Raw genomic sequence first — 66,755 nt, forward strand, 5'->3', positions numbered from 1 at the left:
GGTATGAGGGAAATTTTGGGCTCGAACCCCGCTATAAGCCGGACTGTTAATGATTATTGTCTAGTCATGTTGCTTCTTAATACCATGGTTAGGAAAATTGACGTACCCGTAATAATGTATTTTTTTAAGAGTATTCAATTCCTACCATGAGATTACTTTAACTAATTTTTCAGGAGGGCGTAGGTTCAAACCCTACTAGGACCAGACTTTGTTCATTATTTTTCTTTTTTCGAGTAAGATAAACTGTTGTTTTTTTAAGACATATTATCATTGATCTGTCGTATAAAAGCGGAAATGTTTTATTTGATTAGCCATTTCTTAGTCATTTCTTGCTGTTTCAAATGAATTTGACCTGAAGGGTGAATGTTTGGACATCTTTGAAAAATACTTAATTACATTTGTAAAAGTTCTTGATTTTGCATTTATTTTTACAAAGTTTTGAATAAATGTATATAGGTAGGTTTTACTTCTGCCCTATGGTTCTTTATGAATGCATAGAACAAGGTCATAAATTTCAAAAGTTGGAGCTTAATTTCTTTCCGATTAAATCCTTTTACTCGAGGCTCCCCAGAAAAATTGTTATCGCCAATTTTATTTTGTGTTTTATAATTGTTACGCAATATTTTGAGGTTTCATTTAGAAAAATATTTGGTAAAATGAATTCTCTGTGATCGTTTTGCACAATGGCTATCACTTTGAAATTTGTCTCTGTTTCAGCTGGAGGAGAAAAGACATAACTTATACAAAATTAACAAATAAAAAACAAACAAACAAACAAACAAACAACAACGACACGGTAAAAGTCATTTAAAGATGAATCACAGTGCGAAATATGTTAACTTCAGAACTGTATCAAGTTGTTAAACATTACCAATACGGGTCCACTATCTTAATATAACCTGAAAAAAGTTGAAAACGTGTGTTTAAACAAAACTCGCTACATCTACACCCCATCCTTAAAGCAAATTGGTGACAAAGCGCTTTTTACATTATATCTTTCAGTATTCGTCAGAATGTTTAAAACGAATTTAGTATAAAAATAGCCTAAAAACAGGTATAATGTGGTCATTTGTTTCTTATCACGTTACTGAGGCAATCACGTAGCGATTACGTCCCTTAGTACCTATAGCAAATGATCTGAAAGAATAGTTTCTAAAAACTTAAGCCCTAAATATAAGACCTGACATAATTTAACTCATATCACTATAAGTTCATTTTAATTGATATTTCATATTTCTTATTTTCCACGTTATGTCAGGCCGTCGAATAATGCGCAGTATAATTCATATCGACGATTGTTTCTCGGAACCAGCGTTTGTTTACTTAGCTCCTTATAGACCGAGGTCATAATCTATAACTAAGCGGTCAACGTTGAGTTAGTTCCATTCATACGAACATTTCATTCATGGAGGCGAATTAATTTACCATCATTATGTAATATTTCTAATGTTATCTTTCAAGTATTTACCGTTAGAAAAATAAAACATTATTACAACATGTTTGCGCAAGTAGATCTATTGAAACAGGTAAGTTTAACAATCTTTATACAACTCTATGGCAAAACTGATTAACGTGGCGGACTATTTGAACTGCGCATGAAATTATATTTTGTGTTGTCAGTCTCAGCACCTGTTGAACTTTACAAAAACTCGATATATGGCGTCGTATCGCATTCTCGCGCTACTTATAGCATTGTCACGATGTCTTATCACAATGTCGCGATGTCGTATCGCATTCTCGCGCATCGTGTCCTGAATTTTAGCGACGTGCGACAATGCGATACGACACACGACATTCTCAAACGACATTGTTGCGATGTCGTGTCGCAATATCCTGTGTCGCCTATGCGCCAATAGCACGACGTGCGACATCGCGATACGACACACGACAATGCGATACGTACGATGCGCGACAATGCCATACGACAAACGACATTCTCATACGACATTGTCGCGATGTCGTGTCGCATTGTCGTGCGTCGACCGGTGTTCACTTGAATAAATACCGGAGTTCACTTAAATAAGTACCGGCTAATCTTGGTCGCATTTTTTCGAACAATTCATCAATTTCATTTTATTATTAAAAGCGTTTAAGTAAGGTATCAAACTGAAATTTCTTTTAATAAGTAGTATTGCCTAATCGAATATTAAAAACAAATTTCTAGGTTTTAAAGAAATTTATTTAAAATGTTACAAGAAAATGATACTGTCGTATTGACTTTAGCTGATGCATTATACAGCGCATTTTATCTGGAAAAGTTTTAGTAGAATAGAGTATCTATTTAGTCGACTCTGGAGGAGGCAGATGCAAACTTATTAACATAGTTATATTTGAAATTCTCTCTTGGTAAAAAGCTTCCTTCAACATTGATATTGAGTTAAAATGCACTTCAAGATTCGTACCTAACTAACAAAATGAAGGTAGAAATATTCCATGTGAGAAAACCATTCAACTGGCATGTGCAGGTGCTCTTGTTTGAAATAATGTCCTGACGGATTTTTTGGACTTTTTTCATATTTATAGCTTGAATGTCGCCATTTGACCTACAACTGTGTTGTCAAAAACAAAAATAAAAAATGCAATTAAATTCTATTGATTTTGTCATCAAATAACATGAATTAGAGTTATACTTCATTTGTAATGATTTTTCTCCAGTCTTTATTTTGATGTGAACTACACTGTACAAGCGAACCGATAAAAGCTTTTAGACTATATGTTTTAAATGTCTAATGTTGCATGTGATCTAACAGCCCTAAATTGAATACCGAACAACAAAGTGACCAAGCAATTCACGGGGGAGGAAGTGTCACACGAAGGATGGAGTTCTTCTGATAACCTGTCATGTTTTCTTCTGATAACTGTTACGGAGTTCCTGGAAAACGTTACGGAGTTCGTCTGATTTCTGAATGACGTGCCAAGGAATCGTAGAAAAAAATGGTAATTATTTATCTTCAAATAGAGAGAATGGGGTGTAAAACTAAAGTTTGATGATCAAGGTTGCCTGATGTCTTGTGTTATGCGTCAGAAAAAACTGTTTAGTCTAATAATCAGCCCCACTACTTTGAAAAGAAGACATTTTGAGTAAAATATCGAAATCATTTGCTCATTCATACATATTATTCTTCTTATTCACGTTCTTAATCCGCAGCACATGCAATAGAATAACTTTAGTGCAAAGTTGCAAACATATACCACTTTCTAACAATTTTATGCCCGATTTTTCAAATGTTACGGAATTCCGGTGATAACTCTGAAGATGTCACAGAGTTCTTATGATAACTTTTATTACTGCCAGGGTGTTTCTTGAGCTATGTTAAGATACTTTTTAGCTAATTTTATTATTTAAAAAGGGTGTTAACGATGTTCTAACGTAATATATTTATCCAAGGCACAGTATTGTGGTTATATAATGTACGGTATAAGTCTTTTGTAAAGTTTAAAACTATATGCAGTATAATGACATATATAGTAAAATACGAATAGATAATAAATGCAGTAAATTGTATTTTTTCGTTCTATCAATGGATGTGCTAATGTGTGTAAACAACGATTTATTGGTTTCCGTTTTGATTGATCACTGAATTGAAATCATATCCGTTTAATATCTTTAATTTAGGGTACATCTATTTGCTGCATTTGCAGAGGCTGTCTGTTTCTGAAGTGGTTGATCGGATTAATGATAAAAAATAATGCTATATAGTATGATTTACCATGATAATTATAACTTTACCATCATAATTTTTTAAATCCTTCATATAGTTGACGCTGAAAAAGTACAGTCACAATGCGACACTACACAACACAGAGAGCGAGCTACCGCTTCATGTGTAATCAGTTGACATGAGTCATATGATGCTAAAGCGTATTTACCACAGATTTGAGGCAGATAACCGACATGTTCGTAATGTGACTGGCGTTAATACTGCAGTATTGTCATTACATCTTACAGAATGCATATAATTTTCGATGCGCTGAATACTGCGTACCAAATAGGGGGTTGTCATCCGTGCATATACTATTTGTCATATAGAATATCATAATAAGTGAATAATGTGAATTTTAAAGTGCTATCTAAATGCTATAAGATGAATAGAATGGCATTTTAGAGTTTAGCTGGAAATATTATAAAGTAAGAGGATTCTGCACTTTCTTACAATAGAATCCACAATGTAATTTCCAAGCCAATTAATTAAGAAATAATAAATATGTCCCTATATTTTATCAGTTAATAAAATATGGGCAGGAGTTCGGATGCGTAATAATTAAATCACGAGTGCGTTTCACGAGTGATTTAATATTCGCATCCGAACGACTGCCCATATTTTAGTAACTGATAAAATTATTGGAACATATTTATTATTTCGATTCTAACCGCGCAAAGTCTGCGCATTTTACAACACTACATTTTAGCTCAATATGTCATTCGGCTGGCCATATGCTATTACAAAAACCTCCCACGAATGGAAAGCGTTGCATAAAACGGAATTTTCGGATATTTCTTTAAATTTTAATTAAAGTATTAAGTTGTGAAAATGCTATTTTCAATAATATCTAAGGTCAGATATAGAAATCAGATGTAAATACTTTATTCAAACCTTTAATATATATATGCAGTTTCTTAAAATAGTACACGTCACTACATGATGGCACTGAAACATACACGCCAGAACATTGCGGCATATAAACACGTAAACACTTGAGTCTGGAAGATTGGAACATGAAATATAATTTTATTTTAGTAATGTCAAAGTAGAATCTAGTTGACATTCGTGGTGCTTACAGCGCAGAAATTGTAAACTACGTACACGACCAGATAGATGCACTGATGTTGAGGTTGAAACTTACCGGGCTGAAACATTTTCTTACGGTAAAAATATAAACAAATAAATTCATCAGGTAGAAATTGTTTGTTTCAGAAAATTTGATGTACATTTTATTACTACTGCTTAGCACTGAAAAAGTCGAGTATTTAGTCGGCATATAACGGAAGCAGAATAGAATCTGACAGTCATGTTACAATCGTAGGGTGGAATGGAACAGCTATATTTTATCGTAGATTCATGTATAGGCGATTTCGCTATATGTTTATATAGCAACTGCTGCGGATCGTGTTAGAAATGAAAATAAGAGTATATTTCTGTAACTGTTTAACACTGTACATCATTTATGTGCAATTTGTATTTAAAAAATTAACCATAGTTAGCCAGATCATCATTATTAGCGTACACAGTCCCTTTAAAAGTAACATCTAGTCAGAATAACAAATATAACACTAAAAACTTATCATTGGAACTCAAAAACACACATACCGTACATTATATAACCACAATACTGTGCCTTGGATAAATATATTACGTTAGAACATCGTTAACACCCTTTTTAAATAATAAAATTAGCTAAAAAGTATCTTAACATAGCTCAAGAAACACCCTGGCAGTAATAAAAGTTATCATAAGAACTCTGTGACATCTTCAGATTTATCACCGGAATTCCGTAACATTTGAAAAATCGGGCATAAAATTGTTAGAAAGTGGTATATGTTTGCAACTTTGCACTAAAATTATTCTATTGCATGTGCTGCGGATTAAGAACGTGAATAAGAAGAATAATATGTATGAATGAGCAAACGATTTCGATATTTTACTCAAAATGTCTTCTTTTCAAAGTAGTGGGGCTGATTATTAGACTAAACAGTTTTTTCTGACGCATAGCACAAGACATCAGGCAACCTTGATCATCAAACTTTAGTTTTACACCCCATTCTCTCTATTTAAAGATAAATAATTACCATTTTTTCCTACGATTCCTTGGCACGTCATTCAGAAATCAGACGAACTCCGTAACAGTTATCAGAAGAAAACATGACAGGTTATCAGAAGAACTCCATCCTTCGTGTGACACTTCCTCCCCCGTGAACATGCTGGGATACAAAATAATAATATATTAACAATTTATAACATCTCTTTGTCAAAGTACAACAGGCAGTTTTGCAACGGGGACCATTTGTTAATAATAGCACACATGTATTGAGTGTTTCTTTTTCAATTAGAGAACTTTCGAATTACATTATCTTCGATTATATGTGAAAGAAATCAAAACATCAGTCACTGCTTTCTGAAACATGCGAATGGTGCTCTATTTTACTTTAACGTTTTACAAGTATTTGTTACTATTTCACGAAATTACAAAATATGGTTATTAATAAGCAGATGTTGACAGGCGAACAATACGAAGCCAACCTTATTATTTTCAAAATGCTTTTCTGAATGACACATTTTGATGCTATTGTCTGTGACAATTGTCTACTCGCTATTGTCTACTCTCTGTATCATGAAAGACGTTAATGAACCATTTATGTTCATTAAAGTTTCATTGTTTATCTGATCCAGCTGAATGCTAAACGAAGTAGTAAATACTACATCAATATTGCCCTTTCATCATGAATAGTTTCTATATGATAAAAAAAGTAAATAGAAGTTTCCCGAAATATTTAGCTTATTTTAATTTTTTTGCATGAAATATCTATCTTTCCACCTATATTTGTAATTATCTCATTTTTCTGTATCATGAATTGGCGTATTGTGCATTACGGTAATTAAAGTAAGAAATATCTTTAGAAGCACAATAACCAACAATGAAATACACCTCATATTTTATTTGTTACTTTATTTATAAAATGGCTGTCTGTATAATAAAAAGACCGGTATTTCCCTTAATTCAACTTCGTCACCTAACTATATGAAATTAAAACACAACACAACTTACATTTCAAATTCAATTTGTAATTTGTAAGTATAGCACTTGGGTTACCGTATGAACACACATGGCTGATAAATCATGTTAAGTAAAACATCAGTATTTATCATCATGAAATTAATAATCATGTTTCACATCATCAGCATGATACATTTATAATCATGATTTCGCATTCTACCAGCTATATCAAACTTGAATACTACTGTATATTATTTACTCTCCATTTTTAATGTAAAAATTATATATGTTAACCGGTCGGTTACCCAAAGCTGAATGACTTTACACAATACAATCACCGCAAATATCGTGCAAACCGTTTCACGCTTCACGACGTCACCTACCGGTGACTACATTCCACTTAAGGGAAAATAATTTCCTTCTAATTCGTTCCTTAAACGAAGAAAATTATATTTCCCTTAATTCAACTTCGTCACCTAACTATATGAAATTAAAACACAACACAACTTACATTTCAAATTCAATTTGTAATTTGTAAGTATAACACTTGGGTTACCGTACGAAATTTAAAGAACGGGAAAATCCCAACTAATATATTACATTACAAAATCGTAAACCGAAGAAACGTTGGTAGAATGCGAAACCAAATATATATCTATACATATAACAATTTAGAAGTCGCATATCATTCTTTTACATTTTTAAAAAACGTCAACTTTTAAATTGAACTATTATTGTTCAGCATTTATAGTTCTCGTAATGAGAAAGTTCCACAATATTACAATCCCAACGAAAGGGACACAGATAATCGTTCTCTCAGATCGTCTTTTACATAACCGTCTTTTGCACTATCACTACACCAGCGACCATGCCGCTTAAATAGCCTGTCTTTAATTCCACTATTAGCCGCAACTGTAGCGCCACCCGACCTCAAGGAATGTAAACAGTATTTCTTAATGTCTTTAACATGCGGCTTAAGCGCTCTAAGAAATTCTTCACGTAAATTAGAGTATGACATTGCTTTGTTATTTTTTCTAACAGCATACTTATTCTTGGAATGAATTAAATTACAAAACAAATAATCGTCATCTTTCAATGTAGCCCATGATATAAGTTTTTGAACATTCACAACTGGGCATAAACAAATTTCTGTTTTTGCTATTGTTATCCAAGAGCCATCCCTATATCTGTCCGTTTTACTGCTTTCTACGAAAATGGTCATGAAAGATTGATAAAACTGAATATCAGAAACTTTTATATGGAGCAATTCTGAACTACGCATAAATCCGGAAAAAGCCACCAAACATGCGCATATTATTCTCTGGTTTTTCAAATTTCCCGTAGAATATAACTGATTATACATGCCTAATAACATCTCCGTTGTTACAGGTTCCTTTTTAACGGTGGGCTTACCTAACAACCTTTTAGCCGCTTCTAGTATATTTATTACTAATTTTGAATCTGTTGGCGACTTAAGATCACCTAAATCATGAAACCATTTTGCAGCGTAGAAAGCAGAAATCACAGGACTTGGTGTATTCGAAGTTTGTATTAATGATGCCAAATATATTGCAAAAGGAAATGCCTTAGCAGGCAAAATGTCCCCACTCCCAAACCCATTACACTTTGCCCATCTTTCCCAACGAGAAAAACTGTTTCCGTATTTACGACTTGTATTTTCCGCTCTGGACTTCCGTAACAGGTCCGGGAGTAGGTCCACCTTGTCTGCCAGAACTTCAGGTAACTCGTCAATATCATCTTTATACGACTGCAAAAATAAACGTATAATAAACAACGAGTTAATATAGCATGAAAAATGATTTCTAAATGATCATAACATTAAACTATGTAACGTGTTAACATACAAATACAAATAAATACAAATACATGGCATTTATATAGCGCAAAAATTATTAAATATTCTATTGCGCTTTACAATTACATATAAATCTTGCATAAATTATTTATAGACATTACAGATTTTCAAAGTAAGTCCATGCAATTCTCCCATTGCATTTAATTTCTATGGCAATGCTGCCTTATTTCTGGCAATGCTGCCTTACTTCTGGCAATGCTGCCTTATTTCTGGCAAATCTGCCCTATTTCCGGCAATGCTGCCTTATTTTCCGGCAACTCTGCCTTATTTCCAACTTTATACTTCTGCAAAAATAAATATGGCATGAAATATTATTTCTATATTTGTATGACTAAAATATTACTCTGCAACATAAAAACTTGCACCAATTATATAATATACAGATTTTCATCTAATTTATCTGACAATGTTCCCATATATCTTGCAATGCTACCTTTTTCAAGCAATGTAGTTTCAAACAAAATGGCCACTTAAAGTTACATGAACAAAATTTGTTAAAACAGTATGCCGGATAAGGGAAATAACTCATCTTAATAATTCCGATCAGGCTAATCAGTATTGATCTCCCTTACTAAAGTCTAGACGTATTGCAAACATTCGAAAATGCAAATCTGTATTGCCAAATATGCCCTTCCCAGACTTACACCGAATGTAAAATGCTTTGCATGTTGGCAGATCTATCCAATCTACAACACTGGATATGAAATTACCATTTGGACATAAAAGTGGCCAAAACACTGCTGATTTCCAGCAAGGGAGTACAATTACACTATTTGCTCTGTCGGCTCTCATTTTAGAAAATACTCTGTAAATAACAGAAATAGAAGGGACAAATAGTCCAAAACAATTTCCCCAGTACTCTGTGAATGCATCAATTCCGGCTGATGACGGGTTCCAAAACCTAGAATAGAATTTAGATACTTTCGCATTATACTCTGATGCGAACCAGTCTACCTCAAACTGACCAAATCTTTCTTGCAATATATTAAAAACTTCAAACGAAATTCCCCAGTCATCGAAATCTACAATCTTCGACAAATAATCAGCCTTATCATTTTCGGACCGCGGAATCCACTCAAGTTCTAAAGAAATAGAGTTTCTCATACAAAACTGGAAAATCTTATAGGATATATCCTGCAAGTCTTTTTTCATGGACCCTTTTTTCACTATAGCAGTAATAGCTTGATTATCTGAAAACCACTTAACTCTACGATGCGCTAAAATATGTGCTAATGATTGTAACACTCTGTACACAGCTTCAAGTTCCCTCCATGTAGAGGACTTATTCGACTCTTCAAAATCCCATATACCATGAGAAACCCCAGTAACAGTTGAAACTTCATACCCTGCATAACCTGTTCGACTGGCGTCGGAATATACAATTTTAGAGCACCTGTGCAGTTCAAATAGTTTCCTGTTATTAATAATGCCAATATTGGCTTTCCAAAACATTAACTGTTCAACAGACTCCAAGGAAACGCAAATATAAGAGTCCCAATGTCGGGCTGTAAGTATATCTGCACTTAAGTATCTGGTCATAATCTGGGTCACGTGACCTAATACTATTGACATGGATATCAACTGACCCACTATACTGGCAAGTTTTCTAACGGGAACCCGTCTATGTAGTTTAAGCGCATCTAAAAGACTGTTTATTGTATCTTTTGCTTTTACTAATCTGCGTTCAGGAATGTAAATATTTCCTAAAATGGAATCTAATACAACTCCCAAATATTCTAGAATTTGTACAGGAACCCAGATCGATTTTTCTGCATTCGGTATGCACCCAGACAGTAATAAATCTCCTTTAATATCACCAGATAGTTTGAGAGTGCTATCAAAATCTGCAGCGCACCCCAGCCCGTCATCTAAAAACATGGAAACAAGCTTGCCTTCACCGCGCCATTTCTTTACAAGAGGCCTTGTAACTTTTGTAAAAAATATAACAAGCACTTGATAACCCAAAAGGTAACACCAAAAATTTAAAATAATTAAGTTTGCCATACTTATCAGTCCACGAAAAACCAAGAAATTCTGTATGTGGCTGATATATATCAATAAAATGGTATGCACTTGTTAAATCAAATTTCACTAAGAAGGAACCTTTCTGCAAAAATGAAAGGACAACTTTCAAATCCTCGTACTTAACAGATTGCTTCCAAAGATGTTGATTGACGATACGTAAATCAAGTATGAGCCTTTTCTTACCGGAATTTTGAACGGAAACGGTCAAAGGATTTACAATAAATGGTATCTCGGTGCACTTTTTTTATCAAAGATCTATCTAGTAAATCCTGAATAGCCTCAGTGACAAAATCAGATTCTAACAAAGCAGATTTGTTATTTTTACAAAAAGTGCGGGGCGGAGTTGTAATAAGTGGTTACTTATAACCATTATCTATAACATCTAAGATAAAATCACTTGCACCTATGTTCCGCCAAAATTGTATTTTCTCTTTTAATCTACCTTTTACTATAATTTGTTTTTGACCTTGTTCATATTCGTAAAAATCATGTGTAAACTTGTCATAATCATAAAAATACTCATCTTTGAAAATGTTGTCATGGTTAGAAGTACACTCATCATTTCTAGTTTTCGCTTGTCGGCTGGTTCCCGGCTGGGATTGTTGAACTTCTGATTTTTGGGCAGTTCTTCCGGAAGTGGTAGTATTCGCCGCAATTAAAGCAGGGCCCTGGTGCTCCGTAGTTGGTACCAAACTGTTGCATGTAGCTACCGGAAGAGGGGTTGTTGAATGGGCCACGAAAAGACTTCCCTCTAGCGCTTCCCTGCATGGGTTGAAATCTAGTGTCAGCAAACGAACCCCAAGACTTAGTACCAGCATAAACGCCATCACCAGTGCGAAGAACTGAAGCAGTGGCCACGCCCCTTCCACGCGAGTTTGAACGCTTGCGTTTGAGCGCACGAGTTTCTGCCTTATAAATTTTGGACTCATCATCTGTATCACTGGCTATGGGATTAGTTTCGTACTGTCTCACAGTTTCCCAGCCTCCTGAAGATGTATCAGCAATACGTATCAATTTGTTACGCTTTTTCAGTTTATCTGTTAATTCTGTACAAAGTTCCTTGGAATAGTCAAACTTCTGGTTATCTAATGACCACACCAACTGATCAGCTGTACTGCGCAAATCACTGTTAAATTCAAACTGAATTTTGTTACCTTGATACTTCCAAGATATGTCCTTTTCACTTTTTAACTTTTTCACTTCACTAACCACGTTTTGTGAATTTCCCTGAACTTCAGCACGAAGAGCTCTAACTTCTTGACGTTGCTGTTGCAGTTCTTCCAAGACTTCTCGCATAACCGAATCTACTGGGCCAGGCGTAGGTCCATTAGATTCCCTTTCCTCCGAATGTTCGCCATTATTTTCAGCCATGCCACGTATACAATAGCGTTATGAATGCTACGTAAAAATTATATATGTTAACCGGTCGGTTACCCAAAGCTGAATGACTTTACACAATACAATCACCGCAAATATCGTGCAAACCGTTTCACGCTTCACGACGTCACCTACCGGTGACTACATTCCACTTAAGGGAAAATAATTTCCTTCTAATTCGTTCCTTAAACGAAGAAAATTATATTTTCCAATTATTGACATAAACATTGTTTCTTTTGCATTTTTGAAATATAAATGAGAAAAAACTACATGCGCATAGCTTCTATGGATTCTCTAAAATCGTCACAATTATTGATCATTTATAGCAAACGAACCATTCTAGCTTGTTAATGATTTTATTCATATTTACATGTTTACTTTTCAGTCTTCTATGATATTTACATTTTCTCTGTCAATTCTACATGCAATATGTCAGATGGAAACCATACTATTTCCAAACCAATGTCTTTGTTATTGCTTTACAGTCAATTGGCTACCACGTCAACATATGCGGAAATTATTTTTATAATTGGCCCAAAGTACATGCAGTGATCTGTTGCTTTGGTACTTATAGCCGATTTCTGAAAAAGTCCACTTATGGTCAATCAATTGTGGAAAATCAACGAAATTATTGGACAGTTACAGTCAACGGATGGTACGTATTCGATCACATTCTATTTGTTTCACTTTATTAATTTAAGAATATGTTTGCAATTAACACTTTTATTATATTTACATTGTCTTTGTTATTTCTAACCGCCATATGTCCAAGGAAAACCATGCTACTTTCCACAGGCTTATTCAAGAAGTTAATTGTTTACAGCGGTACGTTTACCATAATAATGTATACGGAGGTCATTTTATTCTTGGCATACGGGATCTCTTTAAATGCTATACACTCAAGAAATAGCTTGCTTTCCTTTGACTGATTTATTCGGGGAAGCATGCATCTAGTGAACTATTGTCTGATGCCGGATCGAAGCAAACAAAACAAAACTACGACTTCTTACGTTACTGGATGTACTATGGTCCATGTTCTACACCGTGAATATATTACGTATTATGTCATGTATAACGCACGTGCAAATTACAATATTACATGTTATAATATATACACGCTGTATCAGAAAATGCCACATGGCGCTTAAGAAGGTTGAAAGTAACGTACAAATGAAGAAACATATTAACAAAATACATATGGTACGTTATTTTACTGGAGAGACATGCAGTCCTCTATACAATATCTATATGAATTGCCCAAGCCAGTGATTTATCTTCAATATGTAAGAAACCCGCCCGCTTAGCTCAGTAGGTAGAGCGTCGGTCTACGGATTGCGGGGTCGCGAGTTCGATCCTCGGGCTGGGCGTATGTTCTCCGTGACTATTTGATAAACGACATTGTGTCTGAAATCATTAGTCCTCCACCTCTGATTCATGTGGGGAAGTTGGCAGTTACTTGCGGAGAACAGGTTTGTACTGGTACAGAATCCAGGAACACTGGTTAGGTTAACTGCCCGCCGTTACATGACTGAAATACTGTTGAAAAACGGCGGTAAACCCAAAACAAACAAACAATATGTAAGAAATAACACTTGTTGCTTCCATTGCAGTTTTGTTGAAAAGTATTACGTACTCGTATCTTTAAGGTAATGCCATTTTTTTCTCGCATGAATTCAAGGTAAATATAACAAAGCATATTTGTCCGATTCTTCTTAACTGTATCATATATTTCTAACCCTAGCAAAAAAGAAGATACATAGTAAGTAGGATGGTCTTACCACATCACGCAGATTGTTATTTGTGTGCGGGTCAGTAGCTTTCAATGATATACCATTACACTATCAAGATCACATACCACCGTGTTGTATTGCCTTCGATCAATACTTAAGGAAAACTTTAAAACGATTACCAGTCAGTGGATGACAAAAACCGGACTTACATTGTCAGAACATAGAAATAATTTGGTTTGCAAACTTTACCTTTCTTCAGAGGAACCTATTTTTGAAGAATTAGATCATTTTATCGTCACAGAGAAAATTAAAAAGAAGTCATAAAATCTCTTAAACGAGGAAAAGTCGGATATACCGAAGAATTAATAAACGAGTATTTCATAGAGGCGGAAGACATTATAGCTGCTCACAAGAGCTCACTTGGTAGATTTATCTAATATCATTTTCCAAAAGCGGACATTTTCCAGAATCTTGTACAGAAGGAATTATCATACAATTGTTTAAGAAAGGGGATACAAATGGGGTCAATAACTGTAGAAGCATTGCATTAGTAAGCGTATTTTAAAATTATTTAATTCCGATCCAAACCAAAGGTTCTCAGACTGGTGTGTGAAAATGTAACATTGTATTATTCACAATTTGGAAATAAAAAGGTAATTCCACAACGGATGCTATGTTTTGCCATGGTCTTGACATCTTAAACAATGGAAAACCCTTCAATTGTACGTTCATTGATATGAAAGCGTATGCAGAAATGTTCTTTGGTTTAAATTGTATAAACAACTCGGAATAAGAGGGAAATGTTGAATATTGTTAGAGCTATGTATGATTAAGTGAATTGTCGTATCAGACACTTTTACAAATAGTCTGATTTGATGGAAAATACTAGTAGGCCTGAAACAGGGCGAAATATGTTCGCCGTTATTTTGGTCGATGTTCATAATGGACTTGGAATTGTATTTTGTATTTAAATTCAATCCTCGAAGTGTTTTAGATATCAGGGACATGTCCTTTATACTGTTTTTGTATGTAGATTATTATTATTATTACTATTATAATACCACATTTATATAGCACTCTTTTCATACAAAATATGTGCTTTACAAAGACATAAAGAACATATACATACATATATATACACGTAAATACATTGTTAAAGGATTAAAAGGAATAGTGATTAAAACAAGATCATCCATAAATTATGTTCAACGTTAAATTACATTACATACACTATTAAAGGAGAACAATCCCTTTCTCAACACGGAACAAACCTGTCACGATTTTAAATGCGGACAATGAGCTTGAATCTCTGATGCCTGCTGGGAGGGCATTCCAAAGCTTTGGAGCTGCATGCTTGAAACTTCTGTCATAATACTTTACTGTTCGACTCCTCGGTACAACCAAAGACACTGGGCCATTTGCCGATCTTTAGTCTCTACGAGGCTTGTACATGTCCAGCATATCGACAATGTACTTGGGAGATTCATTGTGCATGGCTTTGTATGTAAGTATCAAGATTTTGAACTCAATTCGGTGCTGAACCGGAAGCCAAAGCAACTCCTTCAAGACTGGCGTGATGTGATTGTATCGTGGAGTCTTTGTTATGATGCGGGCCGCTGTGTTTTGTACACGTTGAAGTTTTTGCAGTGTGTCTTTGGAAATTTCACCAGTAGCGAGTTACAGTAGTCTACTTTCGATGTAATCAGAGAGTTCACAAGAGACTTGGTAGCATCAGCTGTGATGTACTGCCTAATGTGGTCTATTTGCCGAAGTTGTGCATAACTAGATCTACATAGAGAGCTAACATGCTGTGTCATGACCATGTTTGAATCCATTCTAGCACCGAGATTCTTCACACAAATTGATGGTTTAATCCGAGAGGGTCATACTTTCACGCAGATATCTTCGAGTATTTTTGTGTGATTTGTGTGAAACAAAATGACTTCAGTTTTGTCAGTATTGAGCTTTAGCATGTTCTGATGCATCCAAGAGACTATGTCTTTGAGACAGATCTCAATTAGAGATAGGGCTTCATGTTGGTAGGAAATATTTTTTGGCTTAAACGACAAGTATAGTTGTGAGTCATCAGCATAAAAGTGATGATTCAGTCCATGGCTTCTGCAGATTGAACCAACGGGTTTTGTGTACATGATGTAGTTTTTCGGTCCTAGGACATATCCTTGTGGTACACTGTATTTCATGTGGACTGGAGTAGACAGTTCGCCATTTACTGAGACTGTTTGGTAGCGGTCATTCAGATAAGAAGTCATCCACTCTAGTGGTTTTCCAATGATCCCGAAGTACTTTTCCAAACGTTTTAGCAATGTTTCATGGTCGATAGTATCAAACGCATCTGACAAGTCAAGCATTACCAAAATTGTGATTTCGTTTTGATCCAGGGATTGAAGAATGTCATTTTGAACTTTGAGAAGTGCAGTTTCTGTCGAATGATGTTTTCTGTATGCAGACTGGTGCTGTTCATGTAGGTTCTTCGAAGTCAGGTGGCACTCAATGCGTTTATCTACTACTTTTTCCAGCACATTTGAGACAAAAGGTAGGTTTGATACAGGTCTGTAGTTCTTTAGTGTCTGTTTTTTCAAAAGAGGTCTAACATGATGATATGGTTATAATGGCGTAAACGGTAGAAGATCTTCAACAGAGTTTAAACAATTTAAAAACTTATTGTGATAAATGGGGATTAACTGTTATCACTGGAAAAAAAAACACTAAAGTTGTGGTGTTTAGACGGAGAGAAGGGTTCGTGCAAATAAAAAAGGAATTTATGGAGGGATGCCACTGGATATTGTCAATAATGTTAAATATCTAGGTGTAGATTTTTTTCTAAAGGACGGTTTAAATTGCAATGTACAATTGTCAGTTGGTAAAACTTTAAAGGTAATGATTACATTATTAATTAATACTATGGAATTTGATTTGAGACTAAAGACTATATTAAGCCTTTTGGATTCTTTGGTTGTTCGACATTTACATCACACATTTACATACTACACCAAAACATCCTTTGTTAGTTATCATGGTAACAGTTAATGGTGACCTCCGGGACAGATATTGAAAAAAGAAACAAAAAAAGAATACGCTGTCAATATGACCATATTTTCTAAAACTATGGTAGTGGAGAAACCGCCTTAACTGATAATTGTCTGGTTTATTTATCAAGCCAGTGCTATTTACTTGCCATATGTGAAGTTAAGGTACTAATGTTACAAATCATATTCCTACAGAGCAAAATTTACTACTTTGCAAACAAACACGCTAAGTTTAAGTTCATCTCCATCGTTATTATTTACAATCATATTGTTTCTATATGACTAGCACTCTGTAAATTGTATATTCAGCACTCAAAATCATCAGGCGTAAGGCGTGGGTTGATTTCAAATTTCTCAGTAAACAGCTCAAACTTTTAGTACAAGCATTTATATTCAAATATTTTAGATGTCTGAAAATTAGTGGATGACTGGCCTTGCTTTCCACATATCGTTGCACGGTGGTATTAGTTCATGTTACTACATGCTAGGCACCATATAAAGATAGGTAGATGTATCCACTTTACAGTTTTACTGTCTAAGAGTTAATAGAAATAGCCTTTGAATATTTTTTGGTCTTCGACAGACGGACATACGAGCAAATTTGGCGGATAAAAAGGCAAAATACTAAGGTGAATTTCGAGGTTATAATTTGAAATTACGAGTTATTTAATAACACACAACTAGCATTATTTATTGCTTTGTCGTATGTTTGGTCAGTATATGTATGTAAATAAAGTCAGTAATTTTATTTATTTTTACTAAAACAATTTACAAAAATTGAGATAATATGATATTTATGATATAAGTGTTCTGCTCTAAGCAGAGTGGCATTTGCTGGGTCTATGTATAAAAACTGAAAGAACCTTTTTCATGTTTTAAGAACTTCGGAACAAATTAATGGGTTCTATAAAATAAAACAGCAATGAAAAGGAATTTACTTATCCGTATAAGTAAAATCAATGTAAAATGAATAATGCGCTAAATTTTATTGGATCCATGTGGTAGTTTGTTCACACATGTTCGTTATTTGCAGGTAGATTTATATTTAGATTTACATATGAGAACTTAAAGCATCAAAATGAACAGGAAGATCACACTTTTTTCGTGTTTTTAATGAGGTAGATTTTTAAAATAAAACATGTAACTTTTTCAGTTGTGCATCGATAGGTCATTAGAGAAAATAAATTTGCACATTAGTTATTATCTTACACGAAGTCATATACGAGATCAAAGGTTTGCTTTGTACGAAATCGATATACAAACATTTTAAGTAGTTACAAAAAGTAAGTGATAATAATGCATATTTTGCTTTTATTTCTGTAACAGCATGTGCTGTAATAAAACCCCAAAGAACATCAGAGAAAACTTTGCAAAACATGAAAACACATCATGTAGTTCATTATGTTAAATTTAATTTTAAAAAGATCTATAAATTTGGAAAAGATGATACAAAACGTCCTTATTCTTAAGGCTTTCCGAGCACATTTTCCACTCAAGTTATACAACATCAAGAGAAGCAACGAAAAGACTGGCCAATTTTCTTTTGATTTTAAGAAACATAACTCTATATAAGATCGCAGTCAAATGAATAACTTACATTTTGATAGCCCTTGTCTCAACTTGCCTCTAAAACATTCACAACGAAGTAAAACCTGGTCTTAAGGCTGCGTAAAACTTTTGCATTATATTCACACCATGATCCGTCCCTGCAAATTTTAAAAACGTTTTAAACTGACTGCAATAAGTTGACACAATGTACTTTCATTTAAGACTGACCGAATAAACTTTTTTTTGATAAACAAACAATAAGTACTAATTGGCTAGATCCATGAAAAAGCCACACTCTCTCTTAAGTTTCCAAAAATACATACCGTACCGTATGCTTCCTGACAGAAAAATAATTAAGGTAAGTTTATATATCGTTTAACAAATATATCATTCTGAAAATACTACGTTCATCTAACTCCTAATGACACAATATGACCCTGAATTGCATGCAAAGACCTCGTTAGCGGCAATAACCTTTTTCATTTACTTCAAACTTTACAAGGAAAACTAACGTTTGATCTTAGTTATCAGGCAGGGCCAATCATAGGTGTTTGAAAACTCAAAGTCAGCCGAAGATCTAAGTACATGCGCACTCATTTTGTTTGCGATCGTAATTACCATAAACGCATATGTCAATGGTCGCTATATCATGAGAGAAAAATAACTGTTTGTGATCGCTAAAATCATACGATTATGTTCGCTAAAAGCTAGAGGGTTTAACCTACTCGCATAGCAGTTGATCGGCCGAATTCTGGTCTCTCACTGCTAATGGAATACGAATATGGTAACTTGATTTCCCTTCCCACATATACATATTCGCTTTGATTACATAACCTTTCTCCAATCAGTAACATTCGTTCTGACTATCAGTTCGATTAGGAAGAACCCAAAACCATCTCCTAAATCAATGTACTGACGTCAATGGAGCGCATTCAGTTGTTAGAACGGTAAGTATCTTTAAAAAATTGCAGAATCTACTTTTTCTTTGAACAAAATTGACCTTTATTATCCTTTCTACCAGTTGAGATGTGATCAGACAGTTGTATCATTTTAATCATGCGTGTGTATATATATATATAACTAGCTATTGCTTCAGTAAACATCTAATTTTTATATAATTTTTTGTTATGAAAGTGTCTTTAGCATCTGCGAACATTTTAACATTTTCATCAAAATCTTGATTTCATAAGCCTACAAAAAGCTGTATTTAATTGTTCTTTTACAAACTGAAGTTAACTAGTTTGGTTTAATTGTAATGTTAAATCTTTCATAAAGAACATCAATTTGCCTTGTGTGAACTGAAGCTAAAAATTACTCAGTGCCGTGTGGAGAAATGTATCATGGCCTGACTATCAACAGACTTAAATGAGAGATAGGAAGACAATATTGACCTTATTCTATAGAAAATCACATTTGCATGCCCCTGTTTTTGTCCGTGTTGTTGCTATTGGCCATTGGCATTGTCGTTAACCATTGCACTTAGCGGAATACTTCATAGCGTCCTCAAGCAAAGTATTTCTGCGGAATAATATGAACATTTTTTATTTACATCTTAGTTTTTTTATTTCAATGTTGTAACATAAGTGGATGATTTATTAACACACAACTGTAAAACAAAAAACAACAAGTCTCACATTCTCAAATCAAATTACCAACATTGTTCATAAATGGACGATTTCTTTTTTTCAGTCAGTATGGAGAGTGACATAATAGTTGTTTTTCTTTAAGGTAGTTCTGCGCGTATGATAACGTAACGCCATTAATCCGGAACGTAGGACAAAACCTGGACTAGGCATACGGAAATATAAAATGTTTTTTATGAATTAATGGCAAAAAGTGGATAGAATTATTACAACGGCAATGTTGTTTTCTGTAAAAATATGATATCGTCAGATAATTCAAATAAAATGTTTTAAAATCAGCCTGAAATAGGCGCATCAGTATTAAAATTAATCATTGACAAATATCTCAAAAATAAGCTTGCGGACCTATACATTTTATTTTACCATACCATAGGCTAAAATTAATGTATTTTACAATTCCAAAGTTTTATCCCGAAAATTTTAATAATTTCAACAAAAGGCCCAAAATGTAATTCACCATAATTTTAAAAATGACTTTTAAAAATACAAGCTCGTTTCAAACTGCAAGAATTTTTTACGGGGGGAAACTGAAAAAAGCGATCAAAAAAATTAAAGAAAATCTGTATATTGTATTTAAATCGGACTGGACCCTACACTGTTCCTGCAATATTTTCCTTTCCCCGAAGACTAAAACGTTTACGTCTGAGGCCCTTTTCACGCTTCCGTATAACCGAAATTTTTTTGATAATATTTCGAAATGCCTGGGTTGCAGCTCTAAAATTTGGGAAAATATTGACATCCGAGGCATATACTGACTTTTTAGACCCCCCAAAAAGGACCTTTTGAACGATTTGACGAAGTTCCAAAAACTAAATATCCCCTTTCTTCGACGGACCCCTGGGGAATTTGGGTTTTTACCCGAGGCAAAATTTTTTCGCAGGCAAACTTTAGAGGGGTGCCCCCCAAGGGGACTAGCACATATTTGTTATTATTTGTAAAAGGGAAAAATGTCTTTGAAATAAAAACAAAGTATTTTTAGAAAATTTTTCCAGCCCTTCGTATTATTCAGTACTGAGTATTTGACATTACGTTTCCATGACTCAATGTCGTGTGCCCAAAATACAAATGGCAAACTCTATTTTTATAAAACAAAAAAGCTTTTATAAAAAAAATGTTTTAAGAAACTTTGCTAGTCCTAGTAAACAGTGGTAGTTTTTTTTCGCAATCTATCAAACGACCCCGTCCCTATCATCAGGGGAACAAGTAAAACGAATGGGGAATAAGGAAACAAACAATAGAATTTTTAAATTAGTAAAAAACCCTAATGAATAAAAGTCATTATGTGTTTGTAATCAATATAACATTAATAAGCAACAGTTATACTGGATCCTTTCTTAATTACAAACCAATGTTTTGTTTGTAAGACATAACATGCAGCTAAATAATTAAAAAGAAAAATAAGGATTCAGCTCCCGATGACGTAATCTTTTGCAATAAAAAGTTCGCGTGTTCAAAAACTGAAAGGGGTTTTTTTAAAAAGCTTTTTTTGGTCTAAAAAGAACCTTTTGCATCAATATTTAGTTTGTTTTGTAAATTCATAAAAACAGTTTAAAACTGATAAAATGTGAGGAAGAAATTTTTCTTGTTTTAAATGCTTTAACAGTATTTGATAGTAAAGTCAAGGAAATTGTAACAAGCCAAGAAAATCATTCTGCTCTACATACCCCAAAGGGGACCATTGGATGTATTGTATCAAACTTATACATTTTTGGGCAAGTCGCCAAAGGGCCCCCCCATTTTGCTCACCAGAATACTCCCCCTTAAATTTAAAATCGGATCAACAGTTGTCTATTGCCCTTTTGCTAATGGTCATTTTCACAAATAAGAAAAATATTCAAGCGCTTAAACAGAAACATTTTTCATAGGTTTAAGTAAGCATGCTTCCCCAAGTTTATCCAACAAAAGGTTTTAAAAATCCCTGACTTTGCTGGGTTTCTGTCGCTGCTGTTATAAAATACATACAGGGTACCCCAATGATATATTGGCCATTTGACGCCCCCCCCCCAGTTTGTAAAAAAAAAAAAAAAAAAAAAAAAAAAAGTTTTAAAATTTTGGGAAATAGAATAAAATTTTAATTATAAATTTTTTAAATTAAGTTTTATTTTCATGTATTTTACCTTTAAATATTTATAATTTTTATGTGTTACAAAATGAGTTTTTAAATTAAATGACGTATTATCCAAAATTTAGTTTAACTCTCAAAAACCCCTTTTTATGGAGACTTTAAAGCAAACTCCAAAAACACACTGCGACGATTTGTCAAAAGCAATATGCACAAACAAAAGGATGAAAAATGACAAAAAAACCCTTCACATCTGGAATGGAAAGATGCTCCATATTAGAAAAAGAGAATATCCCTTAAATATTTTGAAAATTTTAATGTTAAATTAAAAATTTTATATATTAAAAGAATGATAAAGTAGCATAAATATCGCCTCAACATATTTTACTTTCAAAATGTGTAAAGGAAAAATACAACAAAAAAATTTAAACATATAGTACGGTAAAACTGAATATAGTTAAATAGACACAAAACCTAAAACAAGAGGCAGTTATTTTTGTCTAGCAAAGATATCTTCACCATTTTTCTAATTGATTACTTCCACTCTTTAAAGATAAAGATGTTTGCATACATAGGGAATCCAGAGGAAAACACTATTTACGAGGCACTTCAGCATGAGAAATTTTCGTGTTTTCAAAAAACTGTTAGGGGTCGCTTAAACCTTTTTGAAATTTACTTGTCAAATGTTGCAGTAGCTGCATTTTTTAAAAATGCTACGTTCACTCGAAATTGAAAAAAATAATGAAAGATTCTGGGGAAAAACAAAAACAAAAAATTTTAAATCAGTAAAAGCCAAATTATAACCAACATGACATTGTATAATATGTGCGGACTTTTCCAACCCCCACCCAGGGTTTATAATTATATTTATAATTCATTTACTAAACAGTCTTGTTTTGTCCCTGTTAAACAAAAAAAAGAGACTAAAAACTACGTTTATTATGCAAAAAAACATTATTGAAACGTCACAAAAAAAAGAGTCTAGCGTAAAAACGTCATGAGGGGGCGCAAAAGAAAACGACAAAAAAAAAAAAATATTTAGATTAGACAATTTTTTGGGACGAAATGTTTCTCAAACATGTTTTTCTCTTGAATAAAAACACTGATGCGCCCAGAGCATATTTTAAAATCCTCAGACGGGCCCCTCTGAAAATTTTCAACCATCTGAACTCCAAACAAGATTTTATTCTACGAAAAAATCATTTTTTGTGTAAACCATTTCTTAAAATTTCATTTTGTTGCAATGTAAAGTTTAAATTTTTTTTCTCTTTGTTTAGAATGTGTTAATTAACAGCATGGGCTTTTAAATGGTAAAATGTGCACCTTATTGTCCTCACCCGGTATATTGACTGTCCTCAAATTGACTGTGCAATTAGCATATTGAAGCCAAAATTTCTAATTGTAAAAATAACGATCTGCCCCAAACATCCATTTAACATTATGATGCACACGCTCTTTAAACCATATGTTCCCTTGGGGCCCCCAAAACTTTTGGGGTAACACGTTTTGCGGCAAGGGGTTTGTTTTTTTTTAATTGTTTTAATACCCCGTTTCTTTTTCCCGTTTTCAGCAAATGGATTTGGGAAAAACTATTACAAGGTAAGGCAAACGACGTAATTTCTTAAAATCAAAACGACTGTGGGAAACCACCAATCCCAAGCGTTCGTAGATGACGTCCAAAATTCCAAATTTCGCTGAAAGGGGCATAAAGGTGTGCCCGGGCAATAAAAAAAGGATGCATGAGCAAATCCTAAATTTTTTATGAGACAATGATTTTTCGTTTTCTTAAAGGAAATAAATAATTTGAATAGTTTTTTTATTTACATAATAAAAAGCGTACCGTGACGATTACTGAGGGAAAACTTTCAATTACATATCAAAAAAAATACGTAGCCCCCCTTTAAGGGAGTGGAAGGAAGTAAATAAAAGTAAGTAAAGTAAAAGTAAAGGTAAAAGTAAAAGTAAAAATGTAAAAGAAAAAAAAAAAAGAAAGAAAAATCAAGTCAATAAAGAAAAAATAAATAAATAAAAAAAGAAAATAAATTGTTGTTTATTGTGACGTGTGCAAAACAATTCATCTTAAAATAATTATTATACAACAGATAGCCCCCGGGCCCAAATGGACCAATAAGTCACCAAATCAAAAATCTTTATGAAAAGAGGCCGTAATATACAAAAACATAATACATGGTCTAGATAAATACAGTAAAAAGGATTCGATTCTAAAATCAGTGAAAACCTAGTGGTCAACCACCTTTAAAAACATAGATAAGACCAATGCTACAGCAATTCAAGCACTGAAATTAATATTCCTTTTGATTTGCATTATTAATAGCTTTAAAAAATAACCACTCTCGTTTTAACAATAATTGGTTCCTTCTGTAAGATATGCCTTAAAAAAATTATTGGACACCTTTCTTGGGGATTTTACGATCAAGTGTGCGAGTCTTTCCCCTCACCGTTAAGCAGTATGTTTTTTCGTGGGGTTTTTTTCAAAAATGCATGTCACTGTTAAAATGGCTTCCCCCTGTAAAAACATCTGAACTTATGTTACATTTTTTGTACTTGATTAGAAACTCGTTTAAGCTGTTGCACAAGCTGATGCATATACCAAAATGCACCAACAAAAAGCAGTATATAGAAAAAATGTAATTGGTAACAAGTTTATAAAATAGGGGTTCCCCGGGAAAGTGTTAAGGTCACTGATTTAAAATCACTTGCCCCTCACAATTGGTTTCGAGCCTCCCTTGGGGCGTAAAATTTATGTGAGGAAGCCACCATGTTGCTTACGGAAGGCGGTGGTTCCCTATTCCCCCGCCTGTGGTGAAAAAAATACCCTTGGGTTTAAACTGGGGTCTTCCCCCCCAGGAAAGCTGGAATGTAAAGCCCTAAACTGTGTCGGGTACGTTAAAAACCCAAAGAAAGAAAACCCATATTTGTTATCAATATAAAATGAGCATATTTTTCTGTTTCATATTTATAAAAACATAGCAGGCATTATAAATAAAAAAAGACTATGGACAAAAAAAATTCTCTTATTTAAAAGCCGTTTTAAACCCGCACATAAAAGCGATCGCTTTTAAACCAAAGTGAAGAAAACCTAAAGAAAATAGATGCATTCGCGCTGCAAATACTGAGCAATCATTCAGGTCATTTTTCATAAAGCCAAAAAACCCAATAAAATCCAAAGTTACAAGGAATGGAAAAAACATATTCATTACGATGACAAATTTTTCAAAATAATTAACTTTAATTGTTTGCGCAGCGCAAAAAATAAATTTTAAAAATTTGTGAAATTTAAATTTACAATACTTCATAAGCATAATTTTATGGCAAATATCAAAAATTTTTATTTCTGGTCCTTTGTGATCATTCACCAACAAACCATTCAGTATTTATAAAATTGAGTGGGACTTATTTTTTTTGGGTTCTTCTTTTTTCCAAAGGCCCACTTAAAGTTTTAAAATTATATCAAAGGAATTTTTACAAATTTTAAAAAAGATTTGACGGACTTTTTTTTCCCCCCCCAGAATGAAAAAAAAAAAATTCATTTTCATTAGAACACTACTTATGGCTGAAAAATTAATAAGACTTAAAAAAACCCAAAATTAAAAAATTTTCCCACATGATATCGAATCTTTACCGCTTATACGCCGGTGACACACTTTCTGTGAAGACTAATCGCCGTTAGGCGTCCCCGGCGCCAACAAGGTCCCGTAGAGTATAAACAAGTTGACAGAACATCAGCATGGGCACTACTCTTGACGAGAGCAAAAATTTATGTCGAAATACGACATGAAAAAAGGCAAGCGGTGAATATCAAAGCACTGCAATTTTTTGAATACTGGAGGTCCAATGTCATTTTGTTGGCCCCAAGAAAACTAACAAAAAAACCCACGAAAGCTGCTGTAGTCCTGGTAAGAAAATGACCACACAGGGGAACATTCTTTAATTTTGTCCGCTGATTGGTGGGTTGAAAACATTACCAATGATCGAAGTAAAGGAAATACGCAACAAGCTCTGAAAGTAAAGTCAAGGTTACTGTTTGAGCACCTGTTTGTTCTTAAATAGACAAAAAAACTCTTTGCTGCAAGAAGGGCATAAACAAAAAATGCACGCAACTAAATATGTGTGAAAATCCTCCCACCCCATGTTAAAAAGCTAAAGGCCTTGGGTTTCTGGCTCAGTGGTGCATGCCCGTTTGTTTTTCCGGTTCTACCTCACTTTCGCTCGGTTTACTTCGCTCTCTGCTTCCGTTTTCCGTTCTGCCATTGGTACACTAACAAAATATACCTTTAAAATTTTAATTTTTTTTAAAATATTTCCCCTCTAGGGAAACGTATAAAATTTCCTTTTTTTTTTTTAGATTTACTATATTTCCTTCTAATCTATATAGAATATTTTAAATAAATATTAAAAAACGGGAACCTATTGTGTCAACCCTTTGGGGAAAAACTTTTAAAACAATTTTCCCCGCGATCGCTGAAATGGACTGTTAACCAATAAAAAAGGGGACACATATATTTTAAAACCATAACTGCAAGACTGATGAACCATTTCAGCATCACGACAGTTTTGCGTTGATTTATATAGAATTATTTCGTTTTTTTTGTAGAACGGTTTGTTTTAAGTGTTTCTTCCTCAGTAAACCTCCCTAAAGGGAAACCGTTTGGGAACAAACATAAACTGCTGAAAAAGGTTGTTGAAAAGGGAAAAAACCATGTAAGAGGTTTTGTCTTTCGAAGTGTCGAAAATAGAATTACCTGTATTTTTCAGATACTTTTTTCTTTAAATTTCCCCTTTATTTACATGTTTAAAACAAGATCAACAAAAACTTTGTAACACAATTTATTGATATTGTCCAAAACAAAAACCTTTGTCAAACTTTTTCAGATAAACAACAAAAGCCCAAAAAAACATGTAAGCATTACCACAAGCTGCTTCTATAAGTTTTTTTTTCAGAATTCCAGTAACCTTTTAAAAGTTTATCCATTTCTTTTAAATAAAAAAAATCATCACCAATATGGATCATTGTATGATGTTTCAATGTCTAAATAAGGGTTTAAAAACCCGGAAAAATTTAAATAAATCAGCAAACCAGTAATAAATATTATGGATTATGGGTCTGTTTATTAAAACTTACAAATTTATTTATCAAAAAGAAGATCTAAATACCGCGCCATGAGAAAACCAACATGTGAATTGCGACCACAGGATCCAGCCCCACCGCGAAACCGCACATCGGGTCAGGATCCATCTGTTCGCTAACGGTTTCTCAAATTTGCAATAGGTTTGAAACAAACCAGGACCCTGCCCAGACTGCCGAAACGCAGGCGGTATGGATCCGCTGGTCGCAAATGCACATTTGGGTTTTCTAATGGCGCGGCTAAAATTGATTAGTTTGTACTGCAGCATTTCGAATCTATTTTTGGGCAAAACTATGTTTTTTGCTGCCCGTTTTGAAAAGGGTTGCCATTAATTTAAAATTTTGATTTACGTTTCCGTACGCCGAACCAGGCTTTTTTTTACGTTTTCCGGATAAATCCCGTTACGCCATACTTCCGGTTATCAAAGTGCAAAAACCCTTAACCAGACTCTCCCAACATCTAGCTGATTCAGGTTTGTAGAACTAGGATTTATTCCGCATGTTGAACGCATTGTAAATAAATAGCCCATATCAGCTAAACACGACTGGTTCTGCCTTGCGATCTTTTGTAGATCTTACGCAATTTTTCAAACTTTTCGCAAACAGAAATTTTACTAAAATGTAGTTTTAATGAAACTTCCACAGTCGATTAAATATATGGCCTATAATATGGTAAATAAAAGCAAGGCCCTTGCGTTTATTTTAGAATTTTTTGGCTATATTAAAGTCAACCGCCTTTTTCAAGCTAATTTTAGCATTATTTAATTATTTTAAAAGTGGATTTTTTAAATATCATATTTCACTTTTAGAAAGATAGAAACATGCCATTTAATAAATTTACTCACGGGTTGCCATTAATTCATAAATTGATTTACTTTCCGCACGCCGAATCCGGGCAAAAATCACTTTTTCCCGGAAAAATGCGTTCCCAGGGACTTCCGGTTTATAAAACTGCAGATACCTTAACCAAACTTACAAACTTTCCAGCTGATTCGGGATTGTTAGAGATACGAAGTTATTCCAATTTTGAACATGCATTAGCCCATATCATGCTAAACACGACGGGTTCTGCCTAGCGACCAGTGTAGATATACACCGAAACCTCAGTCTGATCAAGATCTGCACTGTCGCCATTCACTCGATTTTTTTGGAAGCCCCCCTTTTATCTTTTAAATGGTTTTTTAAAATTAAAGATGGCGATTTTCATTAAAAAATTTAGCGGGGAAAGGGATTAATTTGTATCATGGAGTCGGCGCACGAAGTAACCTAGGGAAACTAAGGAAAATGCTTTTTTATACTGTAACGCAGTCAAATGAATCAGAGGAAATAACCGTCAAAAAGGGCAGTGAATTCATGTTTTAAAATTTTGAAACTGTTTAGCAAACAGCTTCAAAAGAAAACCAATTTGGGCTTTGACATTCAGAGTTTGGTCACGCGTAAATTTACAAACATTATCACACACAATTTACCATACGGGGGGTTTAAATATGTAATTTTACCCATGTAGTTCCGAACCGGGGTTATTTGTAGATGCGGTTTTCGGCACTTTGTAGAAAATTTTTTTGGGAACCCAAAAATGAGTGTACTCATTTTAAACTGGAAATTATTATAATTTGGGTTTTTGTCCTGGGCATCCAAATCTCAAAAAAATAGAAAACTTGTAAAATCAAAAAATTTCTACATTTTTTTAAGGGGTACAGAAAATTGTGATGCGTTTGCGTTTTTTTTAAACAATTGCATTTTTAATTTTACAACACAACTAAAAAATCAAAACTCGAGGTTTGATTCCACGGGAAGGGGTGTTAAGCTATTAATCAAATTTGTAAGAACTAGTTTCGAAATCGAAAATTTAAGGACTAGTATAAAACAGTTAAAATTCAAGAATTTTTAAACGGGGGATTATCGCGCCTGAAAAAATTCAGAGGCTTTTCACGCCCTTTTAAATTTTTTCGAGTGAAAATTAACACACCCAATTTAAAACTGTTAAAACTTTTTTATTTAGTTTTATACTTTTTGTGAATTCATGTTTGTTTTTCGTTTAAACTGAAAAAATTTTCTATAGTTCTAGTTGTTGAATATAAATCAAGGAATACATATTACAATTTAAATTTTTGGGCATAAAATTGTCTAGTATACCCGAGTACACCTCACCAAAAGATTTTAGTTTAACTTTGAATCTACCAAATTTTTTTAAATTTTTAGATCATTGGTTGCCAATAAATTTCTCTATAAGTGCCGAAAACCGCATCTAAAAATAACAATGGTTTCGGAAAACATAGGAGACATTATAATTTAACGCCCCTGTATTTTTGCCCTAAGCTTTTTGCATCCTAGAGTTTCTTTACAATACATATTTTAAAAACTTTGGGGCTTTTTTTCCCGGTTTCCCAAAAAGTAGAGCTCTTAAACATTTAGTAACATATAAAATAAAAGAAACGAAAATTACATAGTCAAAGATTAAGAATAACATATTCAGTTGAAATTTATTAGAAATGCGAGTTTGTAAAATTATTGTCACCTCTCTTTTGCTTAGGTATGGCAATTAAATGCATTTCAAAGCTATATGTAGTTTTCAAACTTGCCCTTCGAGTCAGATAATTGAAATATCCCGGCATCTATCAACTAAAAAATATACTGAAATCAGAAGAAACCAAACTGATTGCGGAACGACCGCATAAAAGATTTCATTCAGAAAAAGAAATAAAATTCACTGGCTCGCATGAACATAAAAAATCTTCGAAAAAAAATTGAATGGGCGGCCAGACAATAACAGCAACAAGTTCAATAAACAGGTTTAAACACTTTTTATCTAAAAACAACCCGAATTTTATAATATGAAACCCCCCTGTGGTCGGTTTTTTTCAAATTTTTCTGGAAAATGAACAAAATATTTGATTTCAGAAACAATTCACTCCAGACTGAAAATCAGGACACCCTGGTCTAAACTTCTTTTTTTTCTTTTCGTGAACATTGTTCTGCAGAATCTGTAGTTTGATGTTATAATAATTTTACAGAAACAAACTTAAATGATAAATTAGTCACTTGGAAAAGGGGTGTAAAATACATGCAACGTTAACAAACCTACTACACTGGACAACGTTAAGACCTTTTATGGCTAGGTGATTGGCGCTCACACTCCCATACACCTGTGGTTTCGGAAAGAAAATCTGTTGATATAACTGCAACCCTGTTGAGACGTTTCTTAAAAATATATCCGAAAAACAACAACAAAAACTTAATAAAAAAATTGTTAGGAAAGAATATGCACCAAAAATTCACCCAAAGATTCCCCATTGAAGCAAAGTTTTTTTTCTTTTTTAGCCTCTAAAAGGGCTATTGTAAAAGTAGTTTCCTCTTAAAGTGTTTTGAAAAGCCCAGAGCTTGTTTTTAAATTAAAATAAATTAGGAATAAAAAAATCCCTAAAAGAATGAAAAAGGCAATATTGTTGAAAGCCCTGCTGAAATCATGTTGTAATATTGTTTCATCCCCTAAAATATAGTGACAAAAAATTTACATAGTTTGGGATTAGGTTCAAACATACACCCGTCTGGCATTTTTCTGATATCACATTTTCTTTTTAAAAAACACCATTGAAGGCTGTGAAACTCGATTTGAAAAAATTTTTCTAAATATAGTTTCTATTATAATTTAAAAGACATCCGTGCTGCATTTTTATATCTAAATTATACTGTACATTTCTTAAATATTAGTGAGAAAAAAAACACCTGTGTGGCCTTTCTCTTGTTTTTAAGCGAATGGAATCATTTTTGGAAATAAAGAGAATAAACGTTTTTTTAGAAATTTAAACTACTAAAATAATACTCGCAACTCTGTGCTTTTGAGTATTGGAAACGAACCTTTTACATAATGCAGGGAGTGGGAAAGACAACAAAAAAATTTTCTGGGGTTTTTTTTTTTTTTCATTTTCAATTTAATTTTGTTTTTACTTTTAAAGATTATTAGATTATAAAATTTTCATTCTTTTGTTTTACTAAATTCCTCGTTTTTTCTTCTATTCATTTTATAAAAGCATTGCATATTAATTGCGTACTAAGTACCGTTTGCTCTTAAAAGATAAACATTTGTGACTTAATTTTCTAGTGAATGCCGTCAAAGTAACATCGATTTAATAGCTTTTTGTCCTCTTCATATTGATGTTTCATTTATCCCCCTTTTTGATATTTATCCTGCCTGCCCTGTGGCAAATGGACCAATTTAAGGTAAAGTGTATTTGATTCCGGAGGGTGTTTTTTACAAACCCCAATTTCCATGTCAAAAATTACGGAATCATTTTTGTTGGCCCTTTTCCCTGCACTAGAAACTCTGCTTATTTGGTAGCCAAGGGGGTTTTATGTGACCTTTGCAAAAAGCCGATTGAAATCTTATTTTTTAAATAATAAAGGAAACAAAAAAATGTTAACGGTTATACCCCCTTTTGTCAAAATCGAGCATACCAAAACCCTAAAAAAAAAAGAACGTTTTTCATGAAAATTTACAACTATAGAACAAACCTATCACAAATAAAAATTTCTTTAATTTTCAAAGGTAATGCCTTGAATTCAGAACAAACTGCAAGACCGGAAATTCAACACTTTAAAAAATTTACCATTTCTAAAAGAAATTATACTTGTTCTGTGGTATTTTATAAATTTTCCCCAACTATTTTTATCATTCAAATTTTTTATTTTTTTTCCATTTTTGAAGTGGGGCAACTTTTTATGGGTCCTCTACCTTATTTAGAAATAAAGCGATGGTATGACGTAAATCTATGATTGAACACATTTTGTGTTTTTTGCACCTTATGACTCGGACGGAAATAACAGCCTTATTTGTGTTTCTTTTTGTCGGAAATTGGTCTAAATAGACAGCACAATCGCTTAAAGAACGTTACAAAAGGGCTGAATAAAACGATCATGATCGGGGTTCTAACTTTTAAATATAAGTTTTTTTGGCATTTACAGCAAAAAAAAATAACACTAGATTTTCACATAGCGTTTCAGTCACAGAAGCAGACGAATTGCTAAATAAAAGATCATTGTAATGCTTTAATAGCCATTGAATAATTCACATTAATGTTTTTTATATAAATTTCTTTAAAAAACTATTCCACCCCTGATTTTTTAAAACCCGACATATTAAACAAACCCTTTTAAAAATAAACATATTAAAATATTTTTGATTTATAAAGAAAGGTAAAAATAACTCGATTTGTTTTTAAAATTTACAAACCAAATGAAACGGGTTCCCAAAAAGGGTCGCGACCCAACGATACGAAAATGATTTACCAGTAAAAGAAGTTGTCACCCCGTTATGATTTACGTTTTTTTGGGGAAGGCTTCACTGCGAATATTCTATTTGTTTCTACACTTCTTTTTGGGTTTCACATAGTTCTGAAATTCTGTTTTGAAAAAAAACCCCTTAAATCTTTTGGATTTTTAATAAAATAATATATAATAAACGCGTATTAGTCAAGTGTACGCGTCGATTTCGAGAAAAAGTCCCCATCAGGTCAAGAGTCTATGGCCTATTTGAACCCGGGTAGTTCAATTGACCAATAAACAAGAACTAGGGCAATGAAACAAAATCGGGACACACGGTGTTTCCGTTTTTTTAAAAGGACTGAAAATCATTTGTCAAAATTTTTCATCATGGGAAAAGGGCTTTTATGGTTTTCAGAACTTTTCCTTTTTCAATGCAACACTTTCAAGAATTTGACACAACAATCTGCGATAAAAAATTTGGGAAGTGGACACTTTACAGCGACGATATCGCTCCAATCCCTGAGGATGATAAACGCCCAAATTCCGGGGGGGAGAAATCACTTCCCCAAAATTTTGCCTAGGGTGATCCCGCCAGTGGGCATCTCAAAAACAGGGATATGATATTTTTCTTTGTCTACCCCTTCTTTTTGCAGAATGTGTAGCCCAAAAATTCTGAGCAAAACTCTTTTCTTTCATCGACCAGCACTTCAGCGAGCGTGGCCCGTAGGGGGTTCCTTTTTTTTGAATTGCGAGAAAGATTTTCAGAAATCTATCATTTTATTATTAAGTTCATCATGAAAAAGCAGAGCACAAAACCCCGGTGACTTTACAAGGTCAGTTCACCTTGGGTCAAAGGTCAAATAATTTTTCCCCCCAAAAATTTTCCCTTTTATTTCATAAACTGCTTAAAGTTTTTATAAAACTAGCATCAGTTGTTTAAACTTACCCAAAAAATACTTTCAGAGTGCCACGACCCCGGGGAAAAGTCCAAAATCAGATCAACTTAGGGGGCAAAGACAAAAAAACTTTAAATTTTTTTTTTTCCAATTTTTTTTCAGAATTAGCATCAGTTTTTAAACTAGTTTACAAACATAGAATTGCATTTTGGTTTATTAAGGAGTTTTTTGTAGCTTTTTCATCTTCTGAAAAAATTTGCTTATTTTTTTTTATTTGTAATAAATACTGTTTGTAGGGAATTTCTTTTTCAAAAATTTTTAGATTGTCCCCCCGCACATTTTTTCACAGTAGGTTTATTTTTTAAATATAAATTTTTCTTACAATATTTACCCAATTAAACGGGAGACTATTGGGCTTGTCAGTGTCTCAATTATTTTTTGATTAAGCTGGGTTTTCAGTAACCACTTTGGGAATGGATTGACCCTTTACACACTTTCTTGTGATAATCCTAATTACATTAAACGCTTTAATTTTTTTGCTTTTTTTTTTTTTCAAAATTATGCCCCTTTTTCAAAATTTTTTTTTTTGTGCGGGGGTAAGTTTTTGTTTGAAGTGACCAGTACCCAAAAATTGGAATGGATTGAAACTTTTTAACTTGTTTTGTTGTGATGACTTCTGCAGTGCAAAGTTTTCCCAAAACCCGCCTTGCTTTTAAAAATTATGCCCCTTTTTTGACTTTTCATTTATTTATTGACAAGGGGTTTTGAATAGTCATTTTTTTCTTACCAGGAGTTTACGCTGGTTATTTAAATTTTGAAAAAGTTTATTTTTCAATGGGAAGCAAAAATGGGTTTTGAACTTGTAAAACCCCGGGATAATAACCTTTTTGTGCAAATTTCTATAGAGAACTTTTCCTCTTTCAATTTTGGGCGTACTTAAAAATTTTTAAAGGGGCTTACAAAAAAAATACTATGAATGGGAACAGAAAAAAAAAACTGATAACAGGGCGCAAAAACAAAAACACGGGCCAGCATTAGGGTTTAACAAACCCAGTAGATTAATGGTTTTTTACCCTTTTCCATCCCCAAACCCAAATACTGACCTTAAATCTGTTTTAAAATAAGGTATTTTTTTGATCTTGTTTTCTTCATGATCAAAAAATTATTAATCTATTTTAAAATTTTTCAAATCTGAAATCATTTTGTTCATCGTATGTTTTTTGAAAAATTTTGGTTAGGTTCATGTAAGAAAAAAATGCCCTTTGATAAATTTTTTATTTCTTCTTTCGTCCGTGCAGCCCCGAATTGATTGTACAGGGAAAAGCAAAATTTTGGTTAACCCTTGTTATACACCCAAAGGGATGTATTTCATGATGCGGGTCTATCGTCACCCTCCGTTAGCAATTTTGTTCACCTTTTTAAACTCTTAAACCCCTGAAGGGTTTCGAAGAAAATTACACAAAATTCACCCCATCGAGACGACTTGCGAGGCCCTTTTTGGATGGCTTGCTTCAAGGTCAAGGTTACACTAGGGGTCAAAGGTCAATGTCTTTGTTTCGGTCCACCGTAACTCAGAACTGCTTGAAGGATTTCAAAGAAACTTGGGCCCAAAGTTCACCACAGGAGACAACATTAGAATTTCAAGTTTCAGATGGCTCGCTTTAAGGGGCAAGGGCACAGGGCAAAAGGGCATACCTTTGGGCGTGTATTGCTCTGATTTCGTGCCTTGTAAATTTTTTAAAAGGGGGTTTTGTTGAACTTGTCACTAAAAAATAATTACCTACATAAAAAAAACCTTCTCTTAATAGTTTGCATAACCACAACTGTTTTCCCCCCCTATTTATGTATTTCATATACTGAGAAATTCTTTTTACCTTATTAAAAAAAATTATGGATCGATAAGCTGCTTTAACAAAAACCCCTTTAAAAAGTGACATTTAGTAACATGTTCACACAAAAAGTGTTTTTTTTTTAATTATTTTTTCAGTTTAATTTCCCCCCCAAAAATGGGGATATCAGGGGCGGGCCGCCTGTTTGAAATCTTCCAAGTTTGAGTACGGAAAAGGGGGCCCCCATTAAGGAGCCCCAATACTTTTTGTGAAGCGCCAAAACCCCATGTGCAGGGTACACAAAAAACAAGGAGAAATTTAAAAAAAGTGCTTTTTATTTAGACACTAAAAATGTTTGCATTCACCCCTCCCAAATTCTCTTGCTTCCCCGGGGTTAGGCTAAGTCAATTTTTTTTTGGTGCCCCCAAGCTGATTAGGGGAAATGGAGGATTTTCATCAATTTTATTTTTCATGCCTTTTAAAAAACAAAATTTAAAAAGTTAAAAATGCAGTGGAACAACTTTTAAAAAAGGGAAAAAAAAGTGGATTCAAAAAAAGTCGAGTTTTCTTTTTTCGGTAAAAACCCTTGACTACCATTCATTTTCTTGTTACACCATTAGCCTTGGGACTGACTATTGTTTTTAAACCAAATTCTGAAATTTAATAGTATTAGTTTTCCCATAAATAATTTTAATTTTTTTTTTGTTTTAATTTTAACCTATTATATCTATATAGGTGTAAAAGCAGTTTTTTTGTGTTTGAGGGCATCGATAACTTAGCAAAATTTTGTATTTTTAATTTTAGATCAACTAAAGCTTAATAAGCTGTGACACCACGTTTTGAAAAAAAACGGGGTTTACACGATGGTACCAGCAGCTTTACAGAAGAAAGATTGGCAAGCATGCTACCACCAGATGAGGATGACTACGATGTAAAAATTTTACAAGGCTTAGCACTTTTGGAAAAAAGCCTGATTGGTTTTTTTTTTATGTTGGCAGTTTGGGCAAAGGTCAAGGCCACAAGAGTAAAAGCTTTAAAAAGATTTATTAGAAAGTACACGTTCTTGCATTGCCCCCCAGGTAAATAATTTTGACCAACATGACAGGAAGGGGAGAGAATTTTTCCCGGGCCTACAGACATACATATAGGACACGCATCATTTTGCTTTTTTTAGGGTTTTGAGAGCCAAAGTGCCTGGGGGGGTCTTTCCCTTTTTGCATCGTCTGTCTGTCATCCTCCATCAGTACTTTCTTTAAATGACAACCTGTGAAATCCTTAGAGAAAAAGGGGAAAGCGGCCGAGTCACCCGAAAATTTCTTGGGTGGTTCTTGTCCAAAATAGTTTACTTGGTTGCATATGGGGGCCCCCAGAGCTAAGAAAAGGGAAATATTTTGACGCATCTCCTCCTAACTACGCTCGCATTTTTAAAAATAAAAATTTTAAAATGTTCCTAAAATTTACCCCCACCAAGTTATTCAAATATTTGTTAGAAAAAAAAAAAAGGGGACCCGAACACGCACATTCTCGATGTTTTAAATAGCGCAAATTTTAGAAATTTTCTAGTCAGGATGCGGGGCCCGATTTTTAAAAAAATTTACACAGAGAACCTTTGGGTGGGGGGGTTTGAATTATTCAATAAAAAAAAAAAATCAGATATATAATAATGGGTTTATCTTTTTGAAAACTTGAATTTAAAAAAAGAAATTTTTCATTAAAAGGGCCAAAAAAGCCAATTAGCAAAAAATCCTCACAGATATTTCGTAGCCCATTTATTTGGGGTCAAGTTTTTACAACACCATTTTGAGGGTACTACTTAGTACAGGGAAAAAATAATGAATGTAACCTTATTTCCGGCATTAAAAAATGGTACTATTTAGTACAGGAAAGAGATAATGAAGGGAAATCTTATTTCCGCCAGCATTAAAAAAAAGGGTACTCTTAGTACGGGAAAAAGATAAAAAGGGAAACTTATTTCCGCCCGCATTAAAAAAAGGTACTACTTTGTAAGGGGAAAAGGGTAAGAAGGGAAATCTTATTTCCGCCCCGCATTAAAAAAACCCAAGGGTGTGACATAGTGACTGTTGCAGGTGATTTCAATCCCTAGCATCTACTAATTTTTTAGATTTTCCCAAATTTCCAATGCCCGCCTCTGAAAAACACGCAAGATATTATATTTGTAAACTTGACATGATTGGATTTTGGAAAGTTTGAAAAAAGTCATAGAGGACCCGTTTTTTTGAAAAAATTTAAATGGGGCTAACTGACACATTTGGCGGGAAAAAAAATCTCAAAAAACCATAAAAAAAGGGAATTTCTCCAAAAGACAGTGGGACAAAATTTTTGCATTAGGGTTTTTTCAAGATATTCTTTTAAAAAAAAAACCAAAAAAAAAGGCAAAAGAAGGGAACCGTTGCAACGATTTTGAAAAACCAGTTTCGGGGGCTAAGGAATCGCTTTTTCCCTCCATCATTCCCCTCATTCCGTCTGTCCGTCCGCAATTTTGTGTCGGGCCATACCGTCATTCATAAGGGGTTTTAAAATTTTTCCTGGCCATATGTTCCCATGATGAGACGACATGTCGTGCGCAAAACCCAGAACCTATTAAAGGTCAAGGTCACACTTGAGACAAAGGGGCAAATTCGAATGACTTCCGGGGTTTCTTCTTTATGCTGGGACATTTTGATGAACTTTGGACAAAAATTTTACCACCATGGGCAATATTTTTTTTAGAATTACCCCCTTTGTTGTTACTATAAATAGTTTTTTTATAACCCTTTAGCTCATCTGATTTTTGATTTTTTTGCACACTTGAGCGGTTGTCGGCGTCGGCGTCGGCGTCTGCGTCGGCGTTGCCTGGTTAAGTTTTATGTTTAGGTCAGCTTTTCTCCTAAACTATCAAAGCTATTGCTTTGAAACTTGGAATACTTGTTCACCATCATAAGCTGACCCTGTATAGCAAGAAACATAACTCCATCTTGCTTTTTGCAAGATTTATGGCCCCTTTTGTACTTAGAAAATATCAGATTTCTTGGTTAAGTTTTATGTTTAGGTCAGCTTTTATCCTAAACTATCAAAGCTATTGCTTTAAAACTTGCAGCACTTGTTCACCATCATAAGTTGACCCTGTACAGCAAGAAACATAACTCCATCCTGCTTTTTGCAAGATTTATGGCCCCTTTTGGACTTAGAAAATATCAGATTTCTTGGTTAAGTTTTATGTTTAGGTCAACTTTTTCTCTTAAACTATCAAAGCTATTGCTTTGAAACTTGCAACACTTGTTCACCATCATAAGCTGACCCTGTACAGCAAGCAGCGTAACTCCATCCTGATTTTTGCAATAATTATTGCCCCTTTTGGACTTAGAAAATCATTTTCTTGGTTGAGTATTATGTTTAAGTCAACTTTTCTCATAAACTATCAAAGCTATTGCTTTAAAACTTTCAACAGTTTTTCACCATCATAAGTGGACACTGTACATCAAAAAACATAACTCTATCCTGCTTTTTGCAAGAATGATGGCCCTTTTTAGACTTAGAAAATCATGGGTAGGACAATATTTCTATCACACAAAAAAAATCAGATGAGCGTCAGCACCCGCAAGGCGGTGCTCTTGTTATTACTGGCTGTAGGGAAAAATTGAGACCACTTTTCTGTTGTACAACATGCATGTTACATCCAATTTTTAGGTGTATTTTGACCTATCTCTACCTGGTAAAGAGTTTCTTGTGGACTTATATTATATAGATTTTTATGCCCCTGGCATCTACTGATGCGGGAGGCATATAGTGATCGTCCTGTCCGTCCGTCCATCCGTTCGTTCGTTCGTCCGTCCGTACGTACGTACGAGGTTAACCAAATGGGACCGTTTAGTCTAGCATCAATACCCCTTACTAGAATGACCTGATACTAATGCAGATGTAACCTGTGACCATTCCTTATCTTCAGACATCACCTGACCTCAGTTTGACCTTGACCTTGACCTCATTTTGGACTTAGGTTGCTTTATATGGGCCATCTCTTGGTTAACCGAATGGGACAGTTTCGTCTAGCATCAATACCCCTTACTAGAATGACTTGATATTAATGCAGATGTAACCTGTGACCATTCATCATCTTCAGACATCACCTGACCTCAGTTTGACCTTGACCTTGACCTCATTTTGGACTTAGGTTGCTTTATATGGGCCATCTCTTGGTTAACCAAATGGGACCGTTTCGTCTAGCATCAATACCCCTTACTAGAATGACTTGATACTAATGCAGATGTAACCTGTGACCATTCCTCATCTTCAAACATCACCTGACCTCAGTTTGACCTTGACCTTGTTTTGGACTTGGTTGCTTTGTATCGACAAGGATGTCACCGGGGGCATCAAGGGTTATTGAACGCAGCTCTTTGTTTTTTTTTGTTTTTTTAGGATTAATTTCCCTTTGTTGTTACTATAAATAACTGATATGATAACTTTTTTATAATCGGCCAAAAAATTCCATTATGCGAATTTTAATCCAAGTGTTTTGTTATAACATATTGTGTGTATAGTACAATATTGTTTATACATCATTGACAGATATCAGTTCATTATGTTAAACTGCAGTAGAGAGAAAATTAGGTGCCTTCCAGTAGAGGACTTTGTATTGCATGGCAATACTTCATTCACTTGTTCATATGAGGAAGTTGACAGTTACTTTCAGAGGGCATTAAAGTACTTGAATGTACAGAATCCAGAACTACTGTTTAGGTTAGCTGCCAATCATTATATAACAGAAATACTATTGAAAAACTCTAAAACAAATTTTGATACGCAACGAATTACGTGGTTTCTGAAACAACCTTTAAAACACAATCCAAGCTAACAAATATGTTGAAATGTTAACTTTATGAATACTTTAACTGAATGTTATCTATAAATCAGTTTTTGCTGTCAAATATCACTTACCTCCGGAACGTACAAATCACTTCCAGAAAATGAAGCCACGCAGCTGGCATTCAGCATGCCAGTGGTTCTACCTAGGTGATGAAATAATGCACAGAGGGGCACCTTCCTCCACCATCAGGATCTAGAAAGTCGACATATAACCTATAATTGTGTCAGTGTGATATTAAACCCCACAAGAACAAAAATAAAGTCATCCATGCTGGAGTGGGCTCTGTCTCTCTGTACCTAACTTGTGTTATTAGCATCAGTGGCATGATGTATCTGTAGAGACTGAAATAGAACGTGTTTTCTTTGCAGGGAAAGATTTATTCCTATAACACGTAGGTCAATAATTCGCCATCTCATGCAGAAGAAAGATTTTCTCACACGAGAAGAGCTGAAAGTTTATGAAGATTTCGCACTTGCCTTAGATACAGCAATTGTCAATAAATACCATGGTGTTCTTCAAGAGCTTAAGGTACTTTATCCTTGTTTTAGACTGTTTGGAGAGAAATAGGGATACTGAAAAATGAAGTTGATTGTCATGTTTTTAGCTCACCTGAGCACGAAGTGCTTAAAGGTGAGCTTTTGTGATCACCCTGTGTCCGTCGTCGTCAGTCGTCTGTCCGTCAGTCGTCTGTCCATCGTTGTCAACAATTTGACTGTTAACACTCTAGAGGTCACAATTTTGGCCCAATCTTAATGAAACTTGGTCAGAATGTTACTCACAATTAAGTCTTAGACAAGTTCGATTTTTGGTCATCTGGGATAAAAAACTAGGTCACCAGGTCAAATCAAAGGAAAAGCTTGTTAACACTCTAGAGGGCACAATTTTGGCCCAATCTTACTGAAATTTGGTCAGAATGTTACCCTCAATAAAATCTTGGACGAGTTTGATATTGGGTAATATGGGGTCAGAAACTAGGTCACCAGGTCAAATCAAAGGAAAAGCCTCTTAACACTGTAGAGGCCACATTTATGACTGTATCTTCATGAATATTGGTCAGAATGTTTATCTTGATGGTCTCAAGGTCCAGTTTGAATCTGTGTCATGTAGGATCAAAAACTAGGTCACCAGGTCAAATCAAAGGAAAAGCTAGTTAAAACTGTAGAGGCCACATTTATGACCATATCTTAATGAAACTTGGTCAGAATGTTAATCTTGATGATCTGTAGGTCAAGTTTTAATCTGGGTCAGGTGAGGTCAAAAACTAGGTTACTAGGTCAAATCAAAGGAAAAGCTTGTTAACACTCTAGAGGCCACATTTATAACTTTATCTTCATGAAACTTAGTCAAAATGTTAATCTTGATGATCTTTAGGTCAGTTTCAAATCTGGGTCATGTGGGGTCAAAAACTAGGTCACCGGGTCAAATCAGAGGAAAAGCTAGTTAACACTTTAGAGACGACATTTATGACCGTATCTTAATAAAACTTGGTCAGAATGTTAATTTTGATGATCTTTAGGTCAATAGGTCAGGTGAGTGATACAGGGCCTTCATGGCCCTCTTATTTACTTGTTTCTTGTTAAAAAAAAATGAATTGTTATGAACTTTGTCTTTGTTCTTTGTAACTCTTTCTGACTATTTACATTCCCGTAACTATGTGACTTTCAAAATTTGAAATATAACTACTTGTGAAAGATCTTTTAAGATGTTTTCTTGCAGCATTTACTTTTAGTATTTATGAATTTTTAGCAACCATACTTTGATAATGTCTGTTGGTTTATTGGCCTGATCTGTAGTTGGAGAAAGCTTTTGCCTACATTGGTCAAACTTTATAAGATGACTGCCTGTAGTCAGTAGATGACCCCAGTTTTGGATGTCAGTCAAAGGTCAAAGGCACAGTGACTTCTGTACAAAAATTATTTTAGGATATGGTTTGAAAATGCTTAGGCCTATGGACATCATACGTTTTAGCATAGGTTGTCTATGGCCAGTAGATGACCAATTTTGTATTTTCGGGTCATTAGAATAAAGGTCAAGGTCACAGCTTACAAGAGACTGAAAATTACTAAACAGCATAATGTCTGAAAGGCCATCTTTGGGGGATGTGTGTTTTACAAAACTATGCCACTATATATATTCAAAATATGAAGTTGTATTATATGAAAAATAGTTACTTGTTTTCTTTAAATATCATAGAATCTTTTTGACCCTATCAACCCAGACAAAGACACAATAGAAACCCGAAAATGGAACCCAAGGGAACGTCAGGACAATGAATTCTGGTTGCTACAGCGACTGGAAGATATTATGGAGAAGGCCAATTTTCATGAACTTCCAGAGGATGTAGTCAACAAAGCATTAGAGGAACATGAGGTTTCGGATGGTGTCAGGGTACGTATTATTGTTTACTTTCAGTTTTAAGAATAGAATTGAAATCTCCCTCAAGTACCTTGTATTGTTAATCAGTTTGATATCTCAGCTAAAAAGAGAAAAAGTTTAGTGAATAAAGACAGCTTTACACATTTTACCTATGAACTTGATAAAATAGAAAGTTGTAATTTCAGTGTGTGATGTTGGAATTTCAGCGTGTGTATACATACCAGGAGGATTTCATTTTTTCAGTTTTGCATATGATGTGTCAGAATTAAGAGCATTATGATTTTTTCATACGTTTTAGCTAAACACATTCAAGATATACTTGTTATCTCTAAATCTTAAGAGGATTTCATTTTTTCATTTTTGCATTTGATGTGTCAGAATTCAGAGCAAAATGATTTTTGGTTGCAGGTTTATCCCGCTACTAAAGTTAAAGTGTATTTCTGACAATCATAACATCTTTATTTGATTCCAAATCACATCCAAAGGATGTTCATGTGCTACACAAAATAGTCCCATTCATGAACAATGCGGATGAATTATCAATGAACAAGCAGTTCTTATTCAACCTGTATCCACTAGCACTGACTATTTAGATTATATAAGATCTATCTATGATAAGGTATTCCAGCCCATGGTTACATCACAAGCTGGGTCAGGCAGAGTTCATCTTAGATATGAGGCACATTAAATTTGTATTTGTTTCTCATTCATGTATATTCATAGACTGGCATTTAAACAGAAAATAAATCTACCAAAAAACCCGCAACCATCAGACATTTCAAGGCTTTGATTCATACATTTTAGCTTAACATATTCAAAATATACTCGGTGTCTCTAAATCTTAAGTCTTAAACCAAAATCTTAAGTCTTAAACCTGTAGTTTTATGTTAGAGAGCAACTTGATTAAATTTATATGACAAGTCTTAGCACACCCTTATTATTATGTGTAGAGATTTATTACATGTACATGTAACATAAGCAATTCTGTGAAGAGAAAAAAGTCGAGTGAAAGTAAATGTTTTTAGAATTGAGAAATTAAACAAATGTGAATTCTTCTATTTATGCTCAAAACTAATGAAGAAGACTTTTGCAGGTATCAGTTGACAAGAACAAGTACGATATATTGAAATTTTGGGCTTTAGGACGCGAGAAGATTACAGTAAGCTTACCTTGGTATAAAGCCTTGTTCACGAAGAAAGAAAACATGCCAAAACCAAAGTTGTACTACAAACGTGTTGTGATTGCATTAAGATTTAAACGAGACCAAAAACTCATGCTTAAGTCTTTCAAGGAAATTCCTGTGAATGCTTTGGAAATGATGCTTCCAGATGGGAAAATCAAAATCAGTAAAATGGACAAAGGTATAATCGCAACTTCCGTTAGTATTGCCGTGATGGGCATTGTAGCGAAGATAGTAACACTCTTGGCATCCATGAATGTTGATTGGATGCTTATACTGAGTGGGGTGACTGGGTTAGCGGCTGTGCAGAGCTGGACAATATACAAAAACAAAAGGAATAGATATCTGGCAGATTTATCAAGGCTTTTGTACTTCAAGAATGTGGCCAATAATCGTGGTTTGTTGGCATTGCTTGTAGACAGGGCAGAAGATGAGTCCTTCAAGGAGGCTTTATTGGTGTACACATTTCTACTTGCTAACAGGCCGAGTACGATGTATGACAAGAGAAGTATTGAAATGTCACCTGCTGAGTTAGGTACGTATTCTTCTGTAGTATATGAAAGAAACTTATTAAGTAAAACCCTGTTGTCCTGGTCTTTGAATTGATTTTGAAGAAAATGACCACTTAACATTAGAATTACACAGTGCACAGAGATTTGAATGGATAATTACTCAGAAATGTCAAGCACAGTTGACAAAGTGGTTTAATTTGAGTGAAAGTTCTGCATTTTAATTATAATGTAAATTGTAATCTCTTATCTTAAAATAATAGAAAGAAACTTAACTAGAAATTGCTTTTGTAAAAAAGCACGTCTCCCCCAATGCAAAGTCCTATAGGCAAGAAGTCAATAGGGGTCAGGAGCAAAGGTCAAAGAGACACTATGGTTGGCTGCAATAGGGATCATCTACTTGGCATGTCCAGTCATCCCGCTAAATTTCAACACTATTGGCCTAGTAGTTCTCAAGTCACTGTTCAGGCTCCTGTGACCTTGACCTTTGATCAAGTGACCTCAAAATAAATAGGGGTCATCTACTCTGCATGTCCAATCATCCTATTAAGTTTCAACATTCTAGGGCAAGCGGTTCTCAAGTTATTCTCCAGAAATGATTTTACATGACCAGGTCCCTGTGACCTTGACCTTTAACAGACTGACCCCAAAATCAATAGGGATCATCTACTCTGCATGTTCAATCATCCTATGAAGTTTCAACATTCTGGGTAAAGTGGTTCTCAAGTTATTGATCGGAAATTGTTTTCCATGTTCAGGCTCCTGTGACCTTGACCTTTAACAGAGTGACCCCAAAATCGACAGGGGTCATCTACTCTGCATGTTCAATCATCCTATTAAGTTTCAACATTCTGGATCAAGAGGTTCTGAAATTATTGATCGGAAATGGTTATCAATGTTCAGGCCCCTGTGACCTTGACTTTTAACGGAGTGGCCCCAAAAACAATACGGGTCATTTATTCTGCATGAACAATCACCCTATGAAGTTTCAACATTCTGGGTCGAGTGGTTCTCAAGTTACTGACCGGAAATGGTTTTCAATGTTCTTGCCCCTGTGACCTTGACCTTTAACAAAGTGACTCCAAAATCAATAGGGGCCATCTACTTTGCATGTACAATCATCCTATGAAGTTTCAACATTCTGGGTCAAGTGGTACTCAAGTTATTGATCGGAATTGGTTTTCAATGTTCAGGCCACTGTGACCTTGACCTTTGACGGAGTGACCCCAAAATCAATAGAGGTCATCTACTCTTCATGATCAATCATCCTATGAAGTTTCAACATTCTGGGTCAAGTGGTTCTCTAGTTATTGATCGGAAATGGTTTTCAATGTTCGGCCCCCTGTGACCTTGACCTTTGACGGAGTGACCCCAAAATCAATAGGGGTTATCTACTCTTCATGACCAATCATCCTGTTAAGTTCCAACATTCTGGGTCAAGTAGTTCTCTAGTTATTGATCGGAAATTGTTTTCAATGTTCAGGCCCCTGTGACCTTGACCTTTGACGGAGTGACCCCAAAAACAATAGGGGTCGTCTACTCCAGCAGCCCTACAACCCTATGAAGTTTGAAGGTTCTAGGTCAAATGGTTCTCCAGTTATTGCTCGGAAATGAAGTGTGACGTACAGACGGACGGGTGGACGGACAGGGCAAAAAACAATATGTCTCCCCCAGAGTGGGGGAGACATAATTATGCAAACACTGGTTTTATCAGAATTGTTATTCATAATGAGAAACTTTATTATGAAGATAGAAGCATTTTATTTATATAATTTGCAGCAAGGTATTAATGCGTGAAACATTGATGTAAATTGATACATATTATTTTGGTCTGGTATACAGTACTCATAATGTAGGATACAGTGGTGCTGTAGTATTAGTATTAAAGAAACTACTCATAATTTTCATATCAACACGCTTGAATAAGTCCACACTTAATGGTCAAAGGTCATGTATCTTCATTTTGTGTCTGTATTAATGGAAGGATTTTCATAAAGCTACCATCAATTGTTTACATCAACAAGAGGCATATTAAGTCATGACCAAGGCCAGTAGGTCCATGGTCAAGGTCACATTGAAGTCTCAGAGCAAATAGTAAATGTTGTAGCATCTGCTGTATACTGTCCAAACAATTTGGAAGATTTGCGTAAAACTAGCACCAGTTTACTTCATCTAGACATGAGCAAAATGCTTGCTTTTCCTGTATCAAAGTTGCATAGGGATTATTTAATTACCTTTAGTAATTTCTCTTGTTTTATAAAGGATATTTCGTTTAATAGTGTCTCTTCATATTGAATTTATTGAACAAGTTGAATAAAATAATAAAATGCGAGGCTCTGCTGAGCATTATATCAATTTTATTCAACGAGTTTAATAAATTCAGTGTGGATGTAATATTCTTTTTATCACATGTAAGCTTTCCTGTGTAGACATCAAGATTTCTTCTTTTTTTTATGCCCCCGAAGGGAGGCATATTAGTTTTCAACTGTCCATCCGTTCGTTAGTCCATTTGTTCGTTCATCCCAACCTTAACTTTTTGCCTGAAGGCACTTTACTCGCGAACCACTGCACCCAGGACCTTCAAACTTCACGTGCTGATAGTATTTATTGAGTACACAACCCCTACTGACTTTGGGGTCACCAGGTCAAAGGTCAAGGGCACCAGATCAAAGGTCAAGGCGCTGCAGGGGCCTTTGTCACCATTAATGACAGCTCTTGTTGAACCTTAAAATAACGTCAAGGCTTTTTTACACTCACAAATTATCAAATTTATATAATGGCTTTATTTCACTCTTGCGACGTCAAAGTTGTGATAAAAATGTTTCAAGTTTGTAATTATATTCACTGTTTGATAAGAAGATTTTATTTAAGGTGGGCTTACTGCTGTTCAATTGGAAGGAAGGATAGAGAAGTGGGTTTATCAAGTGACTGGCACAGAGGTGGAAGTAGAGTCACTGGAAGCTATAAATCTACTCAAGAAGTTCGGAATTCTGTGTGAAATTGACAATAAGTTGCACGTGCTTCCACTGATGGCAGCATTGCACAATCTTCCTCAGCAACCGCAGTCAGTGGTTGCTAGGACAACAGAATCGGACATATTTGAGGGTTACGATAGAGACGTTTTCATGGAAACTGAAGAGCAGTATCAGGAGGAAGAAAAGGTTCAAAAGAGAATAGGATGGTTTTGAAAGTTGTGAAAGATAATTAATAGAAAATAAAGATAAATTTTACACCAAATCAGGTCTAACAGAATATGCATCATGTCATTTGGTATACATGCTGCTGGCAAAAAATAGTGTGATATAAATGGACAGAAACAGGTGTGTAGAGGACATGCCTGAAACTAGTTTGAATGTAGGAGCAGCCATTATGCAGTGCACACTTTGAAAATGTTTATAAATTACCTATTCTACAGAAAATGCTTCCATTTCAACTATATATTACATCATAAAAAAAAATTGTTTTACAGATATATTAAGTAGATTTTATTTGCAGATGTAAATGTTTGAACTTCCTGTGGATATAAGATGTCCTCAGTTTTGTGTAAGTCTCAAAATGCTAAATTACTTTCCCAAGCATTGCCCTGTCTTTAAGATTTTTCTTGTGGTACATATTTTTTAAAAGTTTATATAACATTTCATTTTAGTTATCTTTAAGTGTATTTGCAGTAAATTTGATTAATTGTGTTTAATCTTTTAACTGTTAGATTGATGTCTTGCAAACTGATATTTAGGAGTTACTAACTACAGTTGAATGTGCCCACACAGTTGAAACAGATGTCTAAAATGCTAAAAATACAAGACTTCCAGTTCAGCTTCAACTCTTAGAAAGAGCTATAATAATAAAAAATAAATGTGTCTGACAGCACAGTTACGAAATTAGGACGACTGGCATGTGGATGAGATATAATTGTTTGCAATATTTATTCTCCATTAAAGGCACATGTCTCTAGATTTATGTCATTATTTTTGAAATTTAAATTGGTGATTTCAATATTTAGTAATTGTAAATAAAGCAAAATTAAAGTGGTTCTGTGTTAATGGTTTGTTATATCATACTTCTGAAATATTTGCTACTTAAATTGTATTGATTTATGATATTACATAGAGGATATTACATGAGTGTCTTTTCATATTGAACATATTAAACAAGTTGAATAAAATAATAAAATGTGAGGCTCTGAGGAGGCTCTGTCTAGCATTTTATCAATTTTAATCCAATGTTGAAAGTCACAAATGTAATATTATTTTTATCACATGTTACCTTTTCCTGACGAAAAAAAACAAACTTTCTTTTTCTTTTAACCATTATAAACAAGTCAATTTGACCAATGTCTCCTACACTATAAATGACGTCAACATCAAAGCTTTATTACATTAGTGTATTATCAATTTTATGTAATGGGTTTATTATACTCCTGCAAATGTCAAGCATGTGATAAATATATTTAACAGACACTGTTGTTGAATTTTTAGCCATATTCCTCCAGCTACCCAGAACAGTGTTCTAAGAAGTAAAGAGTAATCTTGTAATTGTTGTTAAATGAATAAAAATAGTACACTGTTCTGCTCTGTTACACTGCACTATTATGGGGATGATGCATAGTTGATAGGATCCAAGGTCATTAATATTTACCTTGTGTCTTGTGTTTGCCACAGCTTTTATTTGGAACAGTCGGCACATAATCTAAACATGCTTGAACACTACCCTTTCAGAGTGTGTGCAGAGTGTCTTTATTATCAAAGGACATTTTGTTCTTAATATTTATGTTTTGAAAGACCTTGAACTGAGAACTATGAGTATGTATGTGTCTTTATTATCAAAGGACATTTTGTTCTTAATATTAATGTTTTGAAAGACCTTGAACTGAGAACTATGAGTATGTATGTGTCTTTATTATCAAAGGACATTTTGTTCTTAATATGTATGTATGTTTCTTTATTATCAAAGGACATTTTGTTCTTAATATGTATGTATGTTTCTTTATTATCAAAGGACATTTTGTTCTTAATATGTATGTTTTGAAAGACCTTGAACAGAGAACTATGAGTATGTATGTGTCTTTATTATCAAAGGACATTTTGTTCTTAATATGTATGTTTTGAAAGACCTTGAACAGAGAACTATGAGTATGTATGTGTCTTTATTATCAAAGGACATTTTGTTCTTAATATTTATGTTTTGAAAGTGCTAAATTTGACTTGTATTCTAAATTGTTATTTATATTAATAAAATACATGAACTATTTGTTTTTGCTTTCATTTTGTTTTAATCTAGCTGCATATAATGGAAATTTATTACATGTCGATTTGCTGTGGTTTATTGAAATATAAAGGTAGATGATGTACAAGTTATATGAAAATTTCACTGTTTACCATACTGTATATAATTTTCACTGAGTACGAAACTACACCTAGTATGGAAGAAAAATAATAATAAATAATTGGAAGTTCTTAGCAAAAATATACACCAGTGGTGTCATAGATGTACAGTATATCATCGAGGACAAAATGTATGCTCTATGCACAAAAATGTCAAAGAAATCTATGGATCTCAAAGACCTATTTAAAGTTTTTCAGTATAAACATTTTGATGTGATGACATTGTGAGTGACATTGTGCATGTAGAAATTGGTCAAATCCATTGATGTGTAAAAAGAACTTTTTCATCTTATTTTAAATGTTGCACACTTGAAAATACTGCAACTGGTATTCACTTTCTAAAAGATATTTTGTTCTTACACTGAAACAAACAAATATCTTATATATGGCAGTTCTTTGGTAAATATACTTAACGAAACTCGTATCCTTGTCAGTATCTTTCATTTTACCTTTAGTACTTTTTCAATTTCATACGTTGAAAAAAGAAAAGAAAAAAAACGCAAGTGTTGCAATGACATCGTTTAATTTATTCTAAGACTCGACCTAATTTGAAAAATTGCTGAAATACACATATATGTCTGCAAGAAACAAACAAGAGGGTCATAATGACCTTGAATCGCTCTCCTGAGTAATATGAGCTACATCTTTCAAATATCAAACTGATGCTATAATATTAAGAAAGAAGGCCGGTAGGTCACATTCATGGTCAGTTTTAAGATCAGTGTGCAAAACTGTACATATCGCCAAAATTTCCAGACTGAATCTTCAAAAACAAGAAAGTAGGTAGGGGCGGGACCTCTTTTCACCCAAGAGGCATAATTCGAACTGTTAGAAATCAACTAGGCAATGGTACATACCAAATGTCAAAGGCCTAGGCCTTGAACTTTCAGACAAGAATTTTTTTCCTATATAAATCTATGTAAAACTTGGGACACACTGGGTAGTGCCTCTTTTTAACTAAGGGTAATAATTTGAACAATCTCGGTAGAGGACCATAAGGCAATGCTACATGCAAAACATCAAAAGCATAGGTCTTGTGGTTTCAGACAAGAAGGTTTTTAAAGTTTTTTTTCCTATACAAGTCTATATAAACAATGAGACCCGGGCCTGGGCGGGCAATATTTGACCCTAAGGGGATAAATTGAACAAACTTTGTAAAGGACCAATAGATGATGCTATATACCAACAATCAAAGCCCTAGGCCCTGCGGTTTTAGACAAGAAGATTTTTAAAGTTTTTCCCTATATAAGTCTATATTAACCATGTGACCCCTGGGGCGGGGTCATATTTGACCCTAGGGGGATACTTTGAACAATCTTGGTAGAAGACTATTTGATGATGCTACATACCAAATATGAAATCCCTAAGCCTTTTGATTTTGGACAAGAAGATTTTAAAAGTTTTTTTATATAAGTCTGTGTAAAACATATGACCCCAGGGCGGGGCCATATTTGACCCTAGTGGGATAATTTGATCTAACCATTAGATGATGCCACATACCAAATATCAAAGCTCTAGCTACTGTGGGTTTGGACAAGAAGATTTTCTGTGTTTTGCCTTTCGGTTTCCATGACAACCGGAGGTCTTCATGGATTTCTATTCTTTGGTCAGTTTTGATAGGTGCACCGAAGGATCATTTCTGTGAAGTTTAGTGTAAATCTGCCCAGTGGTTTTGAAGAAGAAAATTTTTGAAATTTAAAATATAGCCATACAGGGAAAATAAGCCCCGCCCCCTGGCGGTCATGTTTCTTTTTTACCGAAACAGAATAGCTTAGGCAATTTTGGTAGCGGGTCACCTAGAGATCATTTCTACAAATATTTTTGAAACCCGGCTAACAGTTTATGACAAGAAGATTTTCAAAGTTTTTCCTTTCGGTTGCAATGGCAACCAGAGTTCTTCATGGAATTTAATTCTTTGGGCAATTTTGAAAGGGGGCTTCCCAAGGACCATTCCTGTGAAATTTGGTCTAAATCTGCACAGTAGTTCTGAAGAAGTTTTTTTACAAATTAATGACACCCGACGGACAACGGACATCGAGCGGAAACAAAAGCTCACATTGAGCCTTTGGCTCAGGTGAGCTAAAAGCTAATATTGTAATAAAGCAAGAAAACTTTGAGAAAAAATAACTTATTGTACCCCCTGACAACAAAGTTGTAAGGGGGGGTATACTGGTTTCAGGTTGTCTGTCTGTCCGTCCGTCTGTCTGTCTGTCCGTCTGTCTGTCCGTAGACACAATCTTGTGTGCTCCATCTCTCCTCATCCCCTTGACACAATTTAATGAAACTTCACACAAGTGATCAGTAACAACAGTAGTTGTGCATGGGGCATGTTAGGTTCTTTCAGAAAAAAAAATTGCAGAGTTACGGGACTTTGTTTTTTGTTACTATACTATATACATAGACACAATCTTGTGCGCTCCATCTCTCCTCATCCCCTTGACACAATTTAATAAAACTTCACACAAGTGATCAGTAACAACAGTAGTTGTGTATGGGGCATGTTAGGTTCTTTCAGAAAAAAAAATTGCAGAGTTACGGGACTTTGTTTTTTGTTACTATACTATATACATAGACACAATCTTGTGCGCTCCATCTCTCCTCATCCCCTTGACACAATTTAATAAAACTTCACACAAGTGATCAGTAACAACAGTAGTTGTGTATGGGGCATGTTAGGTTCTTTCAGAAATTTTTTTTGCAGAGTTACGGGACTTTGTTTTTTGTTACTATACTATATACATAGACACAGTCTTGTGCACACCATCTCTTCTTATCCCCTTGACACAATTTAATGAAACTTCACACAAGTGATCAGTAACAACAGTAGTTGTGCATGGGGCATGTTAGGTTCTTTCAACAACAAAAATAGCAGAGTTATGGGACTTTGTTTCTTGTTAACACACTATGTACATACAGTCTGAATATGCAGTCTTGTGCGCGCCTAATCTTCCGAACCCTTGCACATAATTTAATGAAACTTCACACAAGTGATCAGTACCATCCCTAGTTGTGCATGGTGCATGCTACGTTCTTTTAGATAAATATTCTGCATAGTTATGGGACTTTGTTTTTTGTTACTATACTGTATACATACAGTCTGTATACATACAGTCCACATAATTATGCAATCTTGTGTGTGTCAAATTGCAATGTACTGTGTCAGTGCATGAGGGGGGTACATTCATCACCTTTAGTGATAGCTCTAGTTTAGTCTGTCATATCTTTGGAAAATCTACAACTGGTATGATATTTGAGCATTATGTCAGTGAATAGTCGATAGCTACACCTCTGTATCTTTATGAATGATAGTTGCTTCTATTATCGATAATAACAACAACACACACTCTCTTGTGTGAATTTTGAGACCAGGTATGGATTGAGGTTGTAGTATGAATGAAATGATGCCGTTATAGACTTTGTTTTCAAAAATTTGTTGAAATGTGTGCGTTATTAACAATATATGTGTGTAAAACTGTAAGAAATTCGATCAATTATCTTTTAGAATTATGAAAGATATTGCCCGAAGTATGGATGGGGCGTTAAAAGTTTGGGTAAGTATACAAGAATTTCAACATTAGTATTCTAAACTTGTAATTTTAATAGTGCGAAACTTCTTATATTCATAGAAAACTGCTTATTTTCTTAGTATTAGTCAACAAAATATATGAAATGTCAAAAATCGTAGAATACTGAAGTCCGGGGTTTATTTATTGAACTATACATTTGGCATACAGAAAATATTTTACAATATAGGTCAAGTTTGATTACCATCCAGTTTGAACCTGTATCTCAAGTTAGGGGCCTTCGTGGCCGAGTGGTTAAGGTCGCTGACTTCAAATCACTTGCTCCTCACCGATATGGGTTAGAGCCTCACTCGGGGCGTTGGATTCTTCTGTGAAGAAGCCATCGAGCTGGCTTACGGAAGGTCGGTGGTTCTACCCAGGTACCCGCACTTCATGAAATAATACACGGAGGGGTACCTGGAGTCTTTCTCCATCATTAAAGCTGGAAAATTGCCATATGACCTATAATTGTGTATTTGTGGCGGTGCGACGTTAAACCCAACAAAACAAACAGACAAAAATATCTCTGGACAGTTAAGGTTGTGAAAATTTTTGGTGTCTGTTAATAAAAAGCTTTTTTTGTGAAATGAGTCAATTTCAAAAACCAACCAGGTCTGACCGGTATATTTTAAATAGGTCAAAAACATGAAAACTTACTATTTGCACTTATTTTAAAAGTCCTATTATTCCATATCACCACCCAAAGAGTTCTTTGTCCCACCTTGCTTCACGATTAAATCTTTGTCAATTTTGATAAACATGAAGTTCAGTCAAGTGTGTCTTGAATTATGGTCAGTGAGTGAGTTGGAATTGCCAAAACTACAAGTGTCTTGCCAATAACTTACGCTCTGCATCAAAGGAGAGAGTGTATATTGTATAGCTCATTGTTTATCATTCTTGTCAGTTGGTAACTGATCATTTCCTAGAGAACTCTGTCCTACAATAGTCAAACTGCGTATGGTGATTACTTTTGGTTTGTAGGGACCCCTATTACTTTAGTGTTCAGAAAGGTTAAAGGTCACAATAACCTTGAGACTTAAATGAGTTTCTGATCAATAATTGAAGCATGCTTTGACCTTAGATTGTCAAACTTCATAGCATGAATGCCTTGGTTATTATATTACCCTCATTAAGACAAAGGTCAAGATCACAGTGACTTTGATATTAATAGTTTGTTATCAAAACTTGAGAAAGATTAGGCCTATGAGCGTCAGACTTCATAGTATTGTCGACCCCTACAGTTTTGATGGTCATTAAGTCAGCGGGTAAAAGGTTAAGGTCATACTGACATTGAGACTTAAAATAGCTTGTTAACAAGCTAGAGATGCTTAGGCCTCTGATTGTCACGCTTTAAAGCATTACTGTCTTTGATGAATAAATGACCCTATTGTATCGCAAGTTCAAGGTCATGGTCACAGTGACCTTTATACTAGAATGTTTTAGGTGTATGGCTATGAAGCATTAGGTCTCCAACCATCAAACTCCACAGTATATATTTATGAGTCAGTAGATGACCATATTATTTCAGTTCTTAAGGTCAAATGTCAAGGCCAATCTTAACTGATGTATACGATCTTACTAAACCGATGCCTAGCGTTTTAGGAGATATTTTTATTTAGATTGTGGTTTGTGGGCAAGCGGTTATGGTCAATGACTTTGAAACACTTGTCCTGCACTCAAATGGCTTTGAGCCTCACTCGGGGTCGTGGTTGTGGTGGTAGTGGTGTTTGTGTGTGTGTGTGGGGGGGGGGGGGGGGGGGGGGGGGGTCTTATTCCACCATCAAAGCACCAGGGGTCTTATTCCATGATCAAAGCTACAAAGTCGTCATACGGCTTAAAATTGTGTCAGTGCTATGTTAAATAAACAACTGTCATAGCGAATAAGATGTGATACGGTTTACCTCTGATGATAATAATAACTGCCACCATATGATTACAAATATAAATTACTGTTGTATGTTATTATTGGTAGACTGGACAGTAACGTTGCAAGAAAAGGTGTTTTTTTAGATTTCCTTGTCAGTTTTGATAGTCCCCAATTTAGCCAAAGAGCTGTTCAGAATAATGAGTGGTTTTAGGAACAGTTCAAGTTCCTGGCTGGATTATTTGCGGGGTCGTAGTTGCTATGACCCTTCACATTGGAAAATACCTGCTACTTGATGCTCATTTGTTTACATTTATGTGGAATAATTATTGTCGAGATATATGATAAATTGTAAGAACATAATAATAACTACTGTCACCATATGATTACAAGTGATCAGTTTTAAATATATTAGATGTGTGTGATCATTGGTAGACTGAACAAGAACATTGCAAGAACTTTTCTGTGAATTCCTTATCAGGGAAGCAGATTTGAACGTATACATGTCAGCTGAATGTGACGAAATTTTACAAAGATACAGCATGAAATAGTAAAGTTGCAGTTGTTTCGAATAAAGGCAATAACTCTGGTGGTTGGTTGTAAAGACGGAAAAATCAACATCGTACAACCAATTACGTAATTATGCCCTCTTTAGAAGAAGGAGGGGTATATTGTTTTGCAGGTGTCGGTCGGAATGTAGACCAATCCGTTTCCGGATGATAACTCAAGAATGCTCGGGCCTAGGATCATAAAAATTGATAAGGAGATTAGTCATTACAAGCAGATGAAACCTGTTGATTTTTAGATCATATGTCAAAGGTCAAGGTCACAGTGACACTGAACAGTTAAACGGTTTCCGGATGATAACTCAAGAACGCTTGGGCCTAGGATTATGGAAGTTGATAGGGAAGTTGGCAATTACCAGCAGATGACCCCTATTGATTTTGAGATCAGTTTATCAAAGGTCAAGGTCACATTGACCCTGAACAGTTAAACGGCTTTCGGATGATAACTTAAGAACGCTTGGACCTTGGATCAGAATGTTGATAGGGAGGTTGGTCATCACCAGCAGATGACCCCTATTGATTTTGAGATCATTATGTCAAAGGTCAAGGTCACAGTGACACGGAACAGTTAAACGGTTTCTAGATGATAACTCTAGAACGCAGGTTTAGGTTTAGGATCATGAAAGTTGATAGAGAGGTTGGTCATGTCCAATGGATGACCCATATTGATTTTGAGGTCAGTAGGTCAAAGATCAAGGTTGCAGTGACCCGGAACAGTTAAGCAAGTCTAGTTGATAAGTTAAGAAAGCTTGGGTCTAGGATCATGAAAGTATATAGGGATGTTGGTCATCACATGACTCCTATTGATTTTGAGATCAGTGGGTCAAAGGTCAAGGTCACATTGACCAGGAATAATAAAACTGTTTTCGGATGACGACTTAAGAACGCTTGGCCTAGGATCAGGAAAATTAGTAGGGAGTTTGGTCATGACCAGCATATGACCCGTAACGTTTTTGAAGTCATTAGGACAAAGCTCAAGGTTACAGTGACCCGGAACAGTTAAACTGTTTTCAGACAATTGCTTAAGACCGCTTAGGCCTAGGATCAGGAAAATTGGTAGGGAGGTTGGTCATGACCAGCAGGTGACCCTGAATGGTTTTGAAGTAATTAGAACAAAGATCAAGGTTTCAGTGACCCGGAACACTTAAACAGTTTCCAGACGATTAACTAATAACGCAATAACGCTTGGGCCTAGGACCACAAAACTTGATAGGGAAGTTGATCATGACCAGCAGATGACCCATCTTGATTTTAAGGTCAATAGGTCAAGGTCACATTGAACTAGAACAGTAGAATCTTTGTTTACAGTGAGCAAATAATTTCTGTTCCTTGTGCAATTACGGAATGCATCAAGGGGGCATTTCGTGTTCTACAAGCTCTTGTTTAATAAAATATAGACTAAAGTTTATATGTTATCAACAGTTATGGCAAAGTACCCAGTAAAGCAGATAAAAAGCCCATTGATTTGACATACAAGTTTCTAGTAAAAACAATACAAAGTAACGCTGGCCTGAGCTAGCGTTTCTGTAATTAGAACACTGCAATTAATTTTACCGTCGTAAGAACCGATAGTACAAATTAGTGTAGTTGTTTCGCTTCTAGCGCTTTTTCTTCAGTTAGTAGAAAGCTTCTTTTAAAGACCTGATGTTGGGTTTGAAATAACAGCACGATATTAATTTCATTAAGTAAAATATGTTTATATGCTATGGCGAAGTAACCAGTAAAGCAGATAAAAATGTTCATTGATTTGACCTAAAACGACATTACCAAGTAACGCCAGTCTACGCTAGATTATGTCTGCGTTTTTGTAACGAAAGAAGTACACTGTAATTAACTTTGTGCCGTCGGAAGAATCGAAAGTACACGTTAGTGATGTGGTTTCCGCTTCTCGTGCTTTTTCTTTAGTCGTTGTTTTGATATTAACTAGGCCGTAGCAAACTGATAGAAGTTGTTTTTCAAAGAAATGACGTTGCATTTGATTTAACATCACGATATTATTTTCATTAAATAAGAAACGAAGAAAGTGACCGAACAGTATTTTGCTAGATGCTAGGATCGATATACTAGTAATTGAAATCTGTATCGTACTTCTTTGTCGAAGATAGGCTGTCCTAGAATACGGACAATTCTTATAATCATATTTTGTAGTTTACTTGTGCTATAGACAAGTGTCCGTTGTCAACATTTCTCACCCTAAACCGCATAGCAAATTTCAATCAAAATTCACAAGATTGTTTTTTGAGATGATCATCTTCATGCGCGGATCCAGCTTATTTTCTCAGAGGGGGTCCCCCCCCCGCCCCCCGCCCCCACCTCAGGAAAATTTTTGAAATTTAGCGCTTCATTTTTATTCTAGGGCATTTTTGGAGCATTTAAAAACACCTTTCCACTGCAGTTTTATATACAATATACCCCTTATTTTCACAGATTTATGTCATAACAGTTAAATTTGGGGAAAACGATAGAATCAAGGTAGAAGGTATTTCAAGGTAGAATTCCTAGTTTCTTTTAGATAAGTAATATAAATATGAATTATGTCGGGGTCATATGAAGCAGCAACCGCATATACTTTAAATTTGGTCCTGAAATTGCCTTTTTCGAAAAACCGTTTACATTCCTTCTTCTCTTCTTTCCTTTTTTAAGGATTTCCAGAGGGGTCCGGACCCCCGGTCCCCCCTCTGGATCCGCACATGCTCTTTCAGACTCCTCAAATAGAGATAACTTGATGCCACTGGAACTAAAAGGAAATACTTAAAATCATTCTGATGTGTTGTTTACTGACCAACTTCCAAAGTTATTCGAAAACATGCAATCTAGCTCTATGAAACGAGTCCTTTTTTATCTCTTCAAAATAAAAGTCATAAATACTAAAAACGAAAAATGGCATGAAATGTTGCTAAAATGTTATTGACCACTTTTCAAACATAATGATAAAAATACATTTTTGTATGCTGAACTTCATTTATCCGAATAGTAACGAACCGGGCGTTGTGCTGCAGAATGACATCATCACTGACGTCAATATGTTCTCTCACCGGTCCGCGCATGAACTGTTTTTGTCGGAGAATATACAACGCTTGACTTCCTTCTTTGTTTATGTTAGGAGTAAGACTATACTGTACCATTTGGAATTGTGCCCAAGCTCGAATTGTCTTCTTTTATAACATTCACGTTGGAACTAATTGTGCACCATCGATATTGTTATGAAAAAGCATTTTATAATACTGCGTATAATGCGTATATCCTTTATTACGCTAACTGAATGATATTCTTAATATGGTTAACCCATTTTGAATTGTATCAATATTACCAAAAAACTCCTTACACAAAATATTTTGCTAAAGGGAAGTCAGATTTAGTTTTAAAATTTCTAGAAACATGAAGACGCTTCTGCAAGGAAAGAGACTCAATTGTAGCCACATATAAGCCAGCTGGGACTAACTAATGATTTTCTCTTGTTGCTCTGTCTTCTGCAAAAGACAACATTCTTATAGCTTTTTAAAGTCTTTTTTCTTTGATTAAAGTTTGACAGCGTCAAATACAGATTCTATATTCTTCCGTTTTACAAGTAGATTTAATTGTTTTATCCACTGACTGTGACCCTGGTGTCACTCACTGAAACTTATCTTGATATTTCTCAATGACAGTTATATATTTCAGCTTCAGTGGCCAAGTAGCTATGTTCGCTAATCTCAAATCAATCGCCCCGGTTACCATGGGACCCTGCTTGAGTCGCCATGCGAGGAAGACATCCAGTTGGAGGACTCCGTGGCCGAGTGGTTAAGGTCACTGACTTCGAAACACTTGTCCCTCACATCTGTGGTTTTGAAACCTCACTTTGCGCATAGAATTTTTTCATGTGAGGAAGTCTCAAAACTGGTTGTGGTTCAATCAAGGTGCCCTTGTGCCTGAACAAATACCCGTACGGGTATCTGGGGCTTGGACAGTTACCATATAACCTGATCGAATAGTCTCGGTCTGACTGACGTAAGTTGGATGCAACTTCAAAATGGAGCCGCGCCATGAGGAAACCAAGGTCAGGATCCATGCTGTTCGCTTTCAAAGCCTATTGGAATTAGAGAAACTGTTAGCGAACAGCATGGATTCTGGCCAGACTGCGCAGGCTGGTCTGGATCCATGCTGGTCGCAAAACCACTTTGCTGGTTTTCTCATGGCACGGCTCAAATGAATAAACGATTCCTAGTTGCCCCTGTTCTATGAGCATCTTTGACAGGGAGTTAAAGGCAACTGAAATCTGAGAAAATGCATGTTGACTGGACAACTCTGAAATCATATTTAAGACAAGCAAATCTTGGAACATGCTTCAGTATCTGCGGTTGTGCTGTCTGTCTGTCATTTTCGGAATGACCATCCAATCTTCTCCTCAATAACGTGGTGTACATTAAGTAAGGTATGTTTTGTAAAAGTAATTTAGAAAAGTAAACAATACCCTAATTGACTTTCGAGACAAATAATATGCAGAAAGTCATCTTAGTCAATATGACTTTCTACCTGTGGATATTAGATCATTCGCTATGGCTTACCCATCTTTGTATTTTGCATATATTAAAATTTACTCGTTGTTAGAAATTTGAAGCAACCAGTCATCTATATTTCTTCGTTACAGTTTCGTTTTGTTGTGAGCCTGCTTCGCGATGCATGGCCCTGTGGCTGTGACTGGGGTAGTATCAGTCCAAATCGTGGCGTAATTATCGCTTTTATTTCATTTCAGTCTGATATTACCGTCAGGGGAGGTAACTAGATTCACTGATTGGGATTAAGGTGCTCTGTGCTTCCGGAAAATCTACCATTACCTTTTTTTTATTGCGGTCAACAACTGTTTTATTAATGACGCTGTTATTTTTTTTTTACAAATTCATCAATACTTGTATTGGCATTTGTTATGATAAAATTGTGATGATAAATGTCTGACGAGTAATAGGTGATGTTTGATAATGACGATGATGATGATAATGATAATGATGTACATGTAACTGTAATCACGTTGAATTCGTGTCGATAACATGTTTTAGAGTGTATGCACGGGCCACTCGGAATTTAAGTATAAAATTCTATCTACATGAGTATCAATCAAGACGTTTCAAGTTTGTTAAAATTGTTTGTGACTATATATTTACGAAGGACATTCCAAGTATTTTTCTCCACTTCTTTTCAATGTTGAGAAGTTACAAATGAGTTGTGGAGAAATCTATTATTGTAAATCAAACTGAACAATATTTTTCAATGTTTAAAAACCTATGATAGATAAGACATAACAAATAAAATGTATCGTACTTAAACGTATGGTGACTAAACAGTGATATTTTAACTGCATATAATTAATAAAACTCATAAGGTTATAATGATTATTTAGTTTCATCATTCTATTTATTTTTCAGTAAGAGTACAAGTGTCGCATCATGAACACAGCGTTCACATTTTTTATAGCAAATGGAATTTAAAAATCTAATGTAGATCTACATTTATATAATCTCTTGCCCAAATTTTCGTTTCTAACTTTCGGTCACAAATATTGTAATGTTTTCACTTTCCAACAGAAATAATGTAATGTTTTCATCTTCTGCCAGAAATAATGTAACGTTTTCACTTTCAGTTCTCAATATTTCCAGGTATGAAAATGCTGAATTAGTTACAATTATTTTTTTGTCCTAAATTCGAAATTCTCCCCGCCATTTTCTAGCACTTCAAACATTTCATTCTGTCTTACATAGTTTATATAGCCGTCTATTTCAAAAAATGAATAACGAGACAATAAAGATACAGATACAGATACAGATACAAATACAGATACAGATTGTTGAAGAGTAAGGAGACTATCAACGAATGTACGCCATGTTTCCAGGCTTATTTGGAAGTCAAGTATTTCAATGTGTTCAAGGTTTCTCATCTCTGGTGTAACAGTGAGAGCATTGGTATAAATATCTACAAACATTAATCTGAGTTTCCGTAACTGATGTAAGGTATGTACCACAGAATCCACTTGTTTGTTATATGTAAATGTAGGATCCCACATAGATCCAAATTGAAGTTCCATCAGACTGCTTGCATTGAACAGAAGATCAATATCTAATGAACTGGATGAACCCAAATGTAATTTTTCAAGATGTTTAGTGTTAATGTCAGAAATCATCACGTGGCCACAGTCTGCAAGTTGAAGTATCTGAAGCTGATCATTTTTAGAAAAATCAATCGTATGAACTTCACACTGCGTGCAATTTACATAGCACAATGAAAGAAATCTTAGAGGTGTTTCTTGTATAAATGAGAATAACAATACCAGCTCACTGTTGGGTAAATTACTCTCATGAATGGACAGATATTGAAGTTGTTTCAGTTGTACAATCCATCTACATATTTCTACATCTGAGATAAAAGTAGCATAAACAGATAACACATTCTCTGGTATTATTCTTTGTAGAAAGGATATCTTTGTAGAGCTGCGTATGATAACATCACAAAGACTGAACATCGATTGATCATCCGAATCTCCCTCGGATAGACAGTTGAACATAAGATGCTGAATCTGTTTAATTTCTTGGACTGGTCCGTTCCACCAATACTCTGTCAGAGTGTTTCTACATCTTATCATATTTTCATCCCTAGATACAATATCTGAAATCATTTTTGACAGTTTTGATATTAAGTATGGAGATAATCCACATATCATTTTAAGAACGTTTGATAACTGTAGTATGTCGGCAGGTGATTTACAGTTTCGCAATAGGTCTTTCAAAGAAGTATTTTCATGTACTGAGCGCTCATGAGCTTTGTTATACTGACTAGACACATGTACAGCGGCAAAAAACTCAAGATACGATATGTGAATGAATGCTAACCTGGTGTTCTCTTTTGTCGGATCAAAGCAGTTCTCTTCTACCAGAATACCTAACTTTATGAGTGTAGTTATACAATTATTTGACACACCTCTCTTCCGCAGTTGTTTTCGGCCGAATGTTTTTGACCCCGTTTCTGAAGTCATGGCTTCAAATGCAACTCTAGCTAATGGAAGGAGATATCTTTTGTACGCCTCACATCTGTCAAAATTATGTAACATTTCAGGGAGCTTCTCATCTTTATCCTCATGTGTATCTTCAATTTGATCTTCCTCCACGTCTTCTTCCTCTTCTTTGTTCTGTGTCCAGCCAAGCATAACATTAATAATATGACTGTATGTATCACTGACAGACTTTCCAAATTCACTTTTGTTGCAGTACAACCATGCCATTTGCTGCAAAAGCAGAGGGGTTTTCTCTAGATGTTTAAGTTTCGCCGATCTGACTTTCTCCATGAATGCCCTTGAAGATATACCTTTCTTGTTAGACTTTGACAGGTATTTTTCAGTGAAACATTTAACTGATCTGATATTAATTCCTAATAATTCTACTTTTTTGTCACATTCCGAAGAATTCATGTTGAGTATTCCTTTAGCTGACGGTCGAGAAAGTGTAATGACCGTTGCACGTTTTGCTCTGTCTCTTTTTGGTAAACCATAACTGACATGTGATAAACGACATTTATCTTTTGGAAGAGTCCATTCATCCAATCCGTCTGCAATGATTAGACAACGTTCCGATTCTCGCTCAAGTATTGCGTCTATCACGTCATTTGACGCAAGATCGGCGTCAGTAACTATCGCTTTGATCATTTCAGTTATATCGCTTAGTCCTGACATTTTCTGCAAGGGTACGAAGAAAAGAAAATCAAAATTTCTAATCTCATTGATATTTTCATCGTCTGTATTTGAAGACTGATCAGCAATGTATAGAGAGTCATCATCTGGTTCAGATTCTGACGTAGACACAGACGACCATTCGCTGTCACTTGTATATGACGCAGACGACCATGAATATTCAGACGACAACTCGTCACGTGTATCTGACTCGTTTATATCTTCGTAAGTAGCTCCGGTATCAGGCTCAGTAGAACTGCCACGCTTACTGCCAGAAACAATATTGACTGAATTATTTGCAAAAGCAGCGCATCAGTTTTGAATCATCATTTTACAGAAAGAACTTTTCCCAGTTCCAACATCGCCAACTATATAAATTGCTTTATGTTTTTGTCCATTTGTTTGAAATATTTGACGATATCCATGTATATATTTTCTTTGGGGCGTGCGCATTTCTACTTTTCTGTCTTGGCCATCATTGGACATTGTTTGTCCTTCTACTTCCATTTGTGGTGTAACATAAACTTCGTTTATGCTGATGTCGTTCTCTCGGGATTTTAGAGGTGAAATAGATGTTTTTACATAATGCTGCTGATATAATTTCACCAAGCCATTCTGAAGCGCTGGAAAAAAATCACAACATTCTTAAAGTTTATAATATCATGCAATGATCTATAGTTAATTAAAACTATTTTTCAGACAATCTCTGACATCTTAACGTCACATCCTTCTGTTTATATATTCTATTTCTCGACTTTAAGTAACGGATGAATAAGGCGGGATGATGACACTAGTGCGTTTTAAAAGCTGCGTCAGCTAAACAAGTGTTTAAATCTTTTAACAAAGCTACTTGAAATAATCTAGAGCTGCTTTTGAGAAAAGTCTCCAACAACTGCCTAATCATCTAAATAGTACGTCAGTCTTTATAAACTGTTTACTCACTATAAATAAACCTTTGAAGCGTAAAATGGCTGATTTTGGATAACTCAATGGTCGAGGACTTATCTTATAGTCAAACACATTTTGTTTAAGTGATTTTGATGTTAAAGTTGACGTCATAATGCTCTCTTGCCGATCAGCCCGTCAACATGTCTACATGTGGAGTTCCCAGGGGTGGTGGTGGGGTGTGTGTGTTGTGGGGGAGGGGGGGCGCGGGGTTGGAGGGGGATGGGGAGAGGTTTACGAATCTGCAAAACTTGCGTGTGATATATATTTATTCGCTTCATTACAGACACTGACTCAACTGATGTCTAAAGAACTAGAATTTAGCCTCTTTTCATATAAGTATACAACGTACAGTTAACCTGTTCCCAGTACCATATAACTCAAACTTGCTCACTAGTTTAACTATTAATTAACAACATCTTCGGTGAGTCCCAGCCGAATATGATATTTTTGTGCATTAGGGGATTGTATTTTGAAAGATGTTTAATTTCTAGATAAATACATGTTATGTACCAAAGGACCGTGCCATGGTTTGTTGGTTCTTATCTTTTACAATATCAAAGTGAAAACATGTCTATATCTGTATTAAGTTGCATGAAGATCCGTCAATAGGTTACTTTGTTTTCTTAGATAAATTAAAAAAAAATAATTAAAGGACAATAACTCTGTAGTTACCAAACGGATCCTGTTGGAGGATAGGCATGCACCATCGCACTGATCATAGGTAAAAAAAACTTCAATCTACCAGCGCTCATATGAACAGTTTCAATCCAAGACAAGGGTCTTCTTAAAATTTTTATTACAATTTGGAATTCTTTTAACTTGCATTTCGATCTCCAGTTGTGTTCGAAATGCAATGCCAGCTCGATTTACGGTCCTTCCCGATCTTCTATTTATGACGCCTCGAAATGCAATTATAACTAGAAGACGCTTTTGTAGAAAAGCGCATGTTTCTCCCACTGCATAGTCGTATAAGCAAGAAGTCAACAGGGGACAGGAGCGGAAGTCAAAGAAACACTGATGGCTGGCTACAATAGTGATCATCTACTTGACATGTCCAATCATCCCATTAAGTTTCAACATTCTGGGCCTAATGGTTCTCAAGTTATGAATTGTAAACCGTTTTCTATGTACAGACCCTGTGACTTTGACCTTTATTGAGTGACCCCAGAATCAGTAGGGGTCATCCACTCTGCATGACCAATCATCCTATCAAGTTTCAACATTCTAGATCAAGTGGTTCTCAAGTTATTGATTGGAAAGCGTTTTCGATGTTCAGCCCCTGTGACCTTACCCTTTCATGGAGTGACCCTAAAATCAATAGGGGTCATTTACTCTGTAAGTCCTATCATCCTTTGAAGTTTGAAGGTTCTAGGTCAAATGGTTCTCAAGTTATTGACCAATGGATTTCAATGTTCTATCCACTGCGACCTTGACCATTATTAGACTGATCCGAAATCAATAGGGGTCATCTACTCTGCATGTCCAATCATCCTATAAAGTTTCAACATCCTGGGTCAAGCAGTTATCAAGTTATTGATCGGAAATTGGTGGACGGATAGCTCAGTGGTTTGCACACTGGCCTTCCAATCCTGAGGTCGCGGGTACGATCCCCGGCAGCTACTCGGGAATTTTCAGAAACGCTTTTCAGTGTTTCCCACCCAACTAGAGGTGTACTGGTCAGGAACCCAGGCAATCCTTGCGTATATCAGTGCATTACACTGGGCATGTTAAAGAACTGTCTATTCGCAACAAGCTAGGCTAAGTTAGCCGGACAAGCCTGTATCTGATTTCTGATCTCTCTGTCGTGGGGGCTTTGTCTCACTCTGTCCCTCTGGTCAGATCGCTCTGTGTCTGTACTAGTAGAGGATGAATTTATGCGCCCTGTGTGGCTGCATTTGAACTATGTAAAGCAAAGCGCCTTTGAACGTGAAATTGATCATGAAAAGGGCGCTATATAAATCTGGTATAATAATAATAATAATAATAATAAATGGTTTTCCATGTTCAAGCCCCTGTAACCTTGACATTTAACAGAGCGACCCCAAAATCAATACGGGTAATTTACTCTGCATGACCGATCATCCTATGAAGTTTAAACATTGTGAGTCAAGTGGTTCTCAAGTTATTGATTGGAAAGCGTTTTCGATGTTCAGCCCCCTGTGACCTTGACCTCTCATGGTGTGACCCCAAAATCAATAGGGGTCATCTACTTTGCATGTCCAATCAACCTATTAAGTTTTAACATTGTGGCTCAAGTGGTTCTCAAGTTATTGATTGGAAAGCGTTTTCGGTGTTCAGCCCACTGTGACCTTGATCTTTCACGGAGTAAAAAAATCAATAAGGGTCATCTACTCTGTAAGTCCTATCAACCTATGAAGATTGAAGGTTCTAGGTCAAATGGTTCACAAGTTATTGACCGGAAATTGTTTTGCATGTTCATGTCCCTGTGACCTGGACCTTTAACAGAGTGACCCCAAAATCAATATAGGTCATTTAATGTATAAGACATATCATCCTTTGAAGTTTGAAGGTTCTAGGTCAAATGGTTCTCAAGTTATTGACCGGAAATGGTTTTCCATGTACAGGTCCCTGTGACCTTGACCTTAAACAGTGACCCCAGAATCAATAGGGGTCATCAACTCTGCATGCTAAATCA

At 35.0% G+C, this 66,755-nt stretch overlaps 2 protein-coding genes across 2 annotated transcripts; one reads left to right on the forward strand and one right to left on the reverse strand.

The window, feature by feature from the left end:
* Positions 1–7,492: 7,492 nt before the first annotated feature.
* Positions 7,493–10,594, reverse strand: LOC128554660 (uncharacterized). Its single transcript, XM_053535957.1, has 2 exons — positions 9,359–10,594; positions 7,493–8,482 (listed from the first exon to the last, which is right to left on the reverse strand). Exons 1-2 carry the CDS (start codon positions 10,592–10,594, stop codon positions 7,493–7,495), a joined length of 2,226 nt encoding a protein of 741 aa, XP_053391932.1.
* A 25,424-nt stretch (positions 10,595–36,018) lies between these two features.
* On the forward strand, positions 36,019–49,334 carry LOC123550169 (transmembrane protein 143-like). The gene is made up of 5 exons (XM_053535958.1): positions 36,019–36,086; positions 40,391–40,550; positions 42,216–42,410; positions 43,492–44,113; positions 46,959–49,334. Exons 1-5 carry the CDS (start codon positions 36,019–36,021, stop codon positions 47,273–47,275), a joined length of 1,362 nt encoding a protein of 453 aa, XP_053391933.1. The 3' UTR covers positions 47,276–49,334.
* The last annotated feature ends 17,421 nt before the right edge of the window (positions 49,335–66,755 follow it).

This window comes from Mercenaria mercenaria, unplaced genomic scaffold (assembly GCF_021730395.1).
Source record: "Mercenaria mercenaria strain notata unplaced genomic scaffold, MADL_Memer_1 contig_605, whole genome shotgun sequence".
In the NCBI taxonomy this organism is placed as follows: Eukaryota; Metazoa; Mollusca; class Bivalvia; order Venerida; family Veneridae; genus Mercenaria; species Mercenaria mercenaria.

Excerpts from the sequence above, each read along its gene's own strand:
- LOC128554660 (XM_053535957.1), bottom strand. The coding sequence starts at position 10,594 with ATGGCAAACTTAATTATTTTAAATTTTTGGTGTTACCTTTTGGGTTAT. Across the intron at positions 8,483-9,358 it reads GAGCCGACAGAGCAAATAGT|TCGTATAAAGATGATATTGA; the intron begins GTAATTGTACTC and ends TTATTTTTGCAG.
- LOC123550169 (XM_053535958.1), top strand. The coding sequence starts at position 36,019 with ATGGTACCAGCAGCTTTACAGAAGAAAGATTGGCAAGCATGCTACCAC. Across the intron at positions 42,411-43,491 it reads AGGTTTCGGATGGTGTCAGG|GTATCAGTTGACAAGAACAA; the intron begins GTACGTATTATT and ends AGACTTTTGCAG. Across the intron at positions 44,114-46,958 it reads AATGTCACCTGCTGAGTTAG|GTGGGCTTACTGCTGTTCAA; the intron begins GTACGTATTCTT and ends ATTTTATTTAAG.